The sequence below is a fragment of the Rutidosis leptorrhynchoides genome, unplaced genomic scaffold, assembly GCF_046630445.1.
Source record: "Rutidosis leptorrhynchoides isolate AG116_Rl617_1_P2 unplaced genomic scaffold, CSIRO_AGI_Rlap_v1 contig85, whole genome shotgun sequence".
NCBI lineage: Eukaryota > Viridiplantae > Streptophyta > Magnoliopsida > Asterales > Asteraceae > Rutidosis > Rutidosis leptorrhynchoides.
In genome coordinates this window covers 1-72,089 of record NW_027266877.1, presented here as the reverse complement: position 1 = coordinate 72,089, position 72,089 = coordinate 1, and the positions used below count along the sequence as shown (strand labels likewise).

At 33.3% G+C, this 72,089-nt stretch overlaps 6 protein-coding genes and 2 pseudogenes across 6 annotated transcripts; 2 read left to right on the top strand and 6 right to left on the bottom strand.

Moving 5' to 3' along the window:
• Positions 1–15,648: 15,648 nt before the first annotated feature.
• Positions 15,649–17,305, top strand: LOC139885181 (gibberellin receptor GID1B-like). The gene is made up of 2 exons (XM_071869123.1): positions 15,649–15,687; positions 16,307–17,305. Exons 1-2 carry the CDS (start codon positions 15,649–15,651, stop codon positions 17,303–17,305), a joined length of 1,038 nt encoding a protein of 345 aa, XP_071725224.1.
• A 3,707-nt stretch (positions 17,306–21,012) lies between these two features.
• Positions 21,013–22,862, bottom strand: LOC139885173 (pentatricopeptide repeat-containing protein At2g30780-like; annotated as a pseudogene).
• Positions 22,863–26,965: 4,103 nt separating this feature from the next.
• On the top strand, positions 26,966–29,805 carry LOC139885172 (LEC14B protein-like; annotated as a pseudogene).
• Positions 29,806–36,753: 6,948 nt separating this feature from the next.
• Positions 36,754–37,941, bottom strand: LOC139885169 (uncharacterized). Its single transcript, XM_071869113.1, has one exon. It carries the CDS (start codon positions 37,939–37,941, stop codon positions 36,754–36,756), a length of 1,188 nt encoding a protein of 395 aa, XP_071725214.1.
• A 3,496-nt stretch (positions 37,942–41,437) lies between these two features.
• LOC139885180 (histidine-containing phosphotransfer protein 5) lies at positions 41,438–43,453 on the bottom strand. Its single transcript, XM_071869121.1, has 6 exons — positions 43,388–43,453; positions 42,579–42,709; positions 42,434–42,505; positions 42,226–42,297; positions 41,753–41,825; positions 41,438–41,488 (listed from the first exon to the last, which is right to left on the bottom strand). Exons 1-6 carry the CDS (start codon positions 43,448–43,450, stop codon positions 41,438–41,440), a joined length of 462 nt encoding a protein of 153 aa, XP_071725222.1. The 5' UTR covers positions 43,451–43,453.
• A 1,565-nt stretch (positions 43,454–45,018) lies between these two features.
• On the bottom strand, positions 45,019–50,498 carry LOC139885171 (autophagy-related protein 18g). Its single transcript, XM_071869116.1, has 9 exons — positions 50,373–50,498; positions 48,710–49,174; positions 48,052–48,477; positions 47,206–47,451; positions 46,295–47,107; positions 46,048–46,205; positions 45,699–45,823; positions 45,108–45,485; positions 45,019–45,023 (listed from the first exon to the last, which is right to left on the bottom strand). Exons 2-9 carry the CDS (start codon positions 49,010–49,012, stop codon positions 45,019–45,021), a joined length of 2,454 nt encoding a protein of 817 aa, XP_071725217.1. The 5' UTR covers positions 49,013–49,174; positions 50,373–50,498.
• A 4,020-nt stretch (positions 50,499–54,518) lies between these two features.
• LOC139885170 (defensin-like protein 183) lies at positions 54,519–54,857 on the bottom strand. The gene has a single exon (XM_071869115.1). It carries the CDS (start codon positions 54,855–54,857, stop codon positions 54,519–54,521), a length of 339 nt encoding a protein of 112 aa, XP_071725216.1.
• An 8,841-nt stretch (positions 54,858–63,698) lies between these two features.
• Positions 63,699–72,066, bottom strand: LOC139885183 (sugar transporter ERD6-like 7). Its single transcript, XM_071869125.1, has 13 exons — positions 71,995–72,066; positions 71,816–71,908; positions 66,143–66,223; positions 65,968–66,052; positions 65,849–65,892; positions 65,680–65,742; positions 65,450–65,509; positions 65,310–65,363; positions 65,066–65,125; positions 64,852–64,966; positions 64,540–64,651; positions 63,953–64,082; positions 63,699–63,842 (listed from the first exon to the last, which is right to left on the bottom strand). Exons 1-13 carry the CDS (start codon positions 72,064–72,066, stop codon positions 63,699–63,701), a joined length of 1,113 nt encoding a protein of 370 aa, XP_071725226.1.
• Between the last annotated feature and the right edge of the window lie 23 nt (positions 72,067–72,089).

The window sequence follows — 72,089 nt, the reverse complement described above, 5'->3', positions numbered from 1 at the left end:
TTTCCTCCCTTACAAAAGTAGGAAAAAAAATATATCCAGTGTCAAGCTAATAGACTTTTTAAGACAACACAGAGATTTGTGTGTTCGACGAGATTGACCCAAGGACTCCATCCAAGCGCAATCGAATGAACTAATGTAATAGTAGTACTCCTTTTGTTCCTAATTATTCGACACTTTTTTTATGCAATTTATATAAAAAAAAAGGTGAATTAGGGACGGAGATAATATAATAGGTCGCCCAATGTAAATCCAAATTCAATCTTATTAGATTAATATATTAAAATGTAAAGGTAAAAAGTCTGAAAATTACTTTATTAAACTCTACGAACTCCATAAAATCTGAAACAAAACATTATTAAAGAAGCCCTCGAAAAACAATATTCCGAGCTCTTTAAACTAGAGACCATGTGAAGAACGCAAAAAACATAATGAGATGACCAAATCCGAACTTTTCAACTCCACTAGTCGTCGAATAATCGCTTGCCGGAGTGATCGAAGGTGCATTTGTCTGTCCACTTGCTGGAGATGGGGTACTCGTCGAGTTAGTCCCAGTTGGAGATGATGACATTGTGGAATTAGTGCCAGGTGGAGATGATGACGTGGAGTTTGTGCCAGGTGGAGATGGCGGGGTGGTCGAGCTGGAGCCTAATGGAGGAGGAGATGGACTTGAGGTTGAACTAGGAGGAGATGGACTGGAAGTTGAACTAGGAGGAGGAGATGGAGATGTTGTTAAGTTGGTTTTTGGTGATTGTGGTGATGACGGAGCATGCGCATTTGCTGACGTGGAGTTGGTAGTATTGTTACCTGGTGATGGACCTGCGCTGACGTGGAATTTGACCCTAATGAAGGTGGACTATTGCCAATTGTATTATTTTTATTTAGAGTCACACCTGGAGGCACCAAAATGTTACTCACTTGCAATACGGAAAGGCTTCCGGCCACCGAGTCAACCTGTTTAATAATAGTGGCCGTCGATGCGCCAGAAACAAACGTGACGCTTCCACTACCGGAATGCGTCACGTTCACATGATTTCCATTTAATGTGCCAATACTCTTCGTCGATGTCCCATTCAATGCTGTAAGCTTTGCTTCATCAAAATACTCTAACACAACATGAAACTCCAATATCTTTTGAATCGTGTCCTTGGATTGACCGTTAATATGCTGCATCGCCCCGTTTTCAACGGCTAGGACGGTCGACACTTGGCCTCCGACTCGAGTAGCTACCTTGGATTGAGTTAGGTATGTGTTGAAGGTGGAAAATGTTGCATCTTTTGCTCACATACTTGTGATGTCGGCATTTGTTACAAGGAAATGTGAGAGGAAGAGTGTAAAAAATAAATTGAAAGCATGTTTTAATTGAAAAATATTTGATGAGATGAATATGATTTAGTGATGTAATTAAGGAATTGTTACGGTGAAGTTTATATATGTGAATTAATTAACCTATTTTGGGTTAGAGGTTTTTCTTGGTTAAGAGTAATTAGAGAGTATTGGCATGCCATTTTTTTGAGTTTATATGTAGTGTTACTCTCACTCTATAAGTGGTAAATATTGAAAACAATTTCTGATCAATCCCTAAGTTTAGGAATTTGATTAATTAGTGTTAACATATTACATATGGTCATGAATGATCATATCAGAATATAATAAGGTTGATGAAAATGTCAAATTTGGAGGTAAAGTAGGGGCTAGATATGAGCCAGATGAAGAAGAAATCAAGAACTTTTCATGCTACTAGGAAATTTTGTGTACATGAATCGATGATTAAAGCTTCAATTAGTGAAAAAATATATATAATCCTAGAAAAGTCACTGTGACAAGGATGTAAGAGTCGCAAGAAATAAATTTAGGGACCAAAGTGGTAAAAATGAAAAACTTTAGGAAAGAGTGGATTGAATGATTAGTAAAGGGCTTTTTGATCGTGAACACTGGCATGTTATCTATGTATTGTAAATTTGGGAAAAATTGTCTTTTGATTCAAGAATTTTTCATTTAGGGTGACGATTGACGAATGGTCCTTCTAGTCTCTAGATGAAATTGGGGATTTTTATTGTGCTGTTCATTTTAGCTAATTGAGACCACTCAAACATGCATGCTATTGGATGATATATGAATATGATGATAAAGCATCAATTTGGAGATTCTCTTGCCACATTCTAATTTGGAGTATTGAGTTAGGATTAGTGTCGATATGATCCCGTCTGGAAATGGAACCACCTAGCTGGAATGAAGATTAAAACTGTATTCTACAGGAAAGGCCGAAGTGTCTCCCTTGATTGCAAGGAATGCTGTTCGTAGATAAGACAAGATGAAGCGTCTACCACCGTTACTCGTTTTTACAATTTATCTTTGATTTCTTTTTCCTAGAAGTGATCCAGCCGTTCTGCTAGTTTTGCATTATATGAAAAATGTCAGTCTCTTTTTTATTGATCCATTTGTAGGAACCTGATTCAATATCCTGGATCTTACACTTCTTGTAACCAATTATTTCTAATCTAAGCATTTATAGTGTGTTTTGCAAGAACATTCTACAGCTGAACGATATTCCTGACGTACAAATGCATAATTCTCCGTAGACTCTTTTACTCGCGAACATTAATTCATAATCCTAGCTAAACAACACTTGATTAGTTTAAAATTGCTAGAGCCTGATTTTCTCAATTTGGCCATCGTGACAGCTAATTCACTCAAACAATGCAAGCCACGACGATGACAAGAAATTTATAATCAAGAATCGAAAAGAACAAGGAAAAGTTCCTAGGAATTGACTATTATTCCAGAAGAGCTCAAAAAAGAACACAAACGCTGATTGTTTAATTAGCATTTGGAACAAAATAGCATGACTAACAAAAATGACATTCAAAATCGGCGTACAAGAAATGATTTCCCCTACATAAAAAGTAAACCATCGCTTTAAGAAAATTAGACCTCTAAGTACTTTCTCTCAACCGAAAATTATGAAATGGACAAGTGCAACAGCCCAAGAGAAGAACACAGTCATCACAATGGAGAGGTTAAGTCCAAACTTTGTAGGAGCAGCTGATTTAGGAGCCGACCCACTATCAGAAGCTGGTCCATCCGCAGATGGCTCACCAGCATTCGGCCCAGGACCTTCCGTTGGTGCTGATCCTGGAGGAGTTTGCGCGTGAGGAGGCATGGTAGACGGGGTATGAGCTTCGGAGGGTGACTGACCTGATGGTACTGGAGCTGATGCTGTCGAATTTGAAGGAGATTGAGCAGGAACGGCTGATGGTATAGGCGAATGTTCCGGAGATTTTTCAGGAGAAAACGCCGGAGTAACTGATGGAGATCGTCCAACGGATTGGTCAGGAGACTGAGCTGGGCCTGCAGCGTGTTCAGGAGACTGAGCAGGGCCTGCAGCATGTTCAGGAGAATGTGCGGGAGAAGATGATGATGATGGAGATTGTCCAGGAGACTGAGCAGGGGCTGCACTGTATTCGGGGGACTGCGCCGGAGCTATTGATGACGACGGAGAATGTCCTACAGATTGATCAGGAGATCGTGCGGGGGCTATTGATGAGGACGGAGAACCTCCAGCAGATTGTTCAGGAGAATGAGCAGGTGTTGCGGCGTGTTCCGGTGAACCTGCTGGAGTTACCAAAATTTCAGGAGCTTGTCCTGGACCTAGAGATATTGATGATCCTAAAGAAGGTTCAGACGAAGGAGCTTGTTGAGGCGGAGTAGGTGGAGGAGGTGGAACAATCGTGATGTCCGAACCCATCATTTCAGGAGGAATGACCAAATTACTAATTTGCAAAACAGATATATTATAAATTTGAGTATAAACTTCTTTTATAAAATTAGCATTGGCATCATTCGACGCCTGCGACGAAAATAAAATGGAACCACTTTTCGTGTTGGCGATCTTCATTTGCCCTTGTTGACCCATTGCTAAACCAGAAGCTTGGAAAAGAGTCGTTAGGGATACATCCTCGTTTGGCAAAGTTAAGAGCTTTGCATCATCGTAATAATCTAGAAGGACTTGGATGCTCATGATGTTATTGATCGTCTCGATAGGTTGTTTAGAAATCTGTGAAATGGCGCCATTCTCGACGGCTAGGACAGTGATGGTGTTCCTCTTGTTGATTTCCTCGGCAATGTTGGTTTCCGATAGGTAGTTGTTAAACGTCGAGAATTCGGGGAATTCCGAAAGTATTTCAGTGATGTTGAAACCATTAGTTGAGTGAAGAAGAAGAACAAATGAAAAGAAGAGAACAAAGATCAGAGAGTGAGATTTGGTAACCATTTTTTTTTCCTGATTAGGAAAATTAAACTCTAGGAGAAGTAAGTATTGAAGAAAATTCTCATCAAGAGAGAGTGAGAAGTTGTTTTAATTTATAACTAAAATTGAGTGGACATAGGGATTTTTAGTCTCTATCCCTAACCAATTTTCTAGGGTTTTGATAGCAGTATGGTTATGAGGAAGAAGTCTTACAAGTAATTTCCTTTCTTATTAAGTGTCTATTTTTCTTTTCTTTTTTCCTAATCATAGATGTTAAGCATCCCTGTAATCTCTGAATTCTTGATTTGACGAATTAAGAAAGACTTGCTATTAAGACACTAATTAAAATTTTTAAGTTTGAACAAAATGTATAATGAACTTGTGGCCAAATGGTAGTACAAATATGATCATCCCTCATAATTTGTAGGCGTAGATTTAGATACTTAGATTAGATCTTAGTTATATAAACATGGGTTAAGTAGATTTTAACGGAAAAAACAATATTTTCTGATTTTGTGGGTCGTTAAAGTGTTGTCAAGAACTGATTACACAGTCCACCACAAAGGATGAAGTAGCAGAAATGTTCAATCTCTACATTCTATTTTACCAAGAATTTTTTTTACGTGGATTTTACTTAATACGTCATCATTTAAGTATACAAATGACAAGTATGCAAATTGATGGCCCAACATCTGAGATATAAAGAATCTTATAATTAAAAATATGAAATTAAAATAAATAGAAAACTTTTATACTATTTTCTAATTATGAGATAGTTTACTCTTAGAGATGTTGAGCCCATCAATTTCTACTATCGTAATGCTAACTGTATACCTTTCTTTCTTTTTTGAAACACATCTATTCGTTTATTTAAAAATGACGTTATAAGTGGAACTCATGTAAGAGACTATTTTTTTTCTTGCAAAATGGAAAGCATAGATGATATTTGTTCATAATATGTCGCCTCCTGACGGTTGGAACAGGAAGACCAAAAAATGTTATGTTGCCTCTTTATTTATTTTGAGCTTCACCAAAACCCAACTCCTAATATGATATTTGGGCCACACTGAGCGTACTCTGTAGGACCCAAGTACTTCAGTTCGTCTTAGTCTGGGCTTAGTTAAAAAGAATGTTTTTTTTTTAAAAAAAAAAGAAAAAAGAAAAAAATTAGTGAAAAAGAATGTTAAAAATTGTTACTTTTGAAAACGTAATTAATTAACATTATCCAAGCTACAAAATACCAATCAATCTATCATATTTAAATTAATCAAAAACTAATTTTCTTATCGGACAACTTTTACAGAAATTTTTATATAACACATTTATCTCTTACATGCAGACACAATTTGTTCTCAGTGAAGGGAACCACATAATGCTTATGCATATGTAATGTACTGTATATTAGTGTATGGTTTTAATTAAAATAATCGTTCATTATATTAGTAATTAATTTATTTTATTTTATTTTTTTCTTATCTTTAATACTGGTAATTGCTGGCATCACCGGCCTTAATCATCACGACTAGGGTTTTTTTCTTTTCTTTTTTTGGGAAAGAGATCACAAGTAGTTTCGATCCCTATGAGTAATTGAGCATTAATATTGCATTTGCCAATAAATGTCAAGTAAATGCTGATTGGGATTAAATTTTCTACATGTAATGTTATATATATAAAAAAATCCCCAAAACCAAATGATTTTGACCTAAGTTTTACCCTAATTTCAATTTCATAATAGATGGGATTTTGGTTAAAATGACACTATGTAATTAATTAGATATAATGGGATATTTTTATAAAAAAAAACTTTTCTTAAATTATACATGATGTTTTACTGATATAATTTAAGAAATATTTTTTTTCATAAAAATACCCTCAATATACCTGATTAATTACAATATGTCATTTTAATCAAAACGACCAGTATTATGAAACATAGTAGTTGATTAATACATTTTGTAATGATTAATTAATGATAATGTTTTGATTATAAAACATAAAATAAAATAGAAAAAAAATTGAGGAAGTTAATGTCGTATATATATTATGTAATGTTTATGCTATATTATTTTCTTCAACATAAACTTGTTTGGTCGCGAAACATATGCTCTAGCCGGCCGGAGGTGATTTCATATCTGTACAAAAATGTATAAATTATTAGTCAAAGATAATTAACATATAAAACCCAACAATAAAGTCAAAGATAAAATGCAATAGTATTAATTTGTGTAAGACGGCATCTTATTTTTTTATGGTTGACAAAATACTAAACCCTAACTACACCTATAATTTTAAACATGTACGGTATTAAAAAGAAATAAATCAAATATCACTGGAATACTAATATTTCAAGTGTGTTTCGTCTTGTTCGTATTTTTTATTAAAAATAATAAAAACCATATATTTTAATAATTCGTCTTGCTCTATACACACAATGAATATATAATGATTATAACATCGTAGTAAAGTTGGCATGTTGACTAATTGAAGGTTTGAATTCCTTCCCCGTATAGCTCGACTTCGACGGTAAAAGCATCATACTGTTATATTCATTCAAAATAAAAAATTTAAGGTATGAGAGGTACTCCATAATAATTAATTAAGTGACATCATGTGTTTGAAACGTATCTCGTTTTTTAAATTTTTTTAAAAAACATATATTTTATTAAAAATGACAAAAAACGAGACGAAACACGCTATAAATATATAATGAATGTACAAAATTTTCTTTTTAAATAAGACTCAGACCAAAAAGTATTAGAATAAGTTGATCGAGGATGATCATTGCACAAAAACTTTGGGCCTTTTTTCCATGAAATGAAAACTAATTGGCAACAAAAGAGATGCATTCTTGTCCCTACTACCGCAGAATCCTGGAAAACCATTGAACTCGATCATGCTATTTTTTAAATTAGCAAGTGTTCTACCTTTATTTTATTTATTGACTTAATTAATTTTATATACAGAAAAGGAATCAACAAAAAATGGTTTTTAAGATAAGAATAAAGATAAAACAGTTTTATGTTTTATTCTTGTATGACGACCCAAAATGGAGGAATATATAGGAAATTCAACATGAAAATATAAAAAGTTATAAATGATCAAGGATATTGTTGATTGGATAGTTAAATAAACTCATGGTATGCAGTATGCTACATAGAGAATTTTTTTTTTGAAAGTGTTACATAGAGATCTTAGGTTAGAGTGTAAGCCTAAAATATACACTAATTCTTACAAGAGAAACAAAACAAATGTGTATTTGATATTCTCGATTGATCCTTGTGTAAGGAAGAACATGAACTTATCAGTACTTCACTGAATCTAGCTACTGGAACATCTTGTTTATATGGATAGAACAATCGTTTAACGATTCTAAACTATATATTTTCTAACAAAATTCACGTGTGTATACTATATACACGTAAACAGTTACACATACATATGATAATTATATGTATGATAGTTTTTAGAAACTACTTGGGATTTAATAATATTTTATAAAAAATTTATGGACGCGAGAAATAATAAAATATTTATCTCATATGACTTCTGAATATTATACGTGTCGAATTCTATCATGCATGTAGGGAATAATTGTATTTTTGGTACTTCGAAATTAATTTAGCTAACAAATCGGTAATTCACAAACTTTTTTTAACAAACTGGTACAATTCCGTTAAATCCTTAACAAAATCATCCCTATCGTCAAAAATCGATGACGTGGCATAAAAAATCTGTTAAGTCAATCCAGTCATAACCATGTGGACTCACACGTCACCTGATGAGTCAGCAAATTTGACAAGTCAACATCATCAACTTTTTTCAAAAAAATTCTAGAATCCGGCCGCCACCGTCGAACGTCGTCCGATTTTGAAAAATTTTATACGGCCAGACTCGTTTTTTCGACGAGGTGAACACCATGGTGGTGTCGGAATTTCCAAATTCAAAACTTTCTAACATAGATCTAAACTTAAAGATGCGGGAACCAAAACTTTAAGCTTACATCTACGTCGGATGTTTTTGAATTTAAAAAATCCGACACAACCGTGGTGTTCGACTCGTTGAGACCAGTCCGGCAAAATAAATTTTCTGGAATCCGGACTGAGACCGACGGTGGTTCGGCCGCCACTTTTGGAGGCGCCATCGTCGAACATTGTCCGATTTCGGATAATTTTATATGGCGGGACACATTTCGACGAGTTGAAAACCATGATGGTGACGGAATTTCCAAATTTAAAACCGTCTAGCTTATATCTAAGCTTAAAGTTTCGGTTCCCGTACCTTTAAGCTTAGATCTATGCTAGACGGTTTTGAATTTGGAAATTCCGACACGACCATGGTGTTCACCTCATCGAGACGAGTCCGGCCATATAAAATTATCTAGAATCGGACGACGTTCGACGGTGGCGCTACCAAAAGTGCGGCCGAATTTTGAAATTTTTTAAAAAAGGTTGATGATGATGCCACATCATCGATTTTTGACGGTATGAATGATTTTGTTAAAGATTTAACGGAATTGTATCATTTTGTTAAAAAAAAAAATTCGCGAAATATGATTTATTAGCTAAATTAATTTTGAAATCCCAAAAATATATAAATGTGTCAACGTGTTATACAATGCGGACACACAATTTTTTTTCGATTTTTCAATAAATATGTATAGGGAAATTTAAATGTTGTGATCAATTCAATGAAACTTTTTTATATATATATATATATATATTGATATTATATTGTTGTTGTTAATGGAAACTCATTTTAGGGAACATTTCCTATACAAGTACATTTTATTAATCAAACATATTTACAGTACTATTTTTACACAAAAGAACAAATACATGAGTCAATTTTTTCTTTTCTTTTCTTGAAGAGTCACTGAGTCTACCTAGCTAAGCTAGCTAACGTTGTATTCCTCAATGATGATCTTCTCATACTACCAAACTTAGAAAAAACAAAATTTAAAAAGTTAATTTACTCAGTGGAGAAGCACAAAGGAAGACGAAATGACAAACGTTAATTTTGTTTAAAGGGCAATTAATGAATAAAAAGGGTCTTTCAGAATCATTATAAATAGATTATATACAGATAGAGGGGGTGCATTTACATTTTAACCTAATCTTAACTAGCTAGCCATAACTTGAGAATCTTAGACAAAACTAAAGATTTTTCTTTTTTTATGACAGCTTTTCAGTGTCGTTTAGCGGATTTTAAAGGTATGAAAATGCATGGATGTTTCAAATGTTTTTCTTTCCTTTTTATATTTTACTCATACAACTATCTTTTGAACAAAAATATCTACCAACACAGTAAGACTATTTATTGACTGTGTGATAATTCAACACCTCGTTTTTCTAACGAGTGAGATGGATATCCAATTTTTAACATCTTATAATTTTAGTATATCGATAATTAAAACGAAAAAGTTAGTCTCATAACAATTAGATGTGAGATTATTTGGATAAATTTAAAAAACACTAACAATATCTATCTACATTCATTACGTATATGTCTTTTCCAATTTTTTTTTATAAATGTTACTGATAATATTAGTTCAACTTTTTCTTTTTTATAAAGATTAGATTTTATTAATTAATTACATTTGGTAGAGTTTTTTTTTTTTATGTTAATTACTATCTTGGGATGAAACAATTTTACTATCTTGGGATGAAACAAATTTGATGTTTAATATTTCGTCTGATAACGTCTATGTGCTTATCGTGAGGAAATAGAATTTGTATAGAGTGTGTTGTGAAAGCATAGAGCTTAAGAAAATTTTGTGAGACTGTTTTAATATATAGATATTGAATTGTACCAATACAATTTAATTATATCAAAAAAAAATTCATTAAATAAATTTGCTATCATGTATAAGGCGGTTCGGAAAAAGCCGATCATCCTGTAATTTGGCAATTATTCTTATCAGCTAGTCATGACTGGCCGATCGAGACTTCATAGCCTCGAACCCTTTTACCATATCCTTTAAATTCTCGTGAATTCCTTAACACTGTTTCGATCCAACCATATAAGTACTGTTTTTTTCAACATTTTTAATCAAAATTTTGCATTTTTAGTGAATGAATACCTTACAGTCAAAATAAAGTAAAAGGACCTATATATGCCAAGATAAATAAATGTAACAACTAGTGATTAGTTGCAATGTCAATTTAGAGTACAAGAACACAAATGTCAAAAAGCGACTAGATTCTTTTTATTTTTCCTCACAATCGGCAGAAGAAGCCAAGAGCTGTTCCTAGTTGTTGACCTAACGCACAAAAGGACAAAAACTTCAAGTGCGTCTCACGATAAAAACATTAATTACTAGTAATAGGATTAGAAAAAAGAAAAAGTAGAAAAAAAGAGAAATTTAAATAATAGGCCCACTAAGAAAAGATACAAATGTAAAAAAATTGAAAGAGAGGTACATATTTTAGAGTTCGTCGGGATGTATTTTGTTTTGCTCTTAACAATCTTTAAAATATATTTTTATATATGTTAATATATATGTTTTTAATTTTTCTAAATACATTCAATAAAAAATATATAAATTTATTTATATTAACTAAATTCATTTTATTTTTAATATATGAAAAAAAATTAAAAAAATATATAGTAACAGATGAAATCAATACTTTTTTTCTCGATAATTTTAGTATAAAACATATATTTTAGTGATATTTAGAGAAAGATGAAAGGGTACATTGAAATGTATTCTGACTTACTCAAACAATCTTAAAATACATATTTTTATTATTATTTTTAACAAAATATTGTATTTTAAAAATGCGTGAAAAAAGACGAAATATTCTCCAAAAACACTTAAAACATACCTTGTAAAGTGAAAATTGTAAAGCAACACGGCAATGTGTTTGGTAGTGAGTCGTATGGATGGATAGAAAAAGATGAGTGTGGCACATGGTGAACCACTAAAAGCCAAAAATATTTTTTATAATGAAGACACAATTAAATGCATCCGTCCAAATATAAAAGCACTACGACTATCTATCGTGTGCTGTTAATAATTGTTACCAATAATTCTTTGTTTTTTGTTATTTTGGCAAGTAAATGATGTAAATCCATCTGGAAGTCTCTTATTTAAACTATCAGATAAATAATTTTTTTACTTAAAAATAAAGATAAATACTTTTTCTTGATTGAAGTTAAAACCTTTTTTTTTAATAAGATCTAGCGAGGTTAAACTTAGAGAAAGAATAATTATTTATTACTTCATTTCTCTCCGTACATAGTTTTTAAAATATTAATATATAAAATAAAATAATAATAAAATACAACATATTTTTTTAAAATAAAATATCTAGAAAAATATATAAGAAAATATTAAATTGAAAGTAATATACGAACTTAAAAGTTACCTCATTATAGCCAACATTAAATAATCTTTCAACCAATCAAAGTTTTTACTCGCTCTTTTTAAATCAAAAAATATTGTTCTAAATGGTTATATGTGTGGGCTTTTATCTTGACAATCGAAGAATTGATTATCCATTTATATAGTACAAATAGATAAAAAAAAAATAGTTGGATCAATTCAAAGTTCGTGTAGGCATGTAGCCTAAATAGACATAACTAATGTAACAATAAAATCAGATGATTAAATCAAATCTATGGTCGATTGACACTCGTTTCTTCTAATTACCAATGGATATATATATATAATCCAATTTCGTGTTTCGAATATACTTGCTAAATAAAAGTGAACTTGTCCACTCTAAAAGCACCAAATTAAGATCGTGATTCGCGATCACCTTGATTGTGGAAAACAAAAAAATAAAAATCGATCGTGATCAGCTTCTTTGGTTTTTTTTTCTCAAATTCTTTCATTGGGTCCACTACCAATAATACGTCATCAATAAAACAATCCAACGGCGGGTGATCTACAAATGAGTTATCTTGGACCCACATGACTTTTACCCAAAAATCAATACTCCTTCTATTTTATATTGTTAGTGCAAAAATATTATTTCACTTAAATTAATATAGTGGATAAATATCAATATTTGACTAATTTATTCTTAATAATTAATCTTAATCTACTTTTCGTTAAATATTTGAGCCGTAAATAAAAATTATAAAATGAAGGATAGTATGATAAAAATTCATATTAATTTTATAAGTGAACAAATATATTAAAATCTTTTAAAAATTATTTTTGAACAAATGAAATGGAGGAATACTTCCCATCCACTTCAATTATAGGGTAATAAAAATTTCGAAACTTTAATAAATAGTTAATGATATAAAATTTTTTTTATCGATTATTTATTATTTTAAATAAATATCTATACAAATAATAATTATTGAATTTAATATTTTTTTCATTTCTAAATAGATGATTAGATTTATTCCAAAAAAATAGATGATTAAATAATTTAATTTTGGACGAATTTAAAATATCAAAACGATATATATTTAAATATAAAAAGAAAATTGAAAAGAATAACTCAAATATGAATGAATTTTATAAAACGAAATTTGATATATTATCATAATATTTAGATGTATGATTTTTGAACTCATCCAAACGAACTTATAAAACTCATGAGACAAAAAATTTTAAAACCATAAATTATTTATATGAAACCGTTAATAATTTAACAATTTTTTTATGATGAATTTGATTTTAGTTGAGTTTATTTAACAAATGAGGTGAAGAGTATTCAATTTCAGTTTTGAACATTGTTTTGCAGAAAGCAAACACGTGCCAATATGTAGTTATGGTCTTTGTGGGACCCATTTTACCCTTCGAAATTGCCTTTCATCATCGTATCAAACGTATTTTAGTAAGTAAGAATTGAGGGACTTTTTAGGGGAACGTGTCCTCATAAGAAAAATATATGGGACCCACCAATATGGAATATCACCGAGAGCGCCACGTGTACACGAACTCGGATAGAGTGTGGGTCCTCACAATACGACAAAAATCCAAAAAGCCCACACATTAGCGTACACGCGCACTAGAGGACAAAATACGTGTCCTACATGAATGGCGGTTTGGTAAAAATAGTTGGAAGTTGAGGGCAGATTTGGGATATTAAGTCATCGAAATTGAAGGGAGTGTTTGGAAGACGGGGAATGCTGGTCGACACGTGCCTTGGCGTCGGCCGCACGCAGGAAGCTCTTTGTCTACTTTTTTTGTGAATTTATTTTTAAATCATTGTTTTCTTGGACTAATTATCTTTTTTATTTTTATTTAATTTTGTAAACTCCTTTTGTTACACTTGGCTGCATCCAACGATTTTTTTTTCTTTTTCTGTTTTCAAAGCATTATGCTATTTTTTTTTTTAAATTATAAAATAGAATAGAAATGATTGGCGAATAGATACTGTAGATTACAAAATAATAAATCATATTACAATTTCCTCTTATCAATTTCTTACCATTTCGTATCTTAATCTCGCGGTTATTCGCCGTAAGAATATTCGAGAATATCTAAAAAAATTAGCGTAAAAGGAAGATTAAAGATTCACTATTCTATTTCATTTAAATCCAATGTAATGAAAAGCTGAGTTATTATCTAAACAACGGATGTGGTGGAGAGTAAAGTAGGAATGTAAAATAACAAAAATTTCTACTTACGAGTTAGAAAAAAAAATTTAAAAAATATAAATATTAAAGTGAAAATATCTATAAGGATCGATTTATAAATTTAATTTTACTAGGATCAATTTAAATATATATTTTATAAAATAAGGAACGGAATAGTTTAAAATGTTATTGCTCGCAACTGGTCTTGATCGGATTGTCGGTCCAACAAAGAAAGTGCAACACTTACCGCATCTGCGTGCCTGCACCAACTTTCCTACCACACTCACACTTACTTTCAAACTAGTAAAAACTTACACACTCCGTCTTGTCGGCAAGTAGGAACGCACGTACATATATATCGATGCCCGTATTTAATTATCATGTTTGAACCTGTCATTATTTTTTCCTTAAAATTTTAACATTATTTTACTTTTGTATTAAGACTTAAGAGTAATAATTTACTGATCGACTTCAAGAAGTTGCGAGCACTATACCCATCATTAGTATCCATGATATCGTTTCTAAATATGATCGAAAAGTTTCTTTTGGATTCATACGAATGTGCTTAGATGATTATATCGTTAAAAGTCTGTCTTCTTGTTGCCACCAAATTGCTTGATCGAAGTATATCTCTAAAAGAAGATTCGATTTAATTCTAAACTCTAAACCTTTTAAATCATAAGTCCTAAATGGAGATTTGTATTGGTATAAAGCGATTAATAAAAACTCCCGCTATTCGCTACTCGTCTATAAAACTCATTGCTTCTCCAAACGAAATTCAATTCTAGTCGAACAAAAGAAAAGAAAGTAATTCGAGGTTTTATTTTTCTTCGATTTGAGACAGCAAGTTTATGCTCTTATTTTTTATCATCTATGCCTAAGATACATGTATCTAACCATAAAAACTCATTTCATTTAATTTTTATGAAGCATGATTTTTTAACTCACCCAAAATCAAATTTATCCGACAAAAAATTGTCAAATTATAAATGATTTTCGTAATTTTAGATGAATTCCTTTAACATTGTCATAATTCTTATACGGTAATTCGTCCTAATTATTAAACTAAGACAATATTTTATGACAATATCTACAATTTTATCTAGGGAGCTAATAGTTTATTCTAGAGGTGACCAATACATTTGACGCAAACCATATTGTTGACTCCTTTATTTATATATATATTAAAAAAAATCATGAAAATTCAATAGGAATTTTCATTCATTTTGTTTTATCAAATCGTGGTCATCTCATCTCCATTGGTTATAAAAATTTTCAATTTCATGTTTACACGCCAATGAATCACACATACACAAGTGGCGAATAATTTAATTTTTAGAAAAAAGGGTGTCTTAAATAGAAAAAGAAAATTATAAACAAAGAGTTGTAGAGAACAACAAATGGGAATAAAGAAACAAGAAAAAAACAAACAAATAAAATTGAAAAATAAATAAAATAATGAATAAAACAAAAGTGTGGCGTGGACCCACACACAAAACCTAAAAAAAAACTGTTTTAATTCGGCCGCCCCAATTTGTCGTCTCTCTCGTCTCCGTCTCCCACCGTCGTTCCACTTTCTCTCTCTAGCTTTCTCTCTCTAAAAACAGAAGTTTCTCTTACATTACAATTTAATTAAAATTAAAAATAAGAGTCAAACAGACCCAGATTAATTAATTAATTATATTATTATTATTAATACTATATATATAAATAAAATTAGTAACATTGAGTCACGACTGTACTTTTCTCTCTCGTGTGTTCACTCCCTTTTAAAAGTTTCAAATCCATGGAGTTTCTTCTTTGAAGATCAACTCTCCATTACTCTCTCTCTAATACTCTCTCTTCTCTGTTATTATTAAGCTATGGCTGGTAGTAATGAAGTCAACCAGAATGAATCTAAGGTAAATCTATTCATAAATTGGTCAAGTTTGAATTTTTGATTTCATTTTGAGCCTCAATTGAAAAAATTGGTACATGGGTTTTGCTCCATTTCATATTTTGAATATGGGATCCTGTTTTCAGCTTTTGATTTTCATGTTTGCTGCTGTAAAGTTGTGATTTTTTTTTTAAGCAAAGTTTGACTTAAATTGGGAAATTGTAAAAAGATTGGATTTTTATCTGGTTCTAGATGTTCCTAAAGGACAACAACTCAGCCAATCATTTTGGCTCCCTCCATAATCATTTAACCTGGTTTAAGATCTGTTCTCCCAATTTTTGGAAGGAAATCTAATCTGGGGTTTGTGAATTTCAAGTCCTTATGTATATATTTTGACTTGATTTGTGATTAGGTTTAGGCCCACCTTTACCTTTGTTTTCAAAATTTCTTGTTGTGGCAATTTTTTGCATCCAATTTCTCTTTTCCTAGTTTGTATATGTGGGGTTAGTTAGATTATTGTCTATCTCTACACAAAGTTTTTTTTATCTCTTCACTGTTTTCTTACTGATTATAGAGACTAGAATTGATGTGTAATGCTAATGCCTTTCTTTAATCAATCTAATCTTTGTTCTATTTATGTGTAGAGGGTTGTTCCACTCAATACATGGGTTCTTATTTACAACTTCAAGCTAGCTTACAATCTCCTTCGTCGACCGGATGGAACTTTCAACAGAGACTTGGCTGAATTCCTTGATCGGAAAGTTCCAGCCAATCTAAATCCTGTTGATGGGGTTTCCTCCTTTGATCATATCGATAAAGCTTCTGGTCTCCTTAACCGGGTTTATAAATTTTCATCAGGAAATGAGGCTCAATTTTGCTCTACTATCGATGTCGAAAAGCCGTTGAGCTCAACTGAAATAGTTCCTGTTATAATATTCTTCCATGGTGGAAGCTTCACTCATTCCTCAGCTAATAGTGCTATCTATGACACATTCTGTCGCCGGCTTGTTAAGCTTTGCAAGGCTGTTGTGGTGTCGGTAAATTACCGTAGAGCCCCTGAACATAGATACCCTGGTGCATATGACGATGGCTGGGCAGCTCTCAAGTGGGTTAAATCGAGAAGATGGCTTCAAAGTGGAAAAGATTCGAAAGTCCACGTTTATTTGGCCGGAGATAGCTCCGGCGGAAATATAGCGCATAATGTTGCCTTTCAGGCATCTAAGGATGGAGTTGAGGTGTTAGGAAACATTCTTCTTCATCCAATGTTTGGCGGGGAAATAAGAACAGAATCAGAAAAAAGATTGGATGGGAAATACTTTGTTACAATTCAAGACCGTGATTGGTATTGGAGAGCTTATCTTCCGGAAGGCGAAAGTCGAGACCATCCGGCTTGTAATCCGTTCGGTCCTCGAGGTAATAGCCTCGAGGGGATAAAGTTTCCGAAAAGTCTCGTCGTCGTGGCCGGACTGGATTTAGTACAAGATTGGCAATTGGCTTATGTTGAAGGGCTCCAAAATTCCGGACAAGAAGTGAATTTGCTATATCTAAAGGAAGCTACCATAGGATTCTACTTCTTGCCGAATAACGATCATTTCTATTGTCTGATGGAGCAGATAAAGGATTTCGTTAATCCTAACTGTTAATAAGACCATTCTTAACCACATTGATTAACTACAGAAAGGCAGCCATACGTAACCAAAAGCTTGACATTTCACTTGGCAGATAATTTTTTTCGTTCCGGTTTGACAATGGTAGCTGTAAGTTTGTGTGGTATTTACTTTTGTTCTTCCTACGCTATAATTTGGACGGCAAAACTTACCCTCGGTGAACTTCCTGCCGTAAATAACGGTGATAGAGGAGTGTTTGGGTGTAAGGTTATTACTATTTAGGAAAAGTAGATAATTTTTATATATACTTCTAATTTCTATACCTGGATTCTTGGAATGTATCCATCAAATTCCTGGATGTAATTTTATACTAGTGTTCAAGTCTAGATTAATATAAAGATTTTGTTTTTCTGTCTCTTTATTGGAGGATTATAATGATAACACAACTTTTTTTTGTTTGATCTTCCATTGTTTGAAATCTGATTAGTTGCTATGATGCAATGTGACCTAACAAAACACTTCCCTAATGCTTTACACAATTGCCTTTTACTTTATTATCTGTATAATGTTGATAGTTTACAGTACAAGAAGTTTGAGTTTCCCATTTTAGTGGCACACGCATGCATGTTGATGTTCAAACTTCAAACCTACAAGCAATCTGTTTCATTGGAAGCTGAATTTTCAATATAAAATCATATGTATACATTAAAGGTTGCTCCTTTATGGCCTAATGGTCACGGGTTCAAGTCATATAAACAATTTTTTTGCAATTGTGAGGGGAATGATGCTTAATACGACATTCTTCCTCGTACCCCAAAACGGAGTCTTAACGTATCGGGATTTGCCCTTAGATCAGATTATCAAAACATTTGTACATTATACTTTGATTGAAATTTCCTTTTTAACCTATTGGATGTCTCATTCCTACTTTAGTCCTCCAACTTGCTGAAATATTGTTCATAAAGATGAAACCAAAAGAAAAGTATGGGTGATAGAATAGACATAAATTGGAAAATTAGAAACTACTTTATATTATATGCTCCCAAATCAAAAACCAAAAACCTTTAAATGATGATTGGGTGCATCCATCCATAAGTCCAAAATTGTGGTTTAATTTAACAAAAACAATCAATCCATCATTTCCATAGACTTAACTTTGATTAATCCTTTTCAGGTCCCCTTCTCTTTGATGATGGATTTGTTTTCGGACTTTTGGATGATTGCAAATTCAAGATACATAATAATATAATTGGGGTTCCTTTTCTTGTTAGGCAACTCATCCACTAGAAGGCCACTAAGTTTTGGCTCTACTCTCAGGGATCACTAATTACCAAAATCTTGCCCCTTGATTAGTTTTTGGATGTAAAGAAAAATACAAATTACATCATTAATACTATCTTGTTAGAAATAGAAATGTTTGAATCTAAGGTATATCAACATCAACCAAATTAAATTAGCCTTGTTGAATTTATCAAATGTTGCATGTAAGTCCTTGAACTTTGTCAAATTGACATCTAACTCGTCTAATTAAATTGGGAGCATTTAGATGTAAAATAAAGTTGGAGAAGCTATTAAATTTGAGTTCTGAGAATAAATTTTATTTATTTATGTTTTTAAGTAAGTGTTAACAGATACTACTTCCTTCTGAATTAACTGTCACAATTTTTATATATTATATATAAAGAAAATGTGACAGTTAATTAGGGACGGAGGGATGTATGTGTATTAAACCTCCTTGTATAAAAATTCATGATTTTGTGATGTTTTTGTAGGTAAAATGCTTCTCCCCACTTCAGAAGGTTTTTGAAACACAAGTTTTTGCATCAAGCTATTTTAGTTCAAGGACCTACTCATGCGGTGTGCTAGCAGGGATCGTGGACGGCTCCAAGGATTGGAATCCTTAATGCGGCTATTACCTTTGGATCGAGGAGGAACAACTATGGTTTTGTGGTTCGCGACAACCGTGGCGCAATTGTCCTGCTGAGATGGGCCTCCTAGGGAGCTGTTGAAGACTCTTCATGCTGAATGTCTTGCGCTTGGAGGGCTATTTCTTGGTCTACAAGAATGCAGGTTTCGAGGGTCATACTTGAAGGGCGTTGTAGACTTCTCGTACAGGAGTTGAACTCGAGAGTGCCGAGCTTCACGAGCCTGAGATTGCTGGTGGATCGGATTAAGTCTACCGTTTTGTTTTTTTGACTATTGATTTCCTTTTTGTTAAAAGAGGAAGGAATAAAGTAGCTCATAGTTTGGCCAAGTTAAACACTAATACCTCATCTGGTTTTACTTGTTTTACATTTGCATGAGCTACCAAATTTGTCCGCTTAGACGCTATTAATGAGTGATCTATGAATTCAAGTACTTGATACGAATGGAGTAACAACTAGGACAGACACATAACTCAGATTACTCTCACTCTGATGATGGTGCCTGTAGAATTCAGCAACCATGACAAATTGCAGACAAAAATATCTTTCTTATTCACTTGGCCCTCAAGAAGTACAATATACCATTGCAACTGTTTGTGTAAAACATCAAGCATTGTTTCTACCTCAGTAGATTTGAGATTCCAAAAATTTAGCAACATTTTCTAATTGCGATTCACAAAAATTAGTTCCTATCGCCTAAAATAATCCTCATCTGACCTGACTAACACTAGCAACCGAGACAAGTAACAGTATTGATATCATCATGCACATTGGATTTTGACTTCCAAAACCCTGGCTAATCGTTACCAATTTATCTGTTCGAGTGAAGAACACAGATGACAAAACAATGGCATAGCGCTCATCAAGTTCAACTTGGCAAATTTGTATTACATCCTCTGATCCAGTTCAACCATTGATTCTGTCCATCAGCAAGTGAGGAGAATCACGAAGAGATTCATTTTCACCCCCCATCAAGTATTAGATGAAGACTTAACTTTACGCCAGCATTCATCATAGACGGTGCTTGGTTCACCAACAAAAAGTATATGTGCCCTACGATGATAGTAGAGTATTAGTTATACTTTCAGCAGTAAATACAACAAGAATATAAACACATGCAAGTATCTGATTACTTTTATTAGTCAGAACTCAGAGAGACAAAGCACTCGCACATTGAATATAAAGCCGTCATACAAAAAGGTTCTCCACATTCCAGTCAGAAGTCCCATTCAATACAAACCTTAAGTTTTGAGAATATTTGTTTTCTGACAGCAAGTTTTGAGCACATTTTGGTTATGGTCAAAGGATTGAATTGCAACGATTTTGGTAATTAAACACACAGTGCATGATCTAGAAAAAGCAGGATTAGGCTAGCTGAAAACGAAGTTGTCAACAAATATTGTGGTAGATGAATAAATGCAGAGACAAAAAGGGAAAATAGATGAAGCATTCTTATGAGAGTAGGAGGGAACTTTCAAAACTGGACTGATTTGCCTTTTCTTTTCTGAAGCTCTTCCAAGATAGAGTAAACTTAAATATCTAACCAGGCAAGGTATGTTTAGCGGCTACCAAATTATCTCGACCATTGACATGAGCACTAATATATATAATAGCACAAATTCCAATGACACAAGAGAATCTGGGAATCATTTATTTATTGACTTGCAGAATCAGGACTACTAAACAAACAGAAGAAGGCCAAATTGTACCTATGAATCTTTGTTGTAGCAAACAAATGTGATGAACCATTTACAATGATGAACTGAATGCTTTGCAACTTTTGCCACACAATTGGCTGAAGCATGTTTAGATATTATTCTAAGATGAGGCATTCAGAGGTATCCCATAACCATGTTTGTACATCAGTCCTACTACTTGCTCAACCTTATGTTTCTGGTCATATTGTGAATAGACATGATACAATATCCAAAATGTCTTTTTTGTTCGATCCACGTTGACATTTCTCAATCTCATCAAGCACGTTTTCCATTTCTTCTATGCGCATTTCTGACGCATACATAACCATTTTACAGTGATATAGGGATCGACATATCCTCCAACCAGCACTTTCCGCACGCTTCACAAAGTTGGCAAGCTTGTCCACTGCCTTGCACCTAAAATAACTGGAAATTATAGACCTCATAATCCCAACAGTGTGTACAGAGGTTTCCGGTCAAATGCCTTGTTTATCGAGTTTCTCCATTGCTTCCAGTAAATTCTCTTGTGCATAAAGCCTAATCAAGAGTACATTCAACCAAGGCCTGTAATCACTCTCTGGAATTAATCTCACCAATGAATCAATCTTATGAACCCTATCAGTGATGGAACACTTACAATATGCACATATCATGGATCTGATCAATGGGAAATTCTTCTCAATAACATGATCTTTTATCAACCCATACGTTTCTTCCATCTTATCCAAATTCCTGAATGTGAATATCCTCGGAGCATAAGCAAGTAGGTGTCAGTATCTGGCTTAACAGAACTTGACGTCATCATTTGGAAAGTTTTCTCCATATCATCCCACATCCAAGCACTTAGATATCCCGCAATTAAATTATTATATGTTTTTAATGTTGGTGAGAGATTCAAATCCTTAATCTCTTGAAACGTTGTCTCCATGTGATCAACCAGCAAGAAGCGACCAAATAAAGATATCAAAATGTTGTATGTTACAACTGTAGGAGTACACTCTTGATCCATTTTCAAGTCTCGAAACACGGCCTGGCAGTTATTAGAAAGGCCATTGCACATATAAACACTCATCAGAGCATTGTATACACTTGTTGTTCTAATCCTCTTGTAACCTGCCTCCACAAATAGTTCAACTGCAAGATCGATATTCTTAAACCTACCAGCTATCCATATACCCTTTGCATACTCTTCTCCCGTCATAGAAACTGCACAATCCGCCAGATTTCTTCTCCAATTAAATACCTAAAATTAGAGATACCCATACATCAAGTTCAAATCATATTCAGAAATATATATCAAAATAAACCGAAATTCAACTGTTCATAGCAGGGTAAAGCAGAATTCCACAAATTAACATAGAAATGATTGAAACAGTTAAACGACAAGCTCTTCCAACCGAAATCAAGTATAAGAACATCATGATAGTGCAATGCAATTCACAATAGACGATCAGTGCATAAAAAAAAGCAATACAAAAGCCAAAATGATCAAAAAATGAACAGAAAATTCGAATCACCTCAAGAGCTACGCCAGGCCACGAACTCTACTGCTCCAAAAGCTCGACAAAAATGGCAGACCCACATACCTCATCACCGTAGCCTTACACTTATCATCTAAAAAACTCCGAATCTCAGCAGAATCCAAACCATCAGCATTTCGCATCATCAACTCATCTCGCAAAACCGACGCTTTCTCACTAATATCCTTCTTCCTCTTATCCTCGACGGAAACAAAGAACTTATCGGAAAACAACTCAACGAGCTTAAGGAATGCGCTGCCACTACCGACGCCGGCGGAGGAGGTGGAGATGTCGCGGCGGCGGAATCGTAGAAATTCGAAGATTTAGCGGCGAGTGTACACAAAAAAGGGGATTGGGTAATAATGGGTTGTTTAGGTTTGTGTTTGGGTTTATGGATGCATTGTCGCAACTCCGATTGAGCTGCATCTGAGAATCTCCATACTCGCTTCATAGTTAGTGATTATAATGGATTATGGGTTTGTTTCAGAATCGAAAGGAATGCATTTTTAGGGTTTAAGAAAGGGTTTTGTTATCGATGTTTAGACATAGGAATTAGGGATGGAGATTTGGTAATGGGTTTGCGGCTGTACGCAGCCAATCGGGGAAGAAGAAGAAGAAGGAAGAAGCTAGCTTTTCTTTTTGAGGGTGTTTTGCAAAATTAAAAGTATTCCGGCTAAAAATCTGATCCGAACCTTGAAATTGACTCGATTCGATATTGGTTCAATTGAAACTGATTCATTTCCGCATCCGATTACTTTGAAAGCAGTAGGAATTACTAAAGCGACGTCGTATTTGAATAGTTGTCTTCAACTCTTCATGTCTCAATATATTATCCAATACTTATGCAAATATACATGGGTATGTTCTCCATTAACCAATAAATCGCGGATTCGATCCCGACGCCTGTGAATGGAAAACAATTTCATGACCTATAGACATTGAAATTTTAACAATAATCGGTCAATTCAAGTCATCAAAGTTTGATCGAAATTTAGGAGCTTGATACGAGCCGAAACAACCTCTGGTTTCGCCATCAAAGTCGTAGGTCGTGTCTCAGCTTATCAGTGCTTCAAAAGGCGGCCCATTTGGACATCTACAACACAAGAAATGATTGTTTTCGTAAATTTGGTCGCAACACAAAAATAAGTTACGAATTTCACTATAACACAATCTCATCAATAAATTTCAAATATGTAAAATAGAAATCAATTTCTTATAAATTGATTCATATTCAAATGTAGTTTTATTTTTGTCCATCAACTATATTTTTACTATAAATAGAGTCCAAATCACAGGTCATAAAATTAGGGTTCAAAGATGTAGCAACCTCAAACCGTCAACCATGCCATGAAGCCGATTATACCGTCTCGCCACAAATAAAACAAAACCAAGAGGCAATATGCTAGAGGATTATATCGATGAAGAAGACAAACTCAAGCTAGCGTTAATCAAGGGACGTCGATTAGAGGTTGTAATCTACGTAAAATTCCTTCGAAATTAATGAAAGTCAGTTGATTTCGATTAATTATTTGTGATTCGAATTATATGCAAATCCTAACATGTTTATTTTATTTTTCGTGTTTACATGATCGATTTCCTATATTTCGTATGTTAACGGTTGGAATGAGAGATTATTTTCATGATTGTTGGGCTGTGAAGATATTCAGAAAGACTTAAAAGAAATAAATAGTCAGGGTCGATTCTGATCAAAATAGATGGCTTACGATTCTTAACTCTAGAAAAGCGGGCTGGAACCATAAATTGCTCTAAAGTTGACGGTTTCAATTTTGAGTATAGACTACTTCAATTTATTCTGAATCAATTATAAAATTTACGTCAACATAAAAATATAAAAAATCATACATATATATTAGAGACGGAGGGAGGAATTTTTAAAAAAATAAGAAATAAATATTTCGCTTCGGATTCGAGCTAACCTATTCGATCCGAACCGTTTAGTTATCAAGTAAACCCAAATCCATCTTTAGCAAACCATGACCGAATATAGACAAACAGACACACGTTGATCATCGAAAAAGAGAAATGACGTGGAGACTCTATCCCAACATTTATTTTTTCAGACTTTTGAGATAAATAATTTTTTATATATACTAGAACACACATGTAGAAGAAAATGCTTATTAATTGGGTAAAAATAGATGTGTGAGACACATTATTAAGTACATTAGAATACATATAAAATATTACTTCCGTCTTAAAATATAAATTTTTACATTATTATTTATATTAAAAAATTTTACATCTATTTAAGTTTGGTCAAACTTGAATGTGTGAGATATTATTAAGTACATTAGAATACATATAAATTTTGGATAAGGAAAGGAATATTCACAGTTTCCTCGTCTTATATTAGATATCGTTTTTATTTTACATTTATTGAAAAGTCGTCTTCAACCTAAATATCGTTTCTGCTCATTTTTATTATATCAACTTCTCAATATGTCAAAAAATAAAAACGATATCTATCTAAAAATGAATATCGTTTTTGTTTTTTAATAAAAAAAAAAAGTTTAAGTGTGGATCTTTAGGTGTTATATATGTAAGTTTTTTATAAAAGTTACAAATGGAAATTTAATTTCCATGTCATCACATACCATAACAAACTAATTAACAATCACTTGCGGAAATATAAACTTTCTTTATGTAATAAACGGAAAGCATAACTAGGTTAACCAAGTCAAAAACACCACCACACCAATCAACGTCAGCCGCCCCCACCACCATCAAATCTAGCCGCCTCTCTCAAAACCCGACATATTCGTCCCCTCTCTATCAGATCTCACGCCACTCTTCACAAAATCTGGTCGACCGTCGCCAACAACCAGATCGCGACCTTCGTCGCCACCACCTACAGTCTTAGTCGCTCCTCTCAACGACCCGAACGATTGTCGTCGCCACCACCTACAATCCTCTCAAAAATTTAGGCGAGGAGAAATAAGAAAGAGGATACGAGAATCTGGTGGTAGTGGCGGCGACGGCGGCAGCGGAGATGGGTTGTAATTTTGATAGAAGTGATTGATTTAGTGATGTAGCGACGAAGGTCGATTGGAGTTTTTAAGAGAGCAATCTCGATATTTGGTGGTGTGGCTGCGAGAACTGGTGGTGGTGGTGGAGGCGGTGAAGGTCGCGATCTGTGGTCTGAAGCAGCGGCGGCGAGATTTGGTGGGTGGAGGTGATGTGTTTCTGAAGAAGATAACTGAAGACGTTTAGTTGAGCAACGCCGTTATTTGTTGCAATTAAACTGTTACTTGGTTGCCAGGTGGAATGATGACGAGGAATGTGATTACATTTAAATTTCCATTTGTAATTTTCATAAAAACACCTACATAACTAACACGTAAAGACCCACGTCGTCTTGTCCAAAACCCACTCCCTCTGGATACGTAAAATTTTAAAATCAAAATACACAATTAATATAGAATGGAGAGAGTATAAAAATAAAAATACATTTAATTAGAGACAAAAATAATATTATAATATTTTTTGAAATTAAAATATTATTATTTAATATTTAAATAGATGATATTTTGAGATTTTTTATGCATGTTAATTTTCAATTCATACATAAATTATTTTTAATTTTATTTTTTTAATTAAATTATTAATTATTTGTGAAAAAATTAAATGAAAAGTTTGAAAATAAAAAATATATTAATATTTTAAAAATTTCATTTATTTAAAAATAAAAATATTCAAAAACGTCATCTATTTTTACGGAAGGAAGGAGTATTACATATTTGTTAAGAAAAAACTAATTTAATATAAAAAAATGTATATTTTTTTATGGTCCTCCCATGGTTCAATGATGAGATTACACGTATATAAGAAACATACAAAAGACCCACCGCCAACTCTTTGGTTGAGCTAAAGTCGATTACTCATTTTCATAGACCCATCATCGTCCTCAACTCAACTCTAACTCGCTCAAAGGTTCGTGCTTTTCTCTCTGTTTTCAATTTTTTTAACTTCAAAGCTCATGGCTTTATTATTGGGTTACGAAGTTCTTCAAGTTTAGGAATTTGGGTACTTCATTTTCCCCCAATTGATTATATGTTTTGGTACCCATTTAAGCATTGTGTTTTTGGGTTCTGTTTGTTTTGGTTAATGAAACTGAGTTATATTCCCTCTGTCGTTCTTTTAGACCTTTCATTTAGATCAAAATATGTTGTATTTATCTCGGGGCCTTGTTTTGTGTGTCAATTTCTTAAAAAACATGTATTGAATGACGGAGGGAGTATGAATATAGGTTCATTTCATCAGCAGCTACTGTTTGCTTGTACAAGATTTTTCTGTCACTTTGATTGTTTAGTTTCGATATTTTCATGTTCACTTGCATCATCAACATATTAGTTACTTGGTTAATTGGTTGATTAATAATGAGTTTTCAACGGAATGCTCACTTTTTCTCTAATGGCTGCTTACTGTTGTTTTTTGCTGATATCTCTATTGCCATTGCAGATATCTCTAACACTCTGTTAAGAGGTTTTTGGAAGTAAAATGTTTTTGTCTGGCATTGGGCATTCGATTGAAGAAATGGGATACTCTATGAGCAGATTGGATTTAGAATCCGACTATTTTGATGCTTGCCAAACGATCAATGAACTTGGTAACACTCATACCTCCACAAAATCAATGAAATCATTGGACCACGAAATCGCTCAGCTCACGAAGGTGAGGTCCAATCCTCACCATCATTTTAGTGGAGTTGTACCTGGAAGTGGGAAGTTGCCTGTTTCCACAGTCAAGATGTTGGCAGGTCGTGAAGCCAATTTGTCAGGGAAGGGGAGATTTTCATCTGCCGATCGTTGTCATATGTTAAGCAGATATTTGCCGGTTAATGGTCCTTGGCTTGTTGACCAAATGATTAGTCGAACTTATGTTTCTCAGTTTTCAGCTGATGGTTCTTTACTAGTTTGCTGGGTTTCAGGTACACTGTGCTTAACTGCTCGCCTTGGGCCCTCTGATTGAAATGACTTTAGATTGCACAAAAAATGTTGTAGTTGCTTTTCTGGTTCAGTTACTCGTGTAGTTCTAGGAATAAATAAAAAAAAAAACGTGATATTTGCAATAGGTTTGAATTTTCTATGAATTCTTTTTCAGGGAAGCCACATCAGAGTATACAATGTGGATAAAGGATGGAAAGTTCAGAAGAACATCTTAGCTAGAAGTATGCGGTGGACAGTCACTGATACATGCCTTTCCCCTAATCAGCGATGTCTTGTAAGTTCACGTATGAGGAAATTATTCATTGGAAATTTAATTGGTTTTTATTATGAGCTCAAGGTGATTTAGCTCCTATGTAATATCTAACACTTTATTATCACTATGCATTGTTTTTGCAGGTTTACGCTAGTATGTCACCTGTTGTCCAAATTGTTGATGTAGGATCCTCGACAACAGAATCTGTTGAAAATGTTACGGTAGGGATTATTCTTCTTCGTAGTTGAAATTTTCTGCATCATCTTAAACTACTGAACACAGAATTTAGTTTCAGTAAGCTTTTGTTTTTAGAGAAAATGGACCGTGGCCATGAAATTTACATTTACACTTGGCGAACTCTTTCAATTCTCTTTCTAAAATTATTACTTTTTCTTTCCCTCACTTTGAATCATAAAATTTTTTGCAGGAGATCCATGAAGGTTTGGACTTTTCTGAAGGTGATAGCGGTGGGGATATTCATTTGGAATCTTCTCTTTAAAATTTTCATCTGATTCGCGGGAGCTGTTGCTGGAACTAGCAATGAGTCTATATATGTTTATGATCTTGAGGCGCTTAAACCTTCCCTTAAAATTCCAGCTCACAAGGTGATATTAGATTGCTATTCAATTGCACAGTTTCTCGTACTACTCTAGCTTTGTTTAATGTGGGATGAATATTTCATGCTTTCCTTTCTTTTTTCGTGAATCTCGACTCTCTCTTAAGTAAATGGTGTATTACATGTATGGTTGCTAGCCTTTGAGCCATGGCTAGCAGACTTGTCTGGTTTACGCAAATTCCCTATTTATTTTGCAATCATGTTGTAGATTCTGTGGAAATATTTATTATCATCTAAGATTTGTTTCTATGCTGCAGGCGGATGTCAACACTGTATGTTTTGCTGATGAAAGCAGCCATCTTATATATTCTGGCGGTGATGAATAATCTGTGCAAGGCAAGTTGCATTTTAGTTAACCACAATTTATCTTCTGCCTACATGTTATTGAAATAAAAAAAAAAAAAAAAAAGAATTCTATCGAAAGACGTGGAATTCATGTGCTTTAACTTTTCTTCTTTTTTTCTTGGTATAACATGTTAGTTTTTTGTAGGTATGGGATAGACGTTGCTTCAGTGCAAAAGGGAAGCCAGCTGGTGTCCTGATGGGCCATTTAGAAGGAATAACGTTCATCGATAGCCGCGGAGATGGACGTTATTTCATCTCAAATGGGAAAGATCAGACTATCAAACTTTGGGACATTAGGAAAATGTCCTCAAATACTCACTGGTATGTATCTTGCTATCCCCACATATTTAAATCCTCAATTCGAGTCATGTCCAATGACAGAAAATAGTTTAGTTAGCTTCAAAAGTGAATTGTGGTTTTCTATACGGTATTGTTGATTTTAATATCCTTCTAAGCTAATTTTTTAAAATATTTTCTTGTCATTTCAGCAATGTAGTATACAGGAACTATGAATGGGATTATAGATGGATGGACTTCCCTCCCCAGATGAGTGATCTAAAGCATCCGTATGATCAATCAGTGTCTACATATAGAGGTCACTCGGTCTTGCGTACTCTCATCCGATGCTACTTTTCTCCATCTTATAGGTAACTTCCTTTTTCCCTGTCAAGATTTTGTTTAAGTGCCTTCTTAGGATTTCTAATCCAACTTTATCCATTTTCTTGAACCCTTTTTTCAGCACTGGACAGAAATACATCTACACTGGATCTCATGATTCTTGCGTTTACGTATATGATGTGGTACATTATCCAATCTTTTTGCCCCTTTTTTCTTTTGTCATTCTGTGTAAGAAGCGTTAAGCTAGAGAGTGTCATTGTGATGGGTGAAATTGGTTGACTGTTAGTTGACCATCATGTTCTTGCTGATGCCATCATTTTTCTTTTGAGAATGTACTGTACCCTAAATAAAAATGAGTTCAACCTTAACTATTATTCTGCATTTTCCTCAAAATTCATCTCAGGTGACCGGAGCCCAAGTTGCAGTACTGAAACACCATAATGCTCCTGTAAGGGACTGTAGTTGGCACCCGAACCTCCCAATACTGGTCAGCTCTTCCTGGGATGGTGATGTTGTCAGATGGGAGTTTCCTGGCAATGGCGAATCACCTACACCTGCTATAAAGAAGAGAATCAGAAGAAGACACTTTCTTTGAAAAAGAATTTCATGGTAACAACTGTTGTAATATCGATTTTAGTTTCTCAATGTAAATAATCTTTAGTAAGTGTTCAGTTTCAGGAAAAAAATATTTCAGCTATGCATAAATAAAGCTGAAAGGTTGTGAGATATACTGATATGTACACATTATTGTGAACAATTGTTCATTAATTCATCACCTTTCAAGTTTGTAACTACTGGCATTTGAATCGATCTACACAGGTTTTGATTCAGAATCGAAAATTAGTCCATTCAGAATCAGACTTGAGCTACTTTTGGTTCTTCATAGATCATTTTGAAGTTTGATTAATAGAATGTTATTTCCCTTTTCTCCTCACTAAAGACAAACAACTATGGTGTATTCGTGTTTGGCGTTTGGAGTATACTAGTCAGTGGACCTTTTAAAAATTAAAAAATATATTTATATAAAAAATTATATAATAATTATTTATATTAAAAATTATTAAATCTATCATTTTTTTTTTTAACTTTACAACAATTATAGTTATTTTGATTTGATTTCAAAATATACAATTCTATTAAATTTAAAATTTATTTTTTTCAAAAATAATAAACATAATAAAAGGTAAGAGTTATGTATCAAGATTTCATAATAAAAATTTATAATTTCATCTAATCAATTTAGTTATTCCTATTGTTTGAAAAATAATATGTGCCCGTTTTAATTAAGAATGAAAAATATATAACGGGTTTTTATGAGGAATAATAAATTTAAACAAAAATAATATATATTATAATTTAATTAGGAATGATTTTTTTTTCATAATATGCCCGTTTGAATAGAAAAATGGTAGATGTACTCGTTTTAATTAGGAATAGGAAAAAATAATATGAATTTTATTTGAAATATTTTTTAAAATAATAGATGAAAATTGATTAGGAATAAAATTTATTATATTAAGAAAAAAATAATTGGTAGAATTTTATTATGAATCATTACGTTTTTATGGTATTTTGATTTTCCTAATTAGAAAAGGAAAAAATGATAATATGATTGATTTAAAATTATAACTTGATTTTTAATTAATCTCAAAGTTCTTAAATACATGTGTCCCCGTCCGTTGGATGGAAAGTCTGTACCTTTAAAAATAAATAATTAAATATATATTACAAAAAATTAAAAAAATAATATATATTTTAATTTGATTAGGAATAATTTTTTTTAGCAATATGTCCGTTTGAATAGGTAAAAAAATAAAATGTGTCCGTTTTAATTAGGAATAAAAAAAGTAATATTATGAATTTTAATTAGAAAATATTGTTAAATAAAAAAATTAGAAAAAAATATGGTGTATATAATTTTATTAGAAATATATTTTTATTGTGTTTGATTTCCTAATTAGAATATGAAAAATCATAGACTTACCAGTGTAATTTGAAACCTAATTAAACTTAAAGTTCTAAATGAGAAATATAGTTTAATAAAAAAATTTAAAAAATATTATATATTATTATTTGATTAGGAATAATTTTTCTAACAATATGCCCGCTTGGATAGGAAAAAAAGATGTGCCTATTTTAATTTAGAAATAGGAAAAAAGAATATAATGAATTTTTATTAGGAAAAATTATTTAATAAAAAATAGAAAAAAATATTGTGTGTTATAATTTTATTAGGATTTTTTTAAAATAATAGATAGAAAATTGATTAGGAATAAAATTATTATATTAAGAAAAAGTAATTGGTAGAATTTTATTAGGAATCATTATGTTTTTATTGTATTTTGATTTCGTAATTTGAAAAGGAAAAAAAATAATATCATTAACTTAAAATTGTAACTTGAAACCTAATTAAACTCAAAGTTCTTATATACATGTGTCAAAAACTATTCGTTAATAAAACGCCATGTGTCGGATGTTGATTTGACAATAAATTTGCAATTGAATTGTAATTGAAACAAATTGAAAAAGTCTCTCTATTCTCTATAAGATTCTTATTTATTCCAAACAACATGCTCCGGACATCCTCTAAAAGGGTATTTTTACTAAAAATGCCAAAAAAACACGTTTTTGAGGTTGACGAAACATGTTCTAGATCCATAATGAACACACATGAGTCTTGATGATTTTATAAGAAGCAGAATTGTTGATTCTAGTTTGTTAAATGATGAAGGGATAACAAGTTTCTATGTAAGAAATTCTTATGAGTTGTTCCTTGCGTCTTAAAATACGTGATGTTTTGATTAATGTGACATAATGTAATTAAGTAGATATAATGATGATATGTTTGTGAAATAAAATATTTTTTAGGCTATGCATGATATTTTGCTCAATTTGAAAAATCTTAAACAACAATTTTTTTGACAAAAATATACTCATTATTACACCATATTAATGTCATATTAATTAAAACATTATGTCTTAAAACATTATGTATTTTGAGACGGATGTAGTATGATTTTACATGAAATGTTCACTTATGAAATCAAGGAAATGATAACTTAAAACTATGTTAAATTTAAAGTTTGCAAACAAATTAGGTTCTCATTATGAAAGAACCCAGTAAGCTACGCAAACACGGGATCATAATTTCAGTGAACAATAAAATTGTAGGTCCCTTTGGCCTTTGCTTAGCAAAACCAAAAGGAATGTTCTTAAGATTTAAGAATGAACCCTACTTTTTTTATGAGATTTAAGATGAACCCTGCTAAAGTGCAAATACAATATTTCCTCGTTTTCACACTAGTTGATGTTTTGGATTCAAATAGCAGTATCTAGTTAATTAGATATAATGAAGGTATTTCTATGAAAGAAAATATTTTTTTCGGTATTGCGTTATGTTTTGCTCAATTTGAGAAAGTTTAAGAGATATTTTTTCAGAAAAAATCTCTTCAACGCTCTTGATTAATTACAACATGTCATTAACCAAAATATCAAATACTATGAAACGGAGGTAGTAATAAGCTAATAATCAATTGGTTTGCATTAGAAGTAAATGATATGGGAACATCAAGTATGTAATGAGGACCCAATATACCCTGCAAGTTTGGGGGTACTTCAAATTATTTTCTTAATTATTCCTAGACAAAGTAAAAGACAATACCCATTTCATTAGAATATGGCATATTTTTACTTAAAATCCTCAATTCAAAGTTCACTTTGATCATATAATATTCAAATTAGCCTCAAAATCTTGTCTGATTATGTTCACTAAGATTCCATATCTTACCAATTAAGAAGAGGAAAAGCAAATCCATTGTTAATTAGGGCATAATTAATTTCTTTTAAATTAGCAGCTTATGCCATACGCAAGGAATAGTCCTTTAAAATAGAAAATTAGATTTATACTTTGACCCACCTCTGTCAAAGAAGCTCAAAAGTGGTCATCTAATTCAAAAGTGGTCATCTAATTCATGTGTATGTGTTTAATGTTTAGCCCTTTTCCCCCTCTTTTGCAGGTGATTGCCAACTTTAAAAACTCCCTAACTAACCAGACAAGAAGTAAGCTAACCTAAAGAACCCTACATAAATTTCAAGCATTCTCCAAAACATACTCAAAAAATATAATCTACATTAAATTCTATCTCCATAAAGATAATGATTACAAAAAAATCCGATATTTTATTAAGAAAATACTCCATTCGTTTCATTTTAAGTATCGAATAATAAAATTTATTTTGATCCATCGATCTACTTTAAATATCATTTTATGAAATTAATTGTATATTTTTAATTATTCTTTTTTCAGTCACGTCTTCCATTTACTCACTCTATTAACAATGCGAAAATATGTGATCTAATCAGGTAATTAATAAGGCATACAATTCATTATTTCAATCAACTGATCATTTCTTTTATATTCACAATTTTTATTACACGAAATGAACTAACTAATGAGTCAAAATACATGTTTCCGAATATTAGAAAATCATTTCTTAATTGGATTAGAAGTGCAATAAAAGTTAGATTAGAACTAAATGATGCTAGAAATTCTCTAAACCTAATAAATAAAATTGCAAGTAATTTCCCATCTCCATGTGCATGTCTTTATAATATCTTCACCCACTTAATCTCATTTTGTTTCACATGTCCATATATACTTTAAGAACAAACACATACATACAAGAGTCTCCCTCTCAATTCAATGCACAATAATCAATATCCTTGCTTTAATTTGCTCATCAACCTATAAATTGTATAGTATGCTTTTGTTTTAATGATCACCAATGTTATAATTAATATCTACAATTCACCAAACCCTATTGAATCAATGATGTTATTGTTATTTAATATAGTAGTTGCTTATTTTGATGTTCTTTAATTGCTTGGGGGAATATAAAATATACCTGCGGAAATGATGAAAATCATGCCGAATAGTAGGTAAAATACTTAAGTGATTAGCCATCACCGATGGTAGAATGTATATACTCTTAGTCACAGGTCGTGAGGTCGAATTCCTACGAATACATATAAAGATATCTATATTTTTTTGTCATTCCCTTCTCTTTAAGTAGTACAATAGTTATTGCTTTTGTGATTTTTTTTTCATATAGATAGATATCGGATCTATGGGACGGCCGATAACATGCAACAAATTAACAAACCTTACTTCAAATTTATCGATCCGAAAGAAAAAGTTACGAGTGCGTGATGAAATGTTTGGTTGATCACTTTATTACTATAAATAAGTCATCATATAGCTGGCTCTCCAATCATACAAAGTTCTTTTTCTCGCTTCATTTACTCACGCACAGAAGACCCGTGCAAATGTAAAGCTGTGAAAAGCTAAGGTCCATAATTTTGATCATTTGAGAGCCCCTCTTGTTGCTTGCTTCTCCTTTATACCAAAGCAAATATAATGGGAACTTAAAATTATTCACAAAGCAAATCTCCAAATACTAGAAGCCAAAATTCAAGAGAGATATAATTAGTTAGTCATAATAATATATTCTCTCCGTCAGTTAATACATATATTTTTACTTTTATTCTTATATTTAAAATGAGATGTATTTAGTCAATATCGGTGAAATTGTACATCTCTTCTTGAATGTATCTAAAAAATTTAAAAATCATATATTAAAAGATGGAAGGAGTAGTATGAACTCTTTTCCTGCTTTGGTTTTAGACATTAATGCTCGAGCTTGTGTGATACTTAACGGCATTATTTTATTATTTGAACAATCTCTCGTGTAATTCGTCCCGGTAGTCGAATTGTGGACGATGTTATCGACATTATCACGATTTTCGTACTTCGGACCATAGCTAGTTTGGAGGACTAGATTTTCATCCGATGATTGTCTCTAACTGACACATTTCGTATCGATCGCAAATAAACTTAATTAATAATATTCCTATATTTATCAAAAAGAAAAAAAAGGTCATAATAATATGAGAAGGTGGAGGTGCTTTAACGTTACAATTTCAATATTTCGTTACCTAGGATCTCTCTCATGATTTTGAAACGAAAACAAATTAAAAAGAATTTTGAATAAAGCAAATTATTAATTCATATTATAGGTTCATTTGGATCGTAGTATTGATAGGTCGGATTTGGAGTGGGATCAGGGGACATGATAGGTACCGAATTCGACCGTGATTCGCAAAATCAATCCTATCAACTATTTGGATAGCAAGTATTGGACATAGGATTATGAATTTTTAGATAAAAATATTTTTCAATGATAAAACAAAATCGTTTTGGACAAAATGGTTCAAAACGACTTTGATTAAAATGATATTTGTTACACGACAATTTGGCGATTGTCGAATTCCTTTTAAGCGAAAAATTTACCAAACTACTAAATTTCTACTCAAATGAAATCGATCAAAACTAATTAAAATCCGAACTAATTGAGACCAGACTGAATCATGACACATTTTCATCTATATTAGTTGAAATACTGGTGAGCTAGTGATAAAGACAAGCAACAAACTATCAATGTTTTAGTTGTAACAATGTGATGAGACATTAAATTTTGTGAAACATAGTCGATAAAGAGACAAACACTGTTCTCTGAATCTCTACCACAAATTTGCCTATAAAAGATTTTGTTAGCGACGTTTAGTTTAATAATTAAATTACGATTATTTATTTATTTATTTTTCTTTCTTCTTGTCTACATCATTATTTATCACAAACACCCTTTGAATAAGGGTATGGTTGAATATATATATATATATATATATTGTCCAAGATTTCATTCATAAATTACTTGAGTTCGACGTCAGCTACCTTTGTGTATATAGATAATATGGAACTTTACATATTAAAATGGTAAAAATTACATTTTACATAATCTAAACCTTCAAAATAAAATATTTATTTTATCGACAAAACATAGTTGTAGATATCGTTTGTATCGCCCGATATGTATACGATATTATGAAAAAATATACGTATCAACACAAAATATTGTTTTAGAAATATGTAACAATATATCGAATATATCATATGAACAACAATTTTAACTAAATTTGAATTGATTTTTGATTGAACCAATTCAATTTACAAATTAAAACTTTTTAATAATAACTAAATGACATGAAATCTTAAATTGAACTTTCAATTGTCTCTTCAACCATCCCTTTCTTTTTCTGTAGATAAATGTTGAAGGAATTCAATTAAAGTATTTAGTATATTATCTACGTACCTCGCAATATGATACATGACACACAATACGATAAAATAATTCCCGATAAATGATACATATCGCGATTTGACAACTATACGCTCCAAGCACGTAATGAACAACACTAAAGTTATAAGAAGTCGGAAAATAAATATAACACAATTATAACTATCAACAGTCATTTTCTTATTTATCTTTTACTTTTTAACCACAATTACCACAAAAATTAATCAATAAGTAAGTAACAGTAACAAAAATAAAATAATCTATATGTAATTAAGACAAATAATCTATATTTAGCGTATCATTATGTCTTCCCAAAATGCCCCTAAACAAGTTGAATAATTTCCCAAAATTCATCCTCTATACTCGTTACACTGAGTGGCAGGCCTTGTCTTTTGCGTCCCAGCCTTCAACGGGCAAGGAGTCTCTACGGGCGGGACCATACAATTATACTGTAGACACAACGAACTTCTCAAAGGAATCTCAGCCGTTGGATTAATCTCAATCCCAGTCAAGTAATTATGCTGTAAATACAATATCTGAATATTCCCTCCCAATAATCGGTCCACTAAACTAGCCGGTACTCGACCGGAAAACCGATTATTGTTCAAGTACAAATTCTGAACCGTCGAGAATAACGGCGATACCTGACCCCATAACCGATTATAACTCAAATCGACGGTCGGAATCGTTACCTGATTGACTAATTGAACCGGACCACAGAATTGGTTTCTTTGTAATTGAAGATTTGAGATTGGGAATGTGAAGAGCCGAGGCGGAATGTAGCCGTTAAACTGGTTTAAACTCAAGTCTAGGTAGTTTAATTGGTTCAGCCGGATTAAGAGTCGGTCTACTGGACCGGTGAGTCGGTTCCAGGAGAGGGATAGGTATTGAATCGATGGAGGGAGAGATACCGGAGAGATCGAACCGGAAAGATCATTGTGTTTGAGGTCGAGCCGGGTTAATGATCGGGAAGAGAAATTAGGAACCGAGCCGGAAAGTTTGTTATGACAGAGGATGAAAATGGTTAGAGCTGGCAATGAACCGACCGAATTCGGAATCGAACCGGTTAACTGATTGTAACTGAGGTCGAGTGTTTTCAAATTCCGGAGATCACCCAAAGAAGCCGGAATGTCGCCGGAGATGAAATTCCGGCTAATAGCCAGAAACCGGAGGTTCTTCAAATTAGACAATGTTCCGGGTAAACGACCCATGATCCGACCCGGAACGACACTGAGTTCAGCCAATGCAGAGAGTTTACCGATAGCCGGGTCAAGTCGACCCGAAAGACCCGGAGCACCAGCACGTGGGTCGCCGAGATTTAAAGCGATGACCTTGTTCCCGTCGCAGTAAACTCCGGCGAAGTTACATGGATCGGAAGTAAAATCCCACGAAGTCAAGAAATTCGATCCCGGCATATCGTCTAATGACTTCCGAATCGATTGAAGTGCTAAGAAATCAACTGGGTCTAAAATCGCCGATACGAGAAAGATGAATTTACATTGTAATAGAAGAAACACCCAAATATAAGATGAACCCATGATTGATTTATCCTTTTGAACCGCCATTGATGAAGCTTTTATATAGTAGTGGAAGTGAGCTTTTCCGTGACAGAGAACCGATTTTTCTCGTGGAAAATGACGTGAAAGCTTTTAATAGCTCGAAACTATCTGCATCAACCAACAAAAAATTAATAAAATAAAAGAATTTAAATTAAGAAAAAGAAAGAAAAAAGATTTTATTTTTATTTTTTCTTTGGCTTGGTAAGAAAGCAAAACAGAGATCTTGTTTGACAATCTTCTTCTTTTTTACACAGAAATGGCTTCTAAGCCAAGAGGAAATAAAAACCAGACATGAATGCAAAATGACTAAAATAGTCTTCAAAAAATTATAATCTAATCAATTCAGGGATAATTTCGTCATTTCACACAGACATGATAGAGTCGTTCGTTGAAGGAATTTTTTATTAGTAATTTTTTATTTTTTTGTTTTATGTATTGGGAATTGATTCGGCCCAAACGGTTGTCTGATCCTACGTGGATGACAGGTCAGCAATTTCGTGTTCGGATCACGTGACTAATTACTGTCACTGAACAGTTGAGAGTTGCCACGTAAGTGTTTTTTAGTTGTTCGAAGTGCAACACGGAGGAGTTAAAGGCTGCCAGCTGTTGCTTTGATGTTTGTTTTTTTTCCCTTCTATCCTATATCAATAAATTTTGGTGATTTAGTCCTTAGGGTTTTAAGTTCTTGTTTTAAATATCCTTATCAATGATTTTATGATTTTTTATATCCTTATGCGTTGGGATACTCCGGATCAAATGGGATTCATTTCATCACAAGTCGGATCAATTGGGAAAGAAGATAAAAATAAGAGGTTTAACAACATCTCAAGCATGAGTGATATTAATTGTAGTAATACAGTACGAACAAAACTTATTGTTTCAAAAATCCTTATTATTATGATGCCGATTGCCGACCAAGACGTAGCCTAATGGTTAAACGTTTCCTCTATCGTGAGGTTATGAGTTCGATTCCAAAAAAGAACGGTCATGAGATTGATGGGTCCGACTCTCTACCGACGTATGGATTGGAAAAGAGTACCCCTTATATAATATATACATATATATCCTTGTCATTTTTTTCCTCAAAGGAACAAGTACGTTCTTGTAAAAATTGTACTGTTGCTGAATATGAAGAAAACTTGCGTCAAAAGTAACAAGTACGTTCTTGTAATAAACTAGGAATTGCACTGCAAACGAAGAAAATAGGTGTGGCCGTCCCTATCGAGTACTGTAGAGGAAATAAACAAGGAAAAGTCAAAGTGAGTGTCAGAAGAACAAAGAGATACATACATATATATTTAGTCAAATGTTATTCCCAGAAATCAACATTTACAAGCTTTCAGAAAGCTTTCTTGCTGAGCAAGACTACGTCAAATGGGAATATATCATATCTATATCTAATACAGTATCATTTTCTTTTGTCATACATAAAAATGATCGAGAAGGTGAGTCTTGAAGTAATCGATTAATATTGCTACTCTATAATTTGAAAGTTATAGATTCAAATCATGAAAAAACAGCTTTTTATAAATTATAAAGAGGAAGATTGCGTAAAAAATGATCGAGGGACTTTTTTTTTTTTTTTTGAGGATATGATCGAGGGACTTGATTGCTTTTTATTAGGCAAATGTAGTTCGGTCTATAATTTATTCACTTTTTTTTATCTATATTTCCCCATTTTCTTAATTCTATATGTAGTATGTATACTTATTAGAGCACATAATAAATTAATTCCTAGTTTGGAAAACATATATAAATACTGTAAGCAGAATTAAACGAAGCACTGAAACACGAACATGAAGCCTTAAATTCAACCAACAAAACTTAAATTCACAATTACCATCTCCCCTGGACAAGTAATTTCTCAAATTTATGAAGTACGTACTACTATTAATTACTTAATTACCATCTCCTATACAAGTAATTTCTCAGAAAGTTAACGAGGATGCGTTGGCTTGATGGTTGTCTAAATGGACTCTTACCCATGCGGTCGACTTTCTAGGGACGTAATTTTTAAAATTGTGTTGGATTGTTGAATTTAAAAAAAATAAAATTCTCAGAAAGTTGTAAGTAGTTTGGATTAGGAAGAATTTTTGGATTTCCCATAAGAGATTGTTGTGTGTGAATTCTAAGGTGCACGTAGCAATAGGTTAGAAATGAACCAAGTCGAGATAAAAACTAGAATTTGTTCTTTTTTTTTTTTTTTTTTTCTACATCAGAGGATTTATTATTGTGAAGATGCCAATACAACGATGCTCCTGTCATAGATCAAACTTTTTCGTGTATTGTTTCATTTGTTTGTCTATGGCTCCATAGCGTCTCATGTCACTTGCTGCGAAGACGAGACTTTTATACAAAAAAAATTCTGGGATGGACTATGGAGGACGTGTTTTGTAAATATGTCGATCATGTTTAACGTAAAATATTACTCCCCTCCGTCTCATAATATTATTGACTAGATATATATGTATACGAATGAACTTAAAATTATAAAACATCATCTATTTTGAGACAGATGTAATACTAAATTGTTATGTTTTGTCTAAGCGAATTAAGCAGAAATCTTCCAAGCCCTTCTTCGCTCAATGGTTTAGGCACTAAGTCCATCTCCAAGGTGACACCCACCCACCCAATGAAAAGTTCGACACATCATTGACAAATAAGTTATGTGTCATAAAAATTGTAAAATAGTCTTTCTTGCTCTAATTTGTTCCAATATGAAAGTCACCTAAAAAATCAACGATCATAAATTTAATGGTAAATCAAATTAGTTACTGGTAATAATAATAATCAAATTTAATGGTAAAGTTTTTAGGTGTTGTTTGGACCAAACTACAACTGGATTTAGCATTGTTTCAGTTCAGGACCACAATACAACAAGTCACAAAAATTTATCCAAGCTATTGTGTCATGGGCTTATGGCCTTGTCAGAAAAATGTCATCCTTTTGATTAAACTTTGACCAAATCCATTTTCCAGAATAAGCTCTTCCCAATCAAGACACAGTGCATGGCTTTGACTTCTTGAATGATCTCACACAAACAGGCAACAAACAAATAAGATAGTACATCAATATTTAAATTGATGTCGTTTTAAATGTTTTAATCTATTTGAATAGATATTATTTTGATCTAATAGATTCATTTAAAAGGTAGATCTATCTAGTCATTATTATAACTATATATACTAATTTATAAATAAATTAAAAAGACAAAACGTAATTTATTCGAAGGCGGAGGAAAGATAATGAATGAAAATTAAGCAGTGCATAGAAATTGTCCCTGTCTATATTTTTGCAATTCACTCAATCCTGCTGACTAATATTTCAATTTTTGTACAAACACCATTTGCAATGCACTGTTGTGTAAAAAATCTAGGAAAATCTCAGAACTACAAAGAAAAAAGTTTGTCTAAGTTGATAACATGCATTATTCAGTCTGTAATTCTGTATACATTTCCCTGAAGCTATGCAGTAACTAATCAATTACAGGAATTGATCCACCGGCTCCGACGATCTGACGTTCCAGCTGCAAAGACCAAACATGGATAAAAATTAGATCAAGCTCACATGATTTTGTATTTGTATCCTTAGAAAAATTGAGAAAAAAAAGTAACTAATGGTGAGGCTGACGGAAGAATAGTGTGTTCGTTCCGTGTCTTCGTCTTGCTCCAGAAACCCTCAAATGTGTGTTTTTTAGTAAAAGGCCCACATTTGAGGGTAACGAACACACAACTTTTTGACAAAATTGTGAATATTTAGGATTACACCAACCGATAGTCTGTCGGCTTACCTTGAATAAATCATGGAGCTTGCTTCTCAATACAGCACATTCATTGTTCACTTCTTGTAGACAGTGCACACACCTGCAAAAGTATAAAGCAAGCCAATCATATATTACAGTGGAACTCCCAGTTCTCTCCAGCAATGTTATATATGAATGAAACTAAACAAGTTGGTAAGCATGATCTTCACACTATATAACATAGTTTTCGGAACATCGCCGCGAAATGGGCCTATTTATGAAAATATATTTTGCTTTGCTTACACAGAGTTTAGAGAATAAACTAAAACACTACAATGCTCTGGAATCCAAACACCAGACGAACATGCAGAATTTCACAAGCCTTCAGAAAACTTATTGTGGAAATGCATCGAAGTAGAAATCATAATACACCAAGACATTCGCATTGTGTATCCAGTTCTTACAAAACAGCAATCACTAAAGTGAAAAGAGGCAAAATAACTATGTAAAAAGAAACGTACCCAGCACGATTCTGATCCTCGCAACAAGCTCGGAATTTAACACACACATTTTTTACTCTCACAGCACCTACACTGATAGCCAAAAAGATAAAAAAAATTTAACCAGGACTTAAGAGCAAGATATATTGAATATGAAGCTGTAATAATATCAATGCGACATAACTTACAAAAATGAAAACTTTCGAGACGAAAATGAGAAGATATATACCTGGAACTGCTACCCTTCAATTGATGAACATGGGAGTCTATTACTTTGAAATCCACATTATCTGGAGATTCTCTAAACAAATGAAAATCCAATTAAAAATAATTTATTTTTGTTTAAACCAAAATTCAATTAGATCAACACTTACAAAGCTACAGCCATCTGGTTGATAAGCTTCTCAGAGTCTTGAAAGAAGAGAGTCACGACTTCAATCACAAAATCAGGGCTGCTCTCATCTTGAAGCTTTTGAAGTTGTCTAAACTGATCATCCAAAAATCCCTTCACACGCACAAACACAAATGCAATAACATCAACAACCCATCATTGCAAAATCTTCCAACAATCCAAAACGCAAATAAAAATCGAAACTTTATCTATGGAAAGACAGCTCTATATCAAACCCCAAATCAGCTGAACAAAATTTAAACAAAAAAGCTTGTAGCTTTACATAATTCTACAAAAAATTGCTAGGAGAATTCAATTACACATTCAAAAATCCCTAAAACAACAACAACCCATCATTACAAAACCTTCCAACAATCCAAAAAGCAAATAAAAATCGAAACTTTATCCATGGATAGGCATCTCCTTATCAAATCCTAAATCAGCTGAACAAAATTTTAAGAAAAAAGCTTATAGCTTTACATAATTCAACAAAAAAAAAAAATCATTTTTTTGTTAGGAGAATTCAATAACACATTCAAAAAATTATAAATTTTGCAACAAATCATATCATATAAAATCAAAAGGGTTATCCAATAACAACCCATCATTACAAAACGTTCCAACAATCCAAAAAGCAAATAAAAATCAAAACTTTATCAAATTCCAAATCAGATGAACAAAATTTAAAGAAAAAAGCTTATAGCTTTACATAATTCAATTACACATTCAAAAGTTATAAATTTTGCAAAAAAATCATACAAAACCAAAAGGGTTATGAAGTTTTAGACTGACCTCACGATGGAGAGAAGCAGAGAAATCAATATATTGACTCTGCAACTGAGCTACAACATCCATGGCTGCTTGCTTACAATTCGATTGGTAAAGAAAAACATCCAGTCCAGTCTTGTCTTGCAATAACTTGTATATATAATATGACAGTGATTGTTTTGATTGGTGGTAAAGGTTTTTTTTCAGAGTAAATTCTGACCATGAATAATAATTTAATGCGTAAAAATATTTAAATATGGTAATATGAATATTGACCATTTTATTTAATGAACGGTCGTTGATGTTTTCGGAATGGGCCCCACGTGACTATTTGCTGGTTTTTTCAAATATAGCAAAAAGCTTTTCTTTAAGTAAGAACGATAATGTACTTATCCAATAAAAAAATAAAAAAATCATATTATATTTTCGTTAATCTAAAAAATTTCACACAAATTAAAAATATATTTATAAGTTTATTTTTCAACATAATTACGATTGTATGGATTAAAAAATTCTCATAAAAAATATATGGATGAAAATGATAAAATTGATGAGGGAAAGTGCATGAAGGACATGAAAGTGAAGATGATGAAATTAGTGAGAATTTAATGAAAATACATAAATAATATTTCTTAAATTTATCAAAATTTTCATCCAATTTAAAATAAAAAATTATATTTATATTAACATTTAATTTTATATAAAAAGAATACTAACTTTTAAGAAATTTGTATGTAAATAGTAATTTATTTTTGCCAATCATAAGGTGTTGGGCTAATTATCCAATCTAATGTTTAGGGATGAGTTTTTTATTTTATAAGTTATTTTCGAAAAATTAAAAAATAATTTTTTTTAGCAAATTTGCATGTATCTGTCTCATTATACTCATTATATCCAATTTTATATGTCAATAAAAAATATATATTTTAATAAAAATAAAAAATATTATTTTTATTTTATCCATCAACAATATAAAAATTAAATAATTAATTTTTAATTCATGTTAAAATTAAATTTTATAAGTTTGTATATATTTTCTACGAAAAATAAATTTGAATATTTTTTTTATCAAAATGACGAGAAAGTCATAAATCGAATTTCGTCAAATTCATCATCAATTTTTTCGACACATTTTCATACCATATACACAACACATGAATATATGTCGACATTTATCAAGATTATGAAAGTCTAATGATTATTTTTCCTTGGGTGAAAATTAAAATATAGACTACTACATTTGAGTAGTTTTTATTTCTCAGTTGACATAGAAACTTAAATGCGCACAATATCTGAAAAAAAAAAAATTAAAAAATTATGCATTTTAATGTTTGTTCTATTTTAGGCAAATGAATGTTACAAAAGCTTAAAATGAACTAGTTCACAGTTAAGCAAGCTGTACAGATAGGAACAAATAACAAAAGAAAGAACGAACCCATCCCAAACTAGAAATCTTTCCATGAATATAAACGACGGAAAGATGAAGTTTTTGGTAAGGGGATGGATGAGAATGGTACATAATACGGCAATGGCAATACTTCAAACTTCATTTGCCAACGACATTCGAAAACTTATTCACAAACTAGAACAACTTTCACCAAACAGCTACTTTTTTTCTTTTTTCGGAAACACTCCGAAATATTATCATATGTAGATCAGCCTGCACAACAGAAACATCTCAATGTTGAACAAAGAAAAACGATCACGAAGAAAATTATTTATTGGCGAGAAGGATTTGATTTACCTTCTTCAGAAAACTCAAACATGCCTCCAAGCATATCATAATTCTCTCCATCATCGTTATTTGCAGCTTCAGTTACGTTGTTGTCTTGGCATCCATCATCATCATTATCTTGTATTGCCTTATAATATCCATCCTCCAAACAGAGCTTAAAATTTGCTGAACCTTGCACGGGGTGAAGTATTTGTCCATCTGGAATTATTCCATTTGAAGAAGGCAAGTTATTTCCTGATACAGGTATGCTATCTAACTTTGATGGCTGAACCATTGTCTCTTGTTTGTCTAAGTAGAGCATATTAAGAGAAGGGTAATTCGGTACATAAGACTTTTCGTTACTAAGTTGATCCAAATCAAGCACATTCTCTGTTCTCCTTGATGAACCTGATGAAAATCCAGACCGACAATAAAGGCCAAGTTCTATTTTGGGAATAATATAAAAGTTTAGAGCATGTGTTTTTACAAAATCTAAAAAGTGGTCCTTTACTTTTCAAACTCCCAACATTGGCAAATTCCAGGTCTTAAAAGTAAAGGACCAATTTTGAAATTTCACTAATCACGGAGAGTAAATACTTGCTAATGAAGGCGTAGCATTACCAGCTTCAGAACTTTCGGTGGAGCTAAGTGATGCAGGCTTTGAGTGACACATGACGGTCTCTTGTATGTTGTTGTCTTCAGATTGATGAGGTGCCAAAGAAGAGTACTTTTCCTCAGTGAACTTTCTACATGAAAGAACCAAGTATAGAACCCAAATAAATAAATAAAAATTATACTATAGTAATTGATATGAAGTTAAAAGGAGAAGGTGTCAACAATCTCCAATAAAATACCAAAATTTCCGAGCATCCACAACTAAAACTTCAACGGTTTCAAATCCATAAACTTTTGTAATAAAATGTATAGAGAAAACGGAACAAAATAGAAAAAGCATTCAACCCTAGATCACCTGTCGCTCCAGCCTGATTTGATGCTATGAAAATGGTCAAACACTGGTAAAAGTTCCTTCCGCTTGATTTCAACCTCGTTGGCAGCGAGCTTTTCAATCTCAGACTCTCCTCCATCACCGCTATAGACGTTTGGCGAATCCAATGTAAAGAAACACATCTATGAAAAAAGGGACAATGAATCACAAGAGCAACCAAAATATTTTTTGGTTCATGAACTGTAACATAACAGAAGAAAAAAAATTATACCTTAGATTTTTGCCATATCCGCAACATTCCAGAGCTTACTTGCACCTCCGCATTCGAAAGATACAGGTGGGGCTTTTCATGAGCTTTTATAAAATCAGTTTCCACAGCCTCTTTAACACCACCGTCAGTGACGTCAGGATCCAGTATACTCTCGCTTACTTCAGCAGTATCCAATTTGTCAGATGTGATATGAAAATTACATTCCTCTTTCTCAGGCCATTCCGTCCTTCTACATACATCCCACCATTTAACAGGTTCAACTCTCAACTTTAAGTCATCATCCTGTATCTGTGCAGCGGAAGATGAATTTATAGTTGTACCGAAACTATTTGAGTCGATCCCGAATGACGGCACGAGCTGGTGTTGAACCACATGGCCTGATGGAGTATAAACTAGCAGATGTTCAAGGGGTTGATTGGCTCTCATGTTGATGGACTGAGGAGTTTGAGAGGTAGAATTATGGAAAACAGCAGCAACAGCGCCAGATGGGACGAAAACCTTTCCTGCAGCAGAAGCAGCAGCGTTTCCGATTGGATAAAGCCAATTGAAACTACTGTACTTTATTCTGCTCACTACAGAAAGGGAAATGGGATGAGGTGGTGGAAATGACTGCTGATTGATAAAGCCTGGAGATGCCGACCACCAAGGTCGAGACAAAAGTGGAAAAAGCGAAGGTTCCTCCGTATGAGAACTTAGAGATTGGAATCCAGCATCACCACCAAAAGGGGATAGCACGAAAACATGACAAGTTTCGTTCGATGAAACAATTGCAATCCATTGACTATAGTGACTGAAGCAAATGTCCTTGATCATCTGTCAAATAGAAACAAAATAAAATGTATAGATGTAGGGCAGACAAAAAAGTAAAAGGAAAGCGTGAATGTTTTCGAATAGATAGTTCGTATACTAACAGCTGATGTTATTCCACGATGCAGCTTGTAAAGATGCACATGTGAAGAGCTACAATTGTAGCGTAAAGTGCCTGATCCACGGCGTGTATAAGTTGGCATAATCCGGAAGACATTTATGTTATTTCCATACACTGAAGCAGTAACCAAAAGGGTCCCGCTGGGGTCAAAACATAGCGCAGATATGGGACTGGTGTGAGCTTTGAATTGAGATATCACTTCTCGGGTAACAAAATCTTTGACGATAACCTGCAATCAGCATTCTTTAGCAATATGAATCAACGAGCACGGAATAATAGCCAGCTAGCTTCTATTGTATCAGAGAAATCATATACTACCTTTTATAAAACTTCTGAAACCCACTAAAAGAGTACCAAATAAAAAAATTTCATTGTGTCTAGGTTTACACTTCCGCTCAATTTGAAACATCAATGATCCATTTGTTTTGGCAGAAAGGGAAAGAAAAGATTTAGGTGGACAGAGTAGCCACAGGCCCACATATATACATTGTTATAGAACCTCTTAAAACAGACTGAAGAAACGGATCAGATTTAGTTCACCACTTCAAAGGTTTTTACTTCCATACGATTTGCAGCATCAACGATCCATTTGTTTTTCCAGAACATAGTAAACAGAAGAACATAATTAGGTACCTTGTTGGTTTAACATTACATTGCTAATTGACCCATAAATATAGCTTCTGTGGGTAACATTTTTAACATCATTTAGAATCAACTCCACACATGGCAAACAAATACCATTCAGGAAAAACATCCTGAATTAAAGAATAAGTTGGAGATGTTTAAACTTTAAATAAGTAAGGTTTTCCAGAATCAAAATGGAACTAACCATGCCAGCATTGTCCCCATCTGGTCCGGCGAGCCGACCAACTTTCCAAGCAGAATTTGGTGACACTGGGGAACTAGAACCATCAGGAAGGAATTCTTGACAGTATTTGGACAGAGTTTTGTATCCCATGTCTCCCAGGTTCATTAATCCAGTGGCCAATTGTTTCCCAGACTCCATGGCATAACGAGCAACCAAGCTATTGCCACCAGGTGAAGTTGATGGACTAACACCTGGAGATGGTGTCAGGTTTTGTGGGCTTAGGCGGCCAGTGTTTGACATAAGCGGACTATTGGAAGCATAAGCAAGCCACCTTGGACCCACAGCCATCGGGCCATAACCAGCATTAACCGTGTTTGCTAGCTGGGGCATGGGATAAGTGAGAACACTAAATTTATTCTCAAGTGTGAGTGCATCGAAGCAGTATACCTGCCCAAAAATTACCACTCCTTTAGAAAACAGCAAAGATGAGATGCATTAGTCTATGAAGTTGATCTAGTACATTATGATTACAGAGCTCGACACAAGGAATTAACAAAAAATGGACAAGAGAAAATACTAGCTCAAAATTCGTCTTCTTGGAGATGCAGATTGGTAGCCTCCATGATAACAACAATTTCCAACTTAAAACTCTAAAACATGCTCATAGCCTAGTACTCACTTGTGTTGCAAGACCAACAGCAACAATCTGAGAACTGCATCGAACCATACACACTGACGACCTGAATCTCAGAACATGTACATAAGATTGTGACTGGAGGGAATAGAACTGGACACCAGTAGGAGAGCTGACACAGTTTCCAGACTGAGAGTCTGTAGAACCATCCTTGGGAGTCCTACCCAATTGACTATGGCTCTGACCTTGACTTAAATTGTTGGCGCCATCCCCTCCAACAACCAGAAGTAAGGGATGTGATTTTCTAAATCCTTCAGGGCCACTTGACTTTGCGGGATAAGGCTGCATCTGTAAGAATGAAACAGGGCCATCGCGCCTCGAAACCAGTTCGCTAAAATTAGATGCATCGTCCACATCAAGGACTTGAAATCCATTCTGATAACCGAGTAAGAGAACGTTTTTTAAGCCAGGTTGACCAAGTTCCAACCTATCAAAGCCAGCCCAGGTTACCTGTTCAACAAAAGGTTTAAAGTAGATTCCAGTCAGTGTTGTCAAACAAAAAATGGAAACATGTGAATTAAAAGAAGCAAGGAATCACGCAATGTAGCTCATACAGATTCTCAATTTTAGCAGAAATGGAAAACATTGAAAGGAAATCAATTAGCAATTACTATGTCCACATTAAAGGCACACAGGCAGATTACAATAAGATAGTGTAGGTATTATTTGGAATTTTTTGTACCAGAAAGAAAGAGCTAAATCGTTGGCGAGAATTGTGCACAAGACGACAATTCTGGAACTGTCACGCGAATTGACATGGTAACAAAACCACACACTCTTGAAGAATTTTTGCTTTCATTCTATTCTACACGTGCTCACGTGGTCGATAAACAGAAATGCAAATCGACTTATCAGCTTGTCAAGTGTCAACATGTTATATGTAATTACTGGGAATATATTTTATATAAAAGAAAAAATGGCAATCACGAAGAGGATTGCTCATAAGACGACAATTCTTGAATCGTCACGAGAATTGATATGGTAGCATAACTACACATTCTTGCAACATTTTTGCATTCATTGTATTCTATACATCAGTTTATAAACAAAACTGCTCATTGACTTGTCAGCTTGTCAACTCCCTTAATTCTAGTAACTAGACCTCTTCTTTTGACGGCAAGCTAAACTGTTGGTGAACATGTTTACAGAGAAACTGCAACTTTCAACATTTAAAATATGGCACATAACAATGTCAATAGCAGAAATAAACAAGTTCAATAGCACCAAAAAAGACCATATGTACTAAGTGGAGAAAGATAGTCGGTACCAAAATGACTGGTGACCTACAATTATCTGATCACAGTAACTTCCACTCTAATTGAACCCAACTAAGAGATTACAAAAGCTTCAAGTTAGGCGCGAGATAGGCTAATTACAGACTGCAAAAACCAATGTTAAACTCACATACCAGAAGGAGCAAAGACTATTCCATAATCCTTCAGCTAAGCATCTACTTTTACAGATGCAAAACTGTTCTAAAAAATTCAATCTCAAAACGGAGTAGCCACAACCTCAACTGTTCTTTTGCATGCCTATCAATCTTCAAATTCACAAACTCAAACAACTCAATGAAGAACTAAACAGCAAAAATAGCAACTTCTCAACTCATAAACAAGCCAAAAGCACATAATAAGAAACAAATATTCACCTGATCTTTGTGATCCTCAGATGAAGTTGAAACCGAAGCAGCTACAGAGGCACCGGCGGATCGTACGGTGGACGCGACGGTGCTGGCGTTTGTCGATACAGTCTTAATACAAGACGAAATTATCCTTAAAGTTCTTTTTCCTTTCTTCATCGTCTTCCACCTCCTCTACTACTCTCAACCGCCACCACCGCGGAAGCACGACTTCTACAAATTCCTCCTCCACCTCCTATTTCCGCCACTGGCAGCGCCGATAACGACGACGAGCATCTCCGATCGTCACTAACGATCAGAATTAGTTTCATCCGAGTTCAACACAAACCGCACAAAATTTTTCCAAACAAACAAGTCGTAATCAGTACAACAACAACAACAAACGATTAATTTCTTTTGTTTAAACTTTATCTTCTTTTGACTTAGATTTCTTCTTCAATCAAGCTATGAAAATCATTTTCTCTCTCTCACACTAACTTCATCAATCGTCATCTTCATTTCTTTTAGTCTCTTCTCTAAAACTCTTTTGTAGTTTTCTTCTTCTCCATTTTTCTCTCTCTCTCTTTTCTTTCTCTCTCTAGTTATTTTATTTTTGTTACTCCATAGTGACCACACACTGTACTGTAACAAGTTTATTTTTTGTTATTTATGGCAAAATTAAACGGTTGATCCTTTATGTTTGGCTTTTACGGCTATACTGCTCCTAATGTTTCATCACAGATTTTTAGTTCCAAAATTTGATATGTCATCCTCGTATTCAGTCCCTTACATTTAACGTCCGTAAAAATTTATATGCGTCCAATATAATCAATAAAATCATGACACGTATCATTTAAGTGGACCAAATCAGCCGTGACACGGTAGTCATGAGGAGTAAGTACTCGGATGAAATATTAAACATTGGGGCTAAAAATTCAAAATAAAATATGAGGGACAGTATAATCTTAAAAATCAAACATGAGGACCAACTTATTAATTTTACCATTTATTTATATTTATTTAATAATATAGTCTTATCACTATTATTGTTAAATTTGAAATGGCGTAAATTAAGGGAAAATGGAGGTTTAATGGTTTTGTAATTACTTTGTGATTAGTGGTCAAGGCAGTAGTCGATATTTTTTTGTTTCTTTCTTTTCGTATAAAAGTTGATACACGCCACCGCTCACGACTCGTGAGATACATGGCCACGAACGATCCGGTTCGGAATTGAATTGAATCGGTCAATGCGAATCGGAATCGAATTTTTACTGTTTTATTTTGATTTTATTATTTTTATAAAGTGAATTGGAATGGAATCTAAACTATCTAGAATCGATTCAGCACCAAACCAAAACCTTCCTTTTTAAAAAAATTTACAATTCAAATTCGATTTCATAAATTTAAGAACCTAATCCGCCACGGCCATGTCTAGCTACTAGCGATAGTAATTATCAGCTCAAGTTAAGCTAAGAATAGTAACGGTGCGTGCAATTGATAAATAAATAAAATCGAAATCAACCGTTTATTAAAAACTCAATTCGGTTCGATTTTAATTTTCAGCCATTCGGATTAATTTCGAGCTTTCTATAATTTAATCCTCCAAAAAATAAGTTGTAGCCTAATCCAAAGGTGTCCATTTCAAAAGTCAAATACTAATTGAAGTTTCGTGTGAATGATGAGATATATATATATATATATTTTCTATTTTTTTTTATATATATATTATATGTCAAATGGACTTGGCTTGGTTTATTGTGAATTGAAGAATAGTTTATTTATTTTTCTTTCTTTCAATTTAATTTGCTAGTATATCAACAATAGTGATTTCTTTTTTGAACAAATAAAACTCCAAATTGGATAATAGAATTACATATTACATTTTTGTTGATAGAATATTTGTAGGTTGGTGACGAAAGTAAAGTTGGCAAACATACTAGCAATTTACCTAATTTAGTAGAGTCTTATCAACAAAAACAATATTCCCATCTAATTGGATGACCCTAAAAGATTCCAAAATCCACACAAAGAGTTTGGGGATGTCCATGTTTAGTACAAATCAAAATTTACGGGTCATATGCTAAATTTGCAATAAAAATCTTTTTCTTCTTTTTACTTTATATATATAAGTCTAAATTCTAAACAATTTTAAACTCAAACATCCATAGTTAGGGACTAGTACATGTACAAAGCAACGAAGGCATAGTCAGTTGGTTATTTATCTCGAACATATTTCGTCTTGTTCCAAACATCTTTAAAAATCATAATTTCTTTTTTTAAATTTAAGTATAATTTATTAACACGGATGGAGCTAAAAGCTCACGTTCACCATGTTCAATATAAAAATAAATTCCAAATTTAGCACGTTCATTAAGTATTTTTCATTAGATTATTTGGCTCAATATAAAGTTGTAAAGATATATTTGAAGGATTTTTGAAAGTTGAGGGTATTACTTCAAAGAAATGTGGTTATACCATTGTTTATTAACACATCATCATTTAAATATACATATAATTGATTAATATTTATATATTTTAGAAAAATTATCAAAAAAAATTTGATCATAGACATGTGCTAAACAACAATTCACATATCTAAAATAAATAGTGAAAATATGTTGTGTATGGATGTTCAATTAATTTTTGGGATTTCTTCATATACTAAATATAAATATTTGTATATTAATTAAAGTAAATAAAGCATAAGTTAACTTTAATTGTTAATTTTTTTTAGCATTAAAAATTATGAACACCTAAAACTTATCCTAAATTTGCCCCGTCTAAAATAAAAAGTTTCGACCTAAATTTGCCTAGAGGCCTCCCTTTTTTCTATTATAGGGTCTATGATGTAAATAAACGCAAACATTAATAGTTCAAGTCTCCAAGACTAGTTTGATAATTGATGACGTAAATAAATAAGATAGGATCAAAGAACATATTATAAAATTATTATTCCATTCGTTCCTCATTAATTATCATATTTTAAAAATGAGATAGTATATAGTCTAGAGTCATACACAAAACTCATCAAGTGCCTCACCAGATAGAAATTAATGAAATAAGCTGTAGTTTTTTCCTTTTTTTTTCTTCCTTTCTTTCTTGGACCAATGGTACTTTTATATCCTTAAATGCTGAAATGGTTGTCAAAACCTATATCGTATAGCTTGAGGGCCGTTTGGTTCGCGTTTTTAAGGAACGGATTTGAACGGATTATGATTTGTCAATTCAAAATTCATTAATTGACTGTATTCATGAAACCGAAATTGCTTGAAACTCGTGAACAGAGATTTCGCCAATAATGGAGATATTATTGACGAAACCGACGCGCGCGGATTTCGCTGTGTTTTACTGTTTTACACGAACTTACAAATATGCCCTCATCAATTTTTCTAAAAGACACAAAATGACCTCAAATGCAATCTGAACCCTTTAAATACTTTTTTTTTTTTATAATTATTCTCAATTCATTTCTCATGAAATTAAAAAACCTCTCACGACACTTCTCCTTTCAACCTCAACCCGACGATTCTTGCACCACCACAATCGTCGACGTTGCTCCCGCCATCGCTTCGTCTCACATTTTTAAGTCGCACCGCGAATTTTTTTTATTAAATTAAATCATACTACATAAAAAAATTAATCATAAATAATAATTAATTTTACTAATCGACAAAATTTTTAATTAATTTAAATAATTTTGTTATATTAGAATTTATTTGAAGGACTACGAGGACTATATATACTATCCAATTTATATTTAAGGATTGTATATCAATAAATATTATATGTAAAGATAAAAACTTTGGCAATCATATATGTAAAGATGTATGGATATTATATAATTTAAAAAATAAAAGAAAAAAAAAAAAAAAATAACAAATGGTGGATCACGTTGGATTCGAACCCAGATGACTTGGTACATTCAAAAGACACCTTACCACTACACTCAACATTGATATTTATTTTTTGAATAAAATTTATATATTTAATTCTTGTAATTTATTTTTGTCAAAAAATTGGGTGGGACCCTGATCCCACCCAAGATATATGTGGATCCGCCCCTGCATGTATATATATTAAACTCTCATTTTATTATATGTTCATTACTATATGAACATAAAATCATGCATATATATACATATACATGGATTTCTTTCTTTCTAGTATGTATTGACTCTAACAAACATACTGACAATTACACAATGAGTTGTTGCCAATATCAGTACAAAACCCTATACCCTGCTTGTAAGCTTTCGCACACTTTTGATTACAACAGTTATCGCGACAAGCTGCAGAACACACTCCTTGTCCTCCGTTGCACTTCCTGATGATTGGTGGTACTGGCGTCGGACCACAAGGATAATTACATGTGCACATCGGAGGTTTGATGGCGTAATTGCACGATCCGTCGCCTCCTGGATGTCGTGACTTGCACCTTGCATTACAGTCGTTCCCACAAAGCCCTGCCCCTTCCGTATAGACACTACCAGCATTAACCAGCTTCAAGTCCACCATTAGCACTGCATGTGTATGATCACAAAGTAATTAGTTTATAAACCGGCTGAACAGCGTGAATCAGTTTTTGACCAATTATTTGTGTATAGGAAAGTGATAGAACATTTAAATGTTCGTTGTGCGTCTCCCGACACACAACGAATACACCTCAATATAGTAATCTATCGTGTAAGTTACCTGATGCGAATACAAGCAAGATGGAAAGAGAATGCAGATGAAATAAAACGAGCCATTTGATGATTATACAATATACTATTTATGTCCCAAAATAGATGTAAATTTTTACATACAATTTATATTAAAAAATTTGCATATATTTTGAGACGGAAGGAGTAGTATTTTTGTATGTTTAGATATCATTTCATTCTGGTTGAGTAGTGTTTATATAGTGGCATTGATCATGTTTATTTTGTAACATAATTGGCAGTGAACAAAAATAATACTCCTCCCGTCCCAAAATACATGAAAATTTTCAATATAAATTATATGTAAAAGTTTGCATTTATTTTGGGACGGAGGTATTATCTTTTTCTTCTTGGAAAAATAAATAAATATCATGATACATATTTATTTATTTTGTAAATCGATACATAGCAGAAGTGAAATATCCTCATAAATCCAATCAAATCAAAATTTAATTAGTCAAATTAAATATAAGATCCATTTTTAAAAAGTAAAAAATAAAAATAACAATCCAAAGTTGATCATCGAGGATCAAAACAATTTGACTTCCGAATGCAAAAAAGGGTCACATAGGAAAAGTTGGATTTCTTCATTTTCAATCAACAAATCCATTTTTCATCGAATAGAATAAAATCTGATTTATAGGTTAGATCCAAATAGACCAAACAAAATCGTTTTAATCGAAATAGCCTATTAATTACTCTCTCCATCTCTCAATACATGTTTTTTAAAGTATTCGCACACATAACAAAATAATAAGAGAAATACAATATATTTTAATTTAAACTATGTATAAATATAAATTCATATTTATATATCAAAAAACTTAATTAAGAGGTCATTTCCCTGGAAAAATAATTAAAATATATAGGTCCATAGAGAAAAAAATTAAAATAGAAGTCCACTGGAAAACTAATAAAATCGAGATTCTTGGAAAAAAATAATCAAGATATTAGGATCGATTCAAAAATAATTTTCCGATGAACTTGTTGATGTAACTAGCTATTCGGTTTATAACTTGCTCATCAATTATATTGAAAGCTCCATAATCGAGCTCCTTAATTTACAATATTTTAATGACTGTTTGTAAATTTGTCATTGAAAATATTTTTTCCAACAATGTGAACACTATGATCTTTTATACGTATGTATGTATCCATCAAATTATTGATTCCTAAAATTTATTGACCATCGTAGTAGTAATTACGAAGAAATGCAGTAAATTGAAGATGCATTTTTTTTTCCAACAATGTGTACATTTGATTGGCTGTATATTTCACTCCTAAAAAGAGTTGGGTACCACCGGAAGCAACCCGTAAATTGAAGATGAATTTTTTTTCCTCTCGTTTGGACTACAAGTAATAAATGAAACCGTGGAATCTCAACTGAACAAATATGACTATATTTTCCAAGCGTTTTACAATAAAGAAGAAACTAAACGTAAATAATATACTATTACAAATTTTTACATGTAATTTATATATAAAAATTTGCATTTATTTTGAGACGGAAGTAGTGTATAGTACATAAGCGAGCCGGTAAAATTAGTTTTTTGGTTTATATAAGTAAGAAGCAGGTAAAGACTAAGAAGTCCAAGTTCAACTTCCATATACTATAATGTAAATGTAGTCTATTTTTCTTATCTGTTAAGACAAGGTTTGTACGAATTACAAAGATATACGATAGTGTATTAAATATGACTAGCTTGTAAATTATAAAAGCTTTCTTTATTCCTTTGCTTTGAAAAGTTATTTGAACATTCTAATTTAGTTTTTGTTGTATAAAGTCTAATAACTTTATAACATTTATGTCATTAAGAATTTTTTTTTGAAGATTTAAATATATTTTGATTTAAAAAATTACGTAGTGTGACGTAAAATTTGAACGTTTTAATAAAATTATTTATCAAAGAAAAAAAAAACATTTTAACCTTATATTTACTTAATTTGGATTAATATTGTCGATTAATTCAGCAACGTCCGGATTTAAATCCGGACTCCGACACGACTACCAATAGATAATTTGCTCCCTCACTTGTCTTTTGTTTATAGTCAGAGTGGTTCAATTAGAACTACGTGTATACTCATATTGATATTGTAGGTAATTTTTATGTAGGAAAATTTCTCTTTTGCTTATTTACCATTTGTACAAACAAATTCAATTGGACATTTCTTGGTTAATGATATGGTATCGATCTTTAATATCACAAACCATACTAAGAGTCTAAGATACTTAATACATATGACTCATTAGAAGATCTCATACTCGAGTCTAAGAGAAAACATTTATGTAGACGATAAACTCACATATTCGAAATAAGTAGAGATCATCTATTCTCCACAAAAAAAATATTTTGAATCGATATTTTTTTTTATTTGAATCGATCCTAATCACTAAACTACTATTTAATCTAAATATTTAAGGTATTTTTTAATTTAAATAAATTAATTTAGGTGATGGATAATTAATGTTTCTCTCAACCAATACAATCAAACTTTTAAAATTGTAAAAAGATGAAAATGTCTATTTTAAGATTTCTTTATACCATTCTCAAAATATAAGACGATTACAAAGCCTTATATAGACGTCCAAAATTTTAACTTAAACGAAATGGAAAAATGAAATTACAAGATGGATTTTATAAAACCAGAGAGAAGCAAAATCAAAAATCCAAAACTAGAAATGGTTTTCTTTTTGCACGATCTCTCTTTCGAATTTTCTCGTGACCTCAGATTGTATTTTTACCTTAAAATAATCCTCAACGCGTTTACGAACCGGTAACACTGTAATAGAAGCAAAAATTACAGCTAAATCATCGTCTTCTCCAAATCGACAAAGACACCATTTTTGTTGACTTTTTGCTTGACTTTCTTTCTGAGCTTGATCAATTACATAGCAGCATTTGAACTTCTTCTAAATACTTCTATGAACTTAATCAAAGATTAACTTGACTGGAAATAAACTTCTACTTCGAATTTGATTGAAACTTGACTGAAATGATAAAAACAAAGCAACCCACCAATGCAATCTTTAAACAAGTTTTAGAATTCCAAGTTCATCATTCAGAAACGATCAATGGACCTTCCTTAACGATTTCAAATCAAAAAATCCAGCTGCAACAACTTGTAATGAAAAACCCTAATTCCAGTTCATAGTTTCCAACTCAAACATATTGTGAATTTTTGGCCATGTCAGACTAATTACTACTTGCAACTACTTCATAATGGTCAAGTGAAACTACCCACATATTGCCAATTTATTCTAATCTTATTCGAAGAACTGAAACTGGAAATCAAAGCATGTCCAATAAAATAAGAATCCTAAAATTGAAAACTTTTGATAGAAGAAACCTCAAGTCAATTGGAAGATATGTCGTTGTTCACAATGTTGTCCTGAATCTGTTCGACGGTGTCCTGACCTCTGACATTGCGTCCTCTGGCCGATGGGAAGCGATCTTTGTTTTCTTCAGTCGGACCTCCAAGATTTGTAACAGTTACACCAAGGTTCCTGTGGTTTTGACGATGTGCGCAATTATCCTTTGTGTAGAAATCCATTTCGTATTTCCTGTTCAGCTTTTTAGTGCATTGTTTTGATCTTTCCATCTTCGAAATCTTCTTAAACAACTTCAGGAACATCTTCTTGATTAGATTAGTCGAGATTATCTTCTTCTTTACATCTTCCTTCCTTTTCAAGCTTGCTTGCTTCTTCTGCAAGTCACCATTATCTCTTGCTTTCTTCTTCACTTTTTTTGCTGCAACCAATTTTCCTTCAATGATTTCAAGTTTCTCAAGACGATCTAATCCAACAATTTTATCTTGGGTGACTTGTCAACTTGCTGAGTTTACGAGTTGGCTCTCGAGTTTGACAACCATGCATGACTCCTAGCTTTTTCCAGTTATGATATGTGATGATCCAGAAAATACTAGCCTCATTTTATCGTTCAAAATAAGAATACGATTATTATAAGATTCTATATATGTATAGAAATAATTGACTAAAGTATTTGGGGAGGGAGGTAACAGATAATGTTATACTGAGGAGTACATGTGTGAGTGTCCATGTATATTGGAATGAATCCATGATTCAATCCCCCCTTTACTTGGTAATGATAGCAGTAGTCGTTGGTGGAGTTAAGGCTCGCCAACGAGATTACAGGTCTTTATTACGCTTTAAAGGCTCGTATTGAGGTGACTGTAATCGGTTTCGTGCATGTATCGTTGGTTGTGATTCAAGGATTGTTGATTTCTGTTCCTGAACCATACTTGGATTATACTTTTTCAATTCAAAATTTAAACTACAAAAAACTATTTTCCAAAGTTTCTAGTTTTATTTTTAAGTTATTTTTTATATATACTTCTAATATACTACGTTAAATTTACAATCAAATTATTAATTTCTTCCCTATACATAATTGTTTTAATTAATCATCAAGATGCTAATATAAGGCACACCAAATTTCTTCTTAATTCACCTAAAAATTCATATCATATTCATATTATGGTAACATTCTAATATATGTCTCCTTTTTTTACCCCTATCTATAAATTCTCAGAGTCCGTTCTCCGAAATCCTCCAATTAACTTCTCGAACGAAAAAAATATCAAATTATTAAATTATTATTGTGGTTAGTCTAACATAATATCTTTAAAGAACATTTCACCGAATAAGAATCATATAAATTTGTGAAAACATAACCATCGAGTTTTGATGTTAAAAGCATCTTCTATGCGAGTCCCAACAATTAAATTGAGACAAATTTTTTTCTTTTAGTATTTATGTGGTGGTTTATGCGGCAGTCACCATTATAAAATTTCTCTCAATCCCTCCAATCCAACCTCACTTTAAACAAATAGAAAAAAGACTACATAAACCAATAATCATTTTTAATATTTATATTATAATAAAAATTAGGATTTCATTATTGAGATTATGTAATGGAGTCCATTTTTGACAAATCCCAATTTTTTTTCTCTCTGTCTAAATGTCGCTGATGTGTACGAAATTGAGACTCAAAATCGAAACCAACAATGCGGATGCTCTAACTTTCCGTTAAAACTGCTGACGTGGCTACTAACAAAACGGTCATTTTAATCACGTCACATGCCTAGTCAACGGACACATGAACCAAATTATTGAGATGAATCGGATTAAAAAAATAAACCAGTCAACCTTAAATAAACCGGTTCAACCCTAATAAATTAGGTTTAATCCATTACCATTTTTAAGGCAATGGTCTTGTTCAAAAAAACAACCGATCTTCATAAAATCTTTTAACCTTCTTACACTCAAAATCAGCTGCTACCCTCACACTCCCAACCAATTGTCGACGTCCAGCCCGTCGTCATATTTACACCGCGTCTCCAGCCTCAATCTCTTCATCTCAGTCTCTTTAGCTCTCGATCTCTATTTGTCATGAAGAAGACGACACGCCGATCGTCAACATCGTTCTTCAAAGGTCGACCCAGTCCATTTAGTAGGGAATCGAAGAATTAGTGGTGCAATTGAATAATATGGAATTTACCGATCCTTATAATTTTTTTTTTTTGAAAAATTAAAGAACTGGTGGTGCAATTGAAAAAGAAATGTGTATAATTGATTTTTTTATCAGTAGGACATCAAGAATCTGACGAATTTGGTATGATTCAATCTGGGAATCTGAAGTTTATTCCTTCGATTTTCTTGTTGATCTGCCATGGGCATCATTTCTTCCTCGATTTGTTCATCTTAATTGATTCAGGTCTTTGGAGTTTGGGTTTAAATGTGTGCTTTCTCTTGTATTCATGAATCATGATGGTTCCTGTTGCAAATTCAAAATTCAACCTGCTCAGAAAATTAAAACGCGAGAGATTGATAATTAATATTAAGGAAATCATTTGCAATTAGGTCTCCCGAATTGGTTTGAGCGAAACATACGCAAATGATCGGTGGAATTTATGTCGGCTTGCTTCATAAGTATGTACTCATATACTTATACCGGAGGTGGTGGACAAAGCGGTTTTTAGTGGTGGTCGGCTGTCGGAGGCGTTGGTCGATGGTGGTAAATGGTGGCTGACGGCTGCAGGTGGTGCCTGGAAGCGTTGGTAGGTGGTCGTCGGACGTGGTGCCCGGCGGTGGTGGTTAGTGGTGGTTTTAAGAGTTAATCCAGTTCGTTTTGGGTTCACCCGATTCATTTTTTATTAATCCGTTCATGTATGTTGACTAGTAGCCGTCTCAGCAGTTTTGATGGAGAGTTAACATCAAGGATCTGATAGTTATGTTTTTTACAAATTTAAAAATCCGATAGTTAACAAGTAAAATTAAGAGAACCAATGATTAATGTACGTAAAGTTTAGGGATCCATAAAGGCATTTTCCGTATAAATTTCAATATTTGTATGTTAATTCTCGTTTTATTAGATCATGAACGGTATCCCTTACACAAACGTGGTCTTTCCCTAAAAAAGAGTTTTTCTATATATAGTAGCAAGCTAAGTAAGTCTTGATTAAGTACAAACATACTGACAAGTACATAACTCTCTGAAGCCGATTCTAACGCAAGAGCCAATACCATGAAGGTAAGCATTTACGCAATTTTGATCACAACAGTCATTCCGACAAGTAGCCGTGCATAAACCTAGTCCGCCGCGACACTTCCTAATAACCGGTGGTACGCCGGCAACCTGTATAGACAGATCTTGTCCATTTACGTCCGTCATTAACACTGCAATTATAATTCAAATCACAAGTTAATAAGTAATTAACGCATAATAGAATCATTTTGTACCAAATGGACTAAATAGAATTGAATTTGACATTTTGAGCTGTTAATTATAATGTATGTATGTAGGTATGTATGCATACCTGTTAGGAACATTACGAATACTAGCAAGATGGAAAGAGAAGACAACAATGGTGAAATGTAACGAGCCATTTGATTTTACAAAAATGCTTTTCTTTATCTTCTTTTGTTTTGGATATCATTTCCTACTCTGACAATAGTGTCATTATATATATAATGTTTTATATGTTTGATATGTAATGAAGTCCACAATTTTCGTCCAGCTTTTCTTTTAAAAAAGATTAATTTTTTTGATCGGTTTTCAAAAAACAAATATCTAAAATTAAATATCAAGATTTTTAATTAAAAAGGTCAATTGGCAAAATATCTAAAATTAAATATCAAGATTTTTAATTAAAAAGGTCAATTGGCAAATTATTTTGGAAACTTAATCCAAAAATAAATTTAAGATGAAGATTCGAAATCAAATGTAATGTTATACTCCTTCCGTCCCAAAATAATTACAAATTTTTATATATAAATTATATTAAAAAATTTATATTTATTTTAAGACGGACATAATATTGATCTCAATGGTAAGGAACAAGAATGGAAGAATATTCCCCATTAAATTATTCAGGAATGGGAGATAGTAAAGCTTTCATGTCTGCCGTACAATCAGGGTCAATTTTAATTTTCACCGTTGGGTATATAATATAAGTTTCCTTCTATATTAATCATAAAGTGTGGATCAGAATATCGTTCAATGAGTAAGACGTATTTTTATTGGAAGAACGTGAGTTCGACTTCTGAAAAACGTATTTTGGAGGAATGGATCTGTATTTGGAATATAAAAAAGGAAAAAAAAAATCATTAAAGTTGACGACGTAATGGGCTGGCCCGTTTTAAACGCTAATAACCAATCATGCAGCATTTCTATCGCTCGCGTATATTTACTGTTTTTCTCTATATAATGAAAAAATTGGGCCTAACATTTTTATTATCAAAGCACTCTGAAAACTACACACTAGCCTATACAAAGTTAGGGTTGCAGAAAGAGAGGACAAGATAAAAAACAATGATGCTGATGATGATAGCCTATAAATGTTGATACTTTATGTATACATCTTCATATATCGAATCGATGATTTACCAAATAATTAAGGTATTGTCTTTCGACATAAGCTGTACTTTATTTTTCTTAATCATGCATAATTTTCTATTTTTGAAGATTTCTCTTAATTGTTCTCTATGTACCTTATCTCTTACAATTATCTCCTTAGTTCGTGGTAGAAGAAGGAAGGCAGTTGTGGTCGGATAATATTAACAGAAGGCCTTTTCTTCCCTAAAGATCTGCTGCTGGAGCCCTTCTCGACAGCACGATTAAATTTTCGCGGTGGCTGTCCACGCGTCTCCCCGCCTTTCCCTGATGATAATTGAGATCTATCTCCATCGGTATCATCGCTACTTCCCACTTCTTCAAAATCTGCAGGACTATTTGGAGTACTATCCTGACTCTCTTCGTCAAAAAATATTTTTCTCATCACCATTCTTGTTGCCAAAAGGTTTCATTTTCCGCACCAATATATGGAAACGAAAAATTATTGTAATTAAAGATGTAATAATGCTAAACAATCTCTGTTGATCAGTGTCAATATTTGTGCTCGTTATATAGCATTTGAAAGTTGGCGGTTCATTTTTACATCCCAAATGTTACAACCTTTCGTGGATATCGAATAATAATAATAATTAATTATATATATATAATTACTATCAAAGGGTAAACAATTTGAATCAGTCGTTATGAAGTTTCATGCTGTTGACTAAATTGAGACTTCTTATGGATAGGCGACACCGTCATAATCATTTCAAGCTATCTCCTGTGCTCCGCCGTAACTCCGACTAGCTTGTTCGACTTAATTGTGGCTGAGTCCTCAACGTTTTCAGAAGGTACAAAGTGGTCCTCAACTTTTTCACATGTGCAGTTTGGTCCATTAACACAGTTTCTGCACTATCTTTTCCTACATCTCCCGGTTCGATCCCATACTGAATTTTTTTTTTTTTTTCAATTCCTTCATCATTTCTGCCTCTAAATAGATTTTGACAGCTTCCAAGACCGTTTAAGCAATTATTAAAGCCATATTTGATAATCTGACCTTCCTTTTCTTCTTTCCTTTCTTCTCCTTAAATGACTTCCTTTCCAAGGAAATGAGACTTTCTACAATGTCATTGCAGGCTTCGTAAACAAGCAAATCAACAGATGTCGATACCCTTTGTTCTGGAAAGCTTTGTGTCAATGGAGGTGACACGGAAAACTTTGTGATTAAGAAATGGACATAAGATGATAAAATCTTAGTTTCAGATTTTTTTGGGCAACTCTTCCGATTTTTTCTTTCTTTTGTTGGTAGTAGGGATGGGCATAAACCAAAAGGTTTCTCGGACAGTTCTCAAAAAGTTGTAAAGGTCTAATAGGATTTTTTTTTCCTATTCCATCAATAATGATAAATTTAACAACTAAACGAAAAGCTTACAACAGAGTTCTCAAGGCCATCTTAAACGACCGCCTTAATTCATGAAAATACAAAAAAGTTGCAAATGCATCTCCATGAAGTCAAATATGAGATTCAGCACTTTCGGGTTATTCCGTTCGACTTCATCAAATTAATGTTCTTTCCCTGCACATTGAGGTGTATTCCCGGACGACCAAATTCTGAGCTCAAACCCTTAACTTTTGTATTCCTACTTGTTGATGGCTTCATGGATTTCTTCCAGGGTTCTCCCTTTCGTTTCCGGAACGACCATTGTTATGAACACTATCGTCAGTGCATTAACTCCAGCATATATAACGAAGGTGCCTGAAAATATAAAACACCAAATATCTAATTTCAAGTTCCATCCCTATTCACTCCAGTCAAATACTCCCTCGATCCGTCCCAAAATACTTGTAATGTTTAAATGTATTTTATATAGGAAACGTGACAAATATATTTTGGGACGGAAGTTGTATTCAGAACGAGACCAAATGGTTTTATGCTAAGAATTGTGTTGTATTTACCGTAGGAATTCCAGCCCATGAGATAGTTAAAAGTGTAGGAAACTATCCATGCCCCAGACCAGTTCACCAATGTTGCAAGGCCTCCAGCCACTCCCTTAATATTTATAGGGAATATCTACCAAAGAATTAAAAAGTAAATTTTGATTTGTGAAATTAACAGAAAGTATATAGTTGAAGGGAAAATTTTGAAACTTGTACTGCAAAGTTCGATTACCTCGGACATCACAACCCACGGAATGGCACCCATTCCGGCTGAGAAAGCAGCTATAAAGAGCTGCACTCGAAGAAAAAATAATGTCGTTAAAAAACTGTCAAAAATCTGAAAAGTAGATATTTCAATTATTTTCAGAGTAATTTTATCTGACGGGTCAAGATAGGTGACATTAACAAACTCAGCCAAATTTAACTCAGATGGTTAATAAAATACAACATTTATAAAAAAAAAAGGCTGTTCTTACAAATATGCCAGCTGCAGCTAGACAAGGAACCGATTCTAGAGCCAATACATGAACCTAGTTTTCGAAAAAGTTCTCCGAATCAGTTTTATAGGAACATACAGCTTGTTGTAAGTCGATAAGAGTTTAAGTTTAACAGTTACCTTCAGATAGAATGAAATGGCAATGAGTAAACTGCCTATTACCAGCCCTGTTGCAGAAACCTGAAGAAAAAAGTTTATATTGTACGAATTCCTCTGTTCTTCTAAGGAAGAAGGAAATTTCACTTTGGTTTACCACTCCCTCCGTGCTAAAATACTTGTCCCTTTTTTTATGCATTTTACTTAGAAAACATGACACATAATTTATGGCGGCAGTAGTATCATTTTTTTACCAGTAATAGGGGCTTTCTTCCAGTTTTATCTATCACTGTTGCAATAAGACCAGTGACAACAACCTACAAAAGAAAAGAATAGAAAGTTCAATTGCAGTTAAAAGCCTTTTTTTCATAAAAAAATAAATATAAAATATTGTGTTTGCAATAGTATTGAAGAGCTTAGAACCTGAATAATAGCGTATAGGATTGTTCCGAGTGCCGCAGAAAACCCTGTCTCATAACAGAGTTGAAATCTTTGCCTAGTTTGTTTATGTTAAAAGTTTAGTAGAGAATTTCAATCACTACCTGCTTGCTCTAAAATGTTGCTGGCATAAAAACTGATTCCATTGATTCCTCCCAATTGTTTACCGACCATCAGTCCAACCCCAATCTGGTTATATATATAAACTCAGAAATCAAGAACGGAAACAAAAAAGCTAATGCACGACACTTGGAAAGGTTCCTAGAGAGAAATACTTACAATGACGGAGCGTGCGTATCTCCTTTCAAACATATCCAGGAATTTGGCTTTTGGCAGGCGTTCTAGAGTTTCTATATATTCCTATAAGGTAGTAAGCATAACAGTTCTCATGAATGAGTGTGTAGGCATCAAATTTTTTGACAATAAATGAAATAATGACACGTCATTTTAGATAAAAAATTAGCCCTAAGACAAATACGAAAATTGTAGCCCTAACCCTTAAGATTCCGACGTTGCAAGAATCATGTCAATTGAAGGTCCGAAACTCAATATATGATAAGTTATACAAAACAAATCAAATGTGTGAATAAGGACCAAATGGACGAAATTTATGGAGTTGAGGACTAAAGTAAACATGAACAAAACATAGCGGACGGTCCAACTAGAAGCGTGAGGTCCAAACATGTTGAAGCCAGATTGAACGTCCAGTAATTGACTCCCTAGCCTTGGAGATAGTAAATAAGAAAAGTATTCTAAAACAACCATGTCAATGAGAATCAGAATCAAATATACACATTCTAGAAAGATATTATCATATGTTGAGATAATAAGATAAAAAAAAAAATAGAAGATTGAGTAGTGTTGAGCAAGGCATGAATCAAAAAAAAAACAAACACAATAGAGGAAGTGAATATTGAGTTCCTACCTTGGAGCTAGGCCAAAACAGAATATCACGTTGGTCAGATCAACCAAAATTAACAAAGTATTGACATGGTGTTTAATACAAAATCATCATCAAACGGAAAATAATGTATTTACTCAATTATTACCAAGCCTCCTCAATCCTATAAATAGGGGGTCTCATTCTCATTATTCAATGGATAGAAAAATATGGAGAAGCTTTGAGCAAGGAGCCAAAGCAAGAAGACGCCGTCACGCTGTCGGGATTCCACCGACTCGCATAAAGCACAAAGGCACAAGCGAATAAATCGCCGCCTTGCACAAAGCACAAAGGCACAAGCGAAAAAAATTCCACAATGGAGAAGACGAAGTTAGCTAGCGAAGATCAAAGGAAGAAATAGTCGTTTGTATCCCTCTTTTTATTAAATTAATTTAATTTATTGAGATTGCTAATAAAAATTACTATTTCAATTATTTGTATTCCGAATATTGCGTTCATGTTTTTATTCGTGTCTACAGATTGGCGACCACAGTGGGAGACGACTACCTTTCATCCTTCGCTTGCAAATAACCCGAAAAAGATGGCTAAGAGCAAGTTCAGTTATGTTCCTAGCTCCAGTGCCAGTTCTGCTATTTCTAGCTCTTACGCTGTTGTTGTTCTTGCTCTGTCGTGGCTACGTATGGCTCGACTGTTGCCGCTCCTAGCTCCGTGGTTGTTCCTGGCTCTGTCGTTGCTACGTATGGCTCGACTGTTGCCGCTCCTAGCTCTGTGGTTGTTCCTGGCTCTGTCTACGTATGGCTCGACTGTTGCCGCTCCTAGCTCCGTGGTTATTCCTGGCTCTGTCGTTGCTACGTATGGCTCGACTGTTGCCGCTCCTAGCTCCGTGGTTGTTCCTGGCTCTGTCGTTGCTACGTATGGCTCGACTGTTGCCGCTCCTAGCTCCGTGGTTGTTCCTGACTCTGTCGTTGCTACGTATGGCTCGACTGTTGCCACTCCCAGCTCCGTGGTTGTTCCTGGCCCTATTGTTGCTACGTATGGCTCGACTGTCTCTGCTCCTAGCTTTGTTGTTATCCCCGATCAGGCTCTAACTCCCGGCATTGCCCAAAGTTTTTTGCCGTTAATCCAAGAAGACTTATGAAAATCCCGAAGATAGGAATGTGATTGAAGGCTTCAAGGCATCCTTCAACAGGTTATCTGTACTCGCTTCGAAGTAAAGACGAACCGCTCTAAAAAATGAAAGAACTAAACCTCATTGATCCCACCTCGAGGCGAAAGTTTAAGACTCGGAGTGTCCCGTCGGGCATCTGAATTAACTCGAAGATAGACTCTCCGTTACCAACAACTAGTATGGAAGAAAGTGATGATGATTCTCCAAGGATTAACTACCAGTATGATTTCTCTTCATCTTGGGACTCTGTTAGTGTGTTTGTGATCGAGGAAGAAGAGGATGCGACCAATTCTATGAAGGTCATGCTAGAAGATGTGGCAAGGAACATGTAAGAGATGATGCTAAAGGCGTTGGTAGAAAGGTTGGCAGCCGTAGGATTATCCCATGAAGCATTGAAAAGAACTACCGAAAGTATCGCAAAACAACCAATCAATAACTTCGAAGACAACACTAGCAAGCCGAAGATAGACCTTGGTGAAACTATAGACACCGCCAACTCGACGGTTGGACAAGAAATTATGCTGGATGCCAATGAGCCCACCTGATTGAAAGTAGTGGAACAAGCACTCTTCAATCGAGAAGCTTCAAGCTCTAAATCATCATTAAGATATGTGAAGCCGTACCCTGCAAGAATTGATGCTCTCGCACTCTCGGCCAAATACAAGCCTCCAACATTCAACAAATTTGATGGTAAAGGAAATCTCAAGCAATATGTGGCTCACTTTGTGGAAACTTGCAATAACACTGGTACATATGGAGACACCTTGGCTAAACAATTTGTGCGATCATTGGAAGACAATACATTTGAATGGTATGCCAATCTTCAACCGGAATCAATTAATTCTTGGCTAGAACTCGAAAAGGAAATTCTCATTTGTTTTTATAATGTTGAAAGAAAGTTCACAAAACTCGAGTTGTCCGCCATTGAACGACGGCAAGAAGAGCCGGTAATGGACTACATTCAAAGATGGAGGGCACTTAGTATCAAATGCAAAGATAGAATTCTCGAAGTAGAAGGGATAAAGATGTGCATCCAAGGAATGATTTATATCCTCTGACGAAGCCTAATAATTGCCAAGATCAAATCCTTCACCGACTTAGCAACGCTTGCTCATGAAATTGAAGAAACGGTGATAAGTAACAACTCTACACAAATTCATGACGACTCTCAAGAAGAAAGCAAGTCGAACTCCCTATCAAATGAAGAATGAAACTCCAACCTCCCGGACAAGAGGCTAAACTGTTCAAAATCTCCCAAGTATGAGATAAAACTACTTAATCCCCTTAGCTAAATGCTGGGGGCATCGATGAACTACGGAACGACTTGATTCCCCAAAAGGATACGTAGGCATCTTGACGTCAAATGTCAAGTTCAGTCACACGACCACAAAACCTCCATCCATCCATCACATGAGTCTGTGCAAGTGGCGAAAACCGACAACGACGGTACTTGCATGAGAGTCGACCAGAAATACCGTTGCAAGGAAAATCTGGCACCAAAAAAAAAAAAATGAAAACAAGAAAATTGAAATGAAGTGAAGCCAAAGAAATCACTAGCTCCAAGCTATGAGAGATTAGCTCCAGGCATAAAGAAGTTTAAAGCAAAGCGTAAAAATGAACCATTGTGGGACTACTAGCTCCAGGCTAGGAAAGACTGGCTCTAGACAGAGGATTACTAGTTCCAGATTAGGAAAGGCTGTCTCTAGACAGAGGACCAGCGGCCAGCGAGGCGAGTTTCAAGCTAAAGGAAATACTAGCCCCCAAGGAAGGAAAAGAATACTACTAACTCTGCAATAAGGAGAAGAAGCTAGATAAATCCAATCTAGGAAATATGAGCTCTACATAAGTAAGCCTGACGAAGAGAAGTCGATTTCTAAGCTCCCCTATACCACCAACTAAAATCAAATCAACCTCCGCAATGAGGATAAACTAAAGTTAAATCAATCTCCTTAATGAAGATAATCTAAAATTAAATCAATCTCCGCAATGAGGATAAACTAAACTTAAAGTAATCTCCTTAATGAGGATAATCTAAAATCAAATCAATCTCCGTAATGAGGATAATCTAAAATTAAATCAAGCTCCGCAACGAGTATAAACTAAATTATGAAAACAAACGCTCCACAATGAGCTCATAAACTAAAATCAAATTCAAATCAAAGCTCTGAAATGAGTCTTTAAACTAAAAGAATTCAAACCAACGCTCCGCAATGAGCTCCTAAACTAAAATCAAATTCAACACTCCGCAATGAGCCCATAAACTAAAATCAAATTCAACGCTCCGTAATGAGCCCGTAAACTAAAATCAAATTCAATGTTCCGCAATGGGCCTTTAAACTAAAATGTCCCAAATAACTCCTCAATGAGTATAAAATAAATTTGTCTCAAATGAAATTCTTCGAAATGAGTATAAAATAAATTTGTCCCAAATCAAATTCTCCGAAATGAGATTAAACTAAATTTGTCCCAAATCAAATTCTTCGAAACGAGATTAAACTAAATTTTTCCCAAATAAATTCTCTCATAAGTACGAGAATAAACTACTCCAAATTCTTCGGCTAAACACCGGGGCATCTTTGAACTACGTTATGACTTGATTTTTCTTAAAGAAGATACATAGGCAACTCAAATATTTTGAGTACAGTCACAAAACAAAACAAAATAAACTCACCTTGATCCTCGAAGGAAGAAGAAGCTCAACATACTTGAAAAATTGAAGGCCGGAAGCATCAAGATTTCAAGACTAAGTCGCTTAATACTTCACTAAATTTGTATTAGCAACCAAGTCTTGAAAGGGGGCATCTGTAGACATCGAAATTTTGACAACCAATAAAATAATGACACGTTATTCTAGGTAAAAAAATTAGCCTTAGGGTAGACACAAAAATTGTAGCCCTAACCCTTAGGGTTCTGACGTCGCAAGAATCATGTCAATCGGAGGTCCGAAACTCAAGATATGATAGTTATATAAAAAAAAAATCAAATGTGTGAATAAGGACCAAATGAACGAAATTCATGGAGTTGAGGACTAAAGCAAACATGAACAAAACATAGAGAACATTCCAACTCGAAGCGTGAGGCCCAAACATATTGAAGCCAGATTGAACGTCCAGTAATTGACTCCTTAGCCCTGGAGACAGTAAATAAGAAAAGTATTCTAGAACAACCATGTCAATGAGAATCAGAATCAAATGTACACATTCTAGAAAGATGTTGTCATATGTTGTCATAATAAGATCAAAAAGAAAAAGAAATATGGAAGATTGAGTAGTGTTGAGCAAGGCATGAATCAAAAAGGAAACAAACACAATACAGGAAGTAAATATTGAGTTCCTACCTTGGAGCCAAGCCAAAACAGAATATCACATTGGTCAGATCAATCAAAATTAACAAAGTGATGACAAGGTGTTTAATACAGAATGATCATCAAACGGAAAACAATGTATTTACTCATTTATTACCCCAAGCCTCCTCAACATTATAAATAGGATTCTCCTCATAATTTAATGAACGAAAAAATATGGAGAAGCTCTGAGCAAGGAGCCAAAGCAAGAAGACGCCGTCACGTTGTCGGGATTCCACCGTCTCGCATAAGCACCAAGGCATAAGCGAAGAAATCGCCGCCTCGCACAAAGCACAAAGGCACAAGAAAAGAAAATTCCACAACGAAGAAGACGAAATTAGCTAGCGAGGATCAAAGAAAGAAATAGTAGTTTGTATCCCTCTTTTTATTAAATTAAATTAAATTATTGAGATTGCTAATAAAAATTGCTATTTCAATTATTTTTATTCCGAATATTACGTTCGCATTTTTATTCATGTCTACAGAGTGATCTAAGTTACAAGTCAACAAATGTAAATCAAGACTAAGCAAATATAAAACCTGGATTTCGGCCGTCTCTTGGGATATATCAGCATTCTCTCCACGAAGTTTCTGTAATGCTTCTTCAAAGTCTTTGCGACGTCCTGTCTTTGCCTATATTCATGGTCAGGATCATTTTCTTCTTCTACAATTTTCTTCTCTTTTATTAATTAATGTGATGGTTATATATATTTATTTACCAGCCATCTTGGAGATTCTGGGATGAAAAATAGGCCGAAAAGATGAATTGCACATGGGATGAGTCCTGTCATAACAATTGCAATATGATTTGAAA

What these genes read in the sequence shown, in the direction of transcription:
- LOC139885171 (XM_071869116.1), bottom strand. Translation starts at nt 49,012, where the DNA reads ATGCAGCCTTATCCCGCAAAGTCAAGTGGCCCTGAAGGATTTAGAAAA. An exon ending in GGATATGGCAAAAATCTAAG is followed by an intron (nt 46,206 to 46,294) that starts GTATAATTTTTT and finishes CTTTTTTCATAG; the next exon opens with ATGTGTTTCTTTACATTGGA. An exon ending in CACCGAAAGTTCTGAAGCTG is followed by an intron (nt 45,486 to 45,698) that starts GTAATGCTACGC and finishes GATTTTCATCAG; the next exon opens with GTTCATCAAGGAGAACAGAG.
- LOC139885169 (XM_071869113.1), bottom strand. Translation starts at nt 37,941, where the DNA reads ATGGGTTCATCTTATATTTGGGTGTTTCTTCTATTACAATGTAAATTC.
- LOC139885180 (XM_071869121.1), bottom strand. Translation starts at nt 43,450, where the DNA reads ATGGATGTTGTAGCTCAGTTGCAGAGTCAATATATTGATTTCTCTGCT. An exon ending in CTGCTTCTCTCCATCGTGAG is followed by an intron (nt 42,710 to 43,387) that starts GTCAGTCTAAAA and finishes GTGCGTGTGAAG; the next exon opens with GGATTTTTGGATGATCAGTT. An exon ending in AGCTCCATGATTTATTCAAG is followed by an intron (nt 41,489 to 41,752) that starts GTAAGCCGACAG and finishes TGGTCTTTGCAG; the next exon opens with CTGGAACGTCAGATCGTCGG.
- LOC139885183 (XM_071869125.1), bottom strand. Translation starts at nt 72,066, where the DNA reads ATGACAGGACTCATCCCATGTGCAATTCATCTTTTCGGCCTATTTTTC. An exon ending in CAACATTTTAGAGCAAGCAG is followed by an intron (nt 65,893 to 65,967) that starts GTAGTGATTGAA and finishes GTTATGAGACAG; the next exon opens with GGTTTTCTGCGGCACTCGGA. An exon ending in CCATTTCATTCTATCTGAAG is followed by an intron (nt 65,364 to 65,449) that starts GTAACTGTTAAA and finishes TTCGAAAACTAG; the next exon opens with GTTCATGTATTGGCTCTAGA.
- LOC139885181 (XM_071869123.1), top strand. Translation starts at nt 15,649, where the DNA reads ATGGCTGGTAGTAATGAAGTCAACCAGAATGAATCTAAG. An exon ending in TCAACCAGAATGAATCTAAG is followed by an intron (nt 15,688 to 16,306) that starts GTAAATCTATTC and finishes ATTTATGTGTAG; the next exon opens with AGGGTTGTTCCACTCAATAC.
- LOC139885170 (XM_071869115.1), bottom strand. Translation starts at nt 54,857, where the DNA reads ATGGTGGACTTGAAGCTGGTTAATGCTGGTAGTGTCTATACGGAAGGG.